This window comes from Bombina bombina, chromosome 2 (assembly GCF_027579735.1).
Source record: "Bombina bombina isolate aBomBom1 chromosome 2, aBomBom1.pri, whole genome shotgun sequence".
Classification (NCBI taxonomy): Eukaryota; Metazoa; Chordata; class Amphibia; order Anura; family Bombinatoridae; genus Bombina; species Bombina bombina.
Genome location: NC_069500.1, coordinates 420,963,718 through 421,035,806, shown reverse-complemented (window position 1 = coordinate 421,035,806; position 72,089 = coordinate 420,963,718). Strand labels below are relative to the sequence as shown.

General features: G+C 38.8%; 1 protein-coding gene across 1 annotated transcript; it reads right to left on the bottom strand.

Moving 5' to 3' along the window:
* Positions 1 to 20,558: 20,558 nt before the first annotated feature.
* ESS2 (ess-2 splicing factor homolog) lies at positions 20,559 to 58,900 on the bottom strand. The gene is made up of 10 exons (XM_053701963.1): positions 58,655 to 58,900; positions 45,750 to 45,915; positions 45,510 to 45,593; positions 45,175 to 45,347; positions 44,193 to 44,310; positions 43,140 to 43,273; positions 42,917 to 43,019; positions 42,562 to 42,671; positions 23,783 to 23,898; positions 20,559 to 22,611 (listed from the first exon to the last, which is right to left on the bottom strand). Exons 1-10 carry the CDS (start codon positions 58,805 to 58,807, stop codon positions 22,326 to 22,328), a joined length of 1,443 nt encoding a protein of 480 aa, XP_053557938.1. The 5' UTR covers positions 58,808 to 58,900; the 3' UTR covers positions 20,559 to 22,325.
* Positions 58,901 to 72,089: the final 13,189 nt, after the last annotated feature.

Here is a 72,089-nt window from a genome sequence, read left to right as displayed (position 1 = left end):
ATCTTGTAGGCCGGGTATGCAGTGCATAGACACTGATAACTTTTGTTAAAATAAAGGGAGAATAGCCTATAACACACCTCCTGACAGCTGAAATACTAATACCTTCAGAGAAAAGGGGCATAACATATATACATATAACTCACGCATAGTCCCTTCAATATGGCGCTGGACTCTAAATTGATCCTTCGGGAAGTTTCGGCCATGCTGGATTTTCACTACATTAAACTTTGCGCAATTATTGACGAAGAATATGTCTCCCTAAAGAGTGTATGTGCGAGTGCTAAAGGAGAGCCGCAAGTCTCACAGGAGCTGCATGCTGAATCTTCCCTGTATCGGCTCCATACACCTTCTGTATCTTTAACTAACATATGCTCACAATCTTTGAGACACGAGGACAGCTACCCAAACAGTGAACTAACCACTCGGAGCAAGCCGCCCGACGAACTGAGGAAGCAGTCGGTCAGCTTGGAGAGGAAAGCCGCACTACCACTTAGTGGGGCACTTAAGGGGGTGAATATTGCTAAAGACGCTGAGCTGCAGACATCACACCACAGTGCGATTAATAGCCTGGACCCACGGATCGTCCTGGTGACCACTATCACTACGGTACCTGTTTCCAGCGCTTGGGACCCGAGATCTACAGAGCGATCCCTGTATGGACAAGCCCCAGATACCAGTGGCACTGCATCGCCGCTGTTGGAAGTGGACACCCAGCCCCAACTGATCAAGCCGAGATGTGCAGCAGAGGGTGATGGGCTAAGTCGTAGCCTTGTCTTCTTAAATTTCCCAGGGGCAACAGATCTGCATGTGAGCAACAGACGGCCTGTCTCAGCGCTCATTCCTGACCTCAAAAACATAACAGCGGGCAGTGAGGGGCCTTCGACATCACTGTCAATGCATCAAAGCTTGTCGCCTGCCGGAGCGATAGGGACATTCTATCACCCACACCTTACTAAAGCAGGAGGACAAGGCAAATGTCGGGGGAACGCGGCAGCATTTTTCTCCTACCCTGGATACAGGTATTGGGACATAACACTCCTTAAGAGCGCCTCACGTTATGTGAGACAGGGCGTGGGCTAGGCCGATATGTCAATACCGAGAACGGCCGCAGTAAACAGAATTCCGTGCTATCTTCCACCTTACTTCTGCCGGCTTGGAACACGGAATTATATACAAATAAACTATTGTTCTGAGCCTAGCTGCTATAATTGGATCTGCTTAGGTCTCAGGCATAATCAAACGCTGCGAATCATTATTGTAAATAAATCACTCATTAGTTTGTTACTCTTTTTTTGTTAATGGTTTTTCTGCTGTACCACTAAAAAAGATACTTCCCCTCACTATGCCCACCAAGGTAGCTACGCTATAACTGTTTTACTAACAATGGGGGAGAAAGCTAACGATGAATATACTAGATTGGGTTATGTGAGTACAAATATTTCACTAAAGAGAGTTTCATGCTAATTGAGAGAATCTCTACCGAGTAATTACATGCCTGGACATACTAGTAGTCATGAAATAGTGCAATCTATGTTCCAAAATTTTCAGCATTATTGAATTGTTTAGGTATATCGGTATGTTGCACAGACCTGTAAACTATGTTAAGGCTTGACCCTTATTAGATCTGTATGCTTAGAAGTTAAGTGTTTTAGAGATATGGCCCCATTGCGCCACGGGCTGCTAAGCTGTTAGTCTCACTATTACATGTCCTCCACACAACTCAGACTCTCAGATTGCTAAATAGTCACTCCTTTATATACAGCCTAAATGCTTAGTTTGGTCTAGTATAATATATGGAGGTATAGTAGGTTTGCTATGTACACAGTGATCATAATGCTTTTTTTGATTGTTATTTATCTGCTTTACATAGCATATGTATCTGTATTATATTTCTATATCCCCTTTCAGTTATGACTGTTTTGAGTTGAAATTAAATTTTAAAAAGCTGAGGTTTGGCTGCTGAGACCCACAAGTGGTCTCTTAGATTAGACACCCCTATACTATTAATAATACTTACTGTTGGGGTCCAAAAGTGACCTCCCTGAGCCATTTGGAGGTGTACAGTACATAAGGCAGACCATATATACGGTACTATTTGCTCTTTGTTATTCCTGATAAGAATAGATTGTATATCACAATCATTTTACAAAATGTGCCCTGTATTTTATTGTTGCCTTTTTATGTGTTTATGTCAATCCTCAAATAAAAAATTAAATTTAAAAAAAAAAAAAAACTTTAATTGGAAAAAAGAACACAACTGGCTAACTAGTAACGTGGTTTCTCTGTATTCAAGTATTCCACAAGATATGGGCTTAAAAGCTGTCAAGTACTATCTTGATTTAAGTACAGTTTTTTTAGATGTATATAAAGAATTCCTCCAAACAGTAACATTTTTGTTGGAACATAATTATTTTCTGTTTGAAGGAGAATTCTTTCTGCAATGAAGAGGCAATTATATGCTAAACTTTTTATGGGATGGCTTGAGCATGAGCTCATCTATGCAGACAGTAACCCCTTCAAAAGGTCAATAAAGTTCCACAAAAGGTTTATTGATGACTTGATTTTTGTCTAGGAATCTGATTCGATTGAGGCTAGGAAATTTGAGGAATACCTGAACAATAATCATTTTGGGGTATCTTTTACCTCAGAATGGAATAAGATAAACGACCTTGATGTCATGTTGGTAGGTGATCAAGGCTCACATATTATACATACTTCGGTATATCGTAAACCAATCTCAGGGAACACATTATTGCATGCTGCTAGCGTGCATCCCAAACACATTTTCCAAGGTATTGCCAAGAGTCAGTTTATCAGGGCTAAGAGAATGATTTCTTGAGAGAAAGCAAATACATTACACTAAGGCTAACAGAAATGGTATACATAATGAATACAGTTAAGAAAGCATTTGATTACACACAAACACTACATAGAAAAGATTTGCTGTGTGGGAAAGCTAAGTAACAATTGGTAATATGGTTTCACAGAGTATGTTAAGGAGTAAACCCAATAAGAGTGCTTGGCTCAGTACCAATGGCACTTTACAAAATGTAGGTATGACTTCTAGGGACATACATACCAGAATAAGAAAGTATTTGGGGTATATTAAGTATAACAACCCCTGCTTAGCACTGGCAAGACACTTCTTAGAAATACACAACCAAAAAGTTGACAAATTTAAGTTGTCAGTAATTGAAAAGATACAGATGCCACGCAGAGGAGGCAATAAGATGAAAATCTTATCCAAGCAGGTGATGTATTGGATACTCACAATGGACACTCAGGTTCCCAGGGGATTCAACTCAGAATATGATATAATCAATTATTGTGCATTAAAAAGAAAATTTATGCTTACCTGATACATTTTTTTTTTTCTGGATATGGTGAGTCCACGGCTTCATCAATTACTGTTGGGAATATCACTCCTGGCCAGTAGGAGGAGGCAAAGAGCACCACAGTTAAACTGATAAGTATAACTTCCCTTCCCACAACCCCCAGTCATTCGACCGAAGGAAAATGGAGGAAAAAAAGAAGTAACACAAGGTGTATAGCTGCCTAAGGTTTAGTCAAAAACAACTGTCTTGATATAAAAGTGCGGGGCCGTGGACTCACCATATCCAGAAAGAAAGAAATTTATCAGGTAAGCATAAATTTTCTTTTCTTTCCTAAGATATGGTGAGTCCACGGCTTCATCAATTACTGTTGGGAACCAATACCCAAGCTAGAGGACACAGATGAATAGGGAGGGACAAGACAGGCAGGCCGAAACAGAAGGCACCAACGCTTGAATAACCTTACTCCCAAAAAAATCCTCAGCCAAAGCAAAAATATTAAATTTATAAAATTTGGGAAAAGTATGTAAAGAAGACCAAGTTGCAGCCTTGCAAATCTGTTCCACAGAAGCTTCATTTTTGAAAACCCAAGAAGAAGAGACAGCTTTAGAGTAATGAGGCATAACTCTCTCAGGAGACTGCAGCCTCGCAGTCTGAAAAGAAAACTAATTAAACGCCTCAACCAGAGAAAAATATTAAGCATGCACAACATCCAACACACGTTCCTCAAGAGATAAGAATGAGGACACAGAGAGGGAACAACAAATTCTGAAACAATATTTCCACTAAGGATAAATAACCGCCTTATACGAAATAAGATAAAGTGAATCACACTGCAAAACCGAGAGCACCTAAACTCTCCGAGCAGAAGATAGAACAAAGAAGAAAACTTTTAAGATAAATATTTAAAATCTGTGGAATGCTATGGCTCAAACTGAGCCTGCTACAAAACCTCGAAACAAGATTAAAGCTCCAAAAGGAGCAACAGACTAAAACACAGGCCTGATATTAACCAGGGTCTGACAAAAAGATTACACGTATGGCACATCCGCCAGACACTTGTGTAAAAAAGGGTAACGCAGAAGGGTAACGAGCAATGACTCGTAGAAGGAGAGCAAACTGAGGAACAGGAATGTCAGATTGAAATCCCAAGGAACCGCCAGGGTATTTAACAGAGCAGCCTGCTGATCTCTTGACCTTTAACATAACTTGGAAGCTTGGCGTACTGCCATCTCCAACTGTAGCACCCCCCATTTAAGGGTTAACCTGGAGAACACCTCTGGGAGAAGCTCCCACACCCGGGATGAAAAATCTGACTGCTCAGGAAGTCCGCTCCCGGGATTCACTCCTGAAATGTGAATATTGGATAAACAATGAATGTGAGTGTCTGCCCACCAAACAATCCACGCCAATCATGGCAAAGGAACTCCAAGTTCCTCCCAGGTGGTTAATGTAAACCACTGAGATTAAATTGTTCCACTAGAATCTGAAAAACCGGAGAAGACAACTGAAGCCAAGCCCTCAGAGCATTGTAGATTGTTCTCCACTCCAAGATGGTTATGGGCAAAGCAGACTCCTCCCAAGTCCCTATTCACCAACCCAACAGGCTAGCGACCGTGGTCACTATTACTCAGGAAGGTCTCTGAAAGCATGCGCCCCGAGACAGATGCTCCTGAGAAAACCAAATATTTTGGAAAATGTGGGCAATGATCTCGCTACCTCTCGCAAGCAAAGCGAGCGCTCTACCCCTAATTCCCCTCTCTGATCCACAGGGAAGAATCTCAATTCGACAGATCTAGATCTATCCTCCGAGACAGAACCACAAGATCCCCGGTCCAATATCTGAACATGCATAACAGCAGACTCTCAGATGGAATCGAGCAAAGGGATGATGTCCAATGAAGCAACCATCAGACCCATTACCTCCATACATTGAGTCACTGAAGCGTCAAACAGTAGAGTGCCAAAAGAGGCAAGAGGAAAGAATCCTCTATTTTCTGACCTCTGTCAAATATATTTTCAGAGATAGGGAAACTTCAGATTCACTTCCATCCGTGGAATTAAGAAAGACAACAAGATCTCTGTATGAGAGTTTGCTTGTTGAAAGGATGGAGCCTGAACCATTATGACGTCTAGGATCTCTGAGAGCCACCATGGCAAGACTAAAGGGAAGAGCCGCAAACAGAAAATGTTTGACAGAAAGGCAAACTCAGGAACCTTAAATTACACGTCCTCCAGGTCTATGGTCACTATGAACTGACCCTCCTAAATCAAAGGGAAGAATGGAACCACTGGTTTAAATTTGAAGAACAGTACCCGGATACAGCTTGCTGAGACACTCTAGGTCTACCATATGACGAAAAATTCCCTCTTTTTCGGGAACCACAAACAGGAATGATATAAAATCCTAGACCCTGTTCCCTTACAAACTGGAACTATCACTCACAGGGGAAAGAAGTCCAAAAAGCACTACAAAACTGCCTCACTGTTATCTGACCTGCAGATAAAATTGAGAGAAGGAACCTGCCTCAGGAAGGAAAGGAATGACTACTATGTAGTAACCTTGAGATATTATGTCCACAGCCTATCTGGGACATCTCAAATCCATGTTTGAAGACAAACAGAGATTCAACCCCCCCCCACTTGGATTGATCCCGCATTGGGGGCAAACTCCTTTATGTCTATTCATCTTGTCCTGTGGTAGAAAAGACCCTTCCCACCTGTATATCAGAACTATTCCTGTCAGATCAGGCCCAAACAAGGTTTTACCCTTGTACAGAAGCACCAGAAACTTGGACTCAGAGGAAAAATCCACTGTCCACAACGTCCTGTGGGCTAGCACAGCGAAGCCAGATATCTTTGTTCCCAGCTGAAAAACTTGTATGGAAGCATCAGGAATAAAAGAATTGGCTAGCTCAAGAGCCTCAATTCTGTACTGGATCTTTCCAAAGGAGTCTCTACCAAATTGGAATCAGTCAAAGCATCGCACCAATAAGATGCCGAACTTGACACAGTGGCAATACAAACTTCTATGTAATCCTCCAGATTAGTCCATTGATTCTGTCTAGGAATCGTAGTTTTCTTACCCAGAGTAGAAATGCCCTACTACTCTAGGCACCGTGCCATGATGTGTAATAGAGAAAGTGACAGTAAACATTTTAAAAACAGGAGGCGGAGAAAAAGGAATCCCTGACTTCTCCAATTCCTGTGAAAAATCTCCTAGCACGGTCTGGAACAGGAAAAACTTCCAAGAGGAATCCTAGTATTTATAAAGTTTACTAGATTCTCTAGGGTTGACAACGATATGATGCGTATCAGAGTCGTCCCAAGTAGCCAAAACCTCCTTTAACAATAAACAAAGGTGTTCAAGCTAAAATCTGAAGATTACTACTTCAGCATCAGATGAAGGCATTATACTGTCCGAATCTGAGATTTCACCCTTAGAGGTTACCGACATATCCTCCTTATCGGACTTATGAGGGAGGGCAACCTGTGTAGCAGTAGGCGGAACAGAAACCTTACTATCTGAACTCATATTTCCTCTAGCATTTTCCCTTTTAACATAGGAAAATCAGATAATGCCATAGAAACCATAAAAGATAACTGTACAGCAAAGTCCATATGCAAATATACTCCTCAAGTAGATTGAGAGGAACTGCAGGGCACTGCATGTGATGCCATTGAGGCTTGGAACGTTAGAGGAGAAAACTGTGGCATTGCCTAAACAGCATCATCCTGAGCCTGTTGGCTCAGTAATCAAGAACTTGCCCTTATCATTTAGAGTTCTATCTACGCATGTGGGATAAACTGGCAAGGGTGGAACTATGTGGTTAGCAAGACAAAGAGGACACCTGTCCATGGGAACAGTCTCTTGTTCCATGATGCAGGAACAAAAATAGCCACTCTTGGAAGTAAAAAAAAAAAAAAAAATTTGACAGTGACTGTCCCTTTAAGAGACCAGACGTCAAGCTGTGTCCCCCAAATGAGCGTTTTAGTCAGCAAAAGGACACTCTCTCTTAATTCTAAAAACTAAAAATCAAAACTAACAGCACCACTACACTTCAGCCATACGACTGAGGTGCCTAAATGCCCCTACAATCGCAAAAGGACGAATGCAGACTTTCCTGCCTTTTCTAAAAAGATACACGCAGACCGGTCTCATAGTTGTACTCCGAGAACAGAGCACTGCGATCACGTGATCGGTCTATGAAGCTGCGACTGGTAATGCTAACGCTCGCTTCAAACCGGAAAAGAAAGCAGAGAAGAGGAAGCCGCTTCCTGTACATAGAAAGCGCAGTGGCTAAATAATCGCAAGTTGCGATCTGACATGGGAATCCATGGTTGCTTCCCCTCAAACATATTGTGCCATAATAAAAATTCCTCTTCTTGTCTTGGTCATCACTATAATCCTCTATTTTTTGCATCAGTGTACTGGCCAACGAAATGGGGTTAACGCTTTCCTAACCATAAAGAAATTTAACCCCATGTCTCTAATCACATGTACCATAGTGCCTGCAACTGCCTAAATACGATCCAGAGCCCAGGATACTGGTCCCCAAAGTGATGCAACCTGTCGTGTCTAAGGGTTAACCCCTTCAGTGCCAGCCTCCTTGCATACCCCAGAAGACAAAAAGGCACTTACCTGCATCTCTAGCTGTCCGGCAGGAAGACAGTTCTCACGGTATGGAAGGATGCCACTCCTTACAGGGACCTGTGGAAAGAAGAAAGTGCAGAGTAAACCTACTCTGGCTTTCTATACCAGGGCAGCAACATGTTAGGAAAAGCCCACTTCTCAAGTTCCTAACTGCTTAAAAGCCACCACTGCCCTACTGAAGAGACTAACGTGGAGTACGGCTAGACCCAATCTTGAGAGGAAAGATCAGAGCAAACCTACTCAGGCTTTCAAAATAATAAAATCTTGATAGAAGAGAAAAAAAATCCAATGTACTTCAGACACCAAAACTTCACCTCCTTGCACCGAAGACAAAGAGAATGACTGGGGGTTGTGGGAAGGAAAGTTATACTCATCAGTTTAACTGTTGTGCTCTTTGCCTCCTCCTGCTGGCCAGGAGTGATATTCCCAACAGTAATTGATGAATCCGTGGACTCACCATACCTTAGGAAAGAAACAGTTGTTCTGTAAACAGTTTTATCAAACTCCATAAAGGTCTGGGTTGAATTCCTTGGGGACCTAACTTTCTGTGTTAAGATGGTGTAGCAATATAATATATAATTATACCTATACTTTGTATTGAGGCTTTAACTTATATCTAGCTATGCTCACACTTCTACACACTTCTGTCCAAACCTCTACAGACAGTAGATGGGTGTACCCGGGTCAGACGGTTTTCTGCTAATTCTGAGCTGATGGCACTGCTAGACATCTTCCGATTGCACAGAGGAGTAAACATGCTGCTGCACTGTTTCCTTGGCCAACTACTGCATCTACGATCCTCAACATTGCCCATTTCTTTGTGTAGAAGAGCTTGAACAGCACGTCTGCAAACCCCTATACCTTGAAATGTCTGCCTGGGAAAGACCTTGCTGATGCAGTATAACAACCTAGGGCCCGATTTATCACTGCCTGAATGGGGCCGTATACCCGTTTCCACAGGAGTTAACTCGTACGCCCTGTTCTCCTTAACTCATAAGCTTCCTCTGAGGCAGCGGAGATCAATCCGCCCGATCTCATACGATCGGGTTGATTGACACTCCCTGCTAGCTGCCGATTGGCCGCAAATCTGCAGGGCACGGCATTGCACAAGCAGTTCACCAGAACTGCTTGTGCAATAAATGCCGACAGCGTATGCTGTCTGAGTATATCGATGTCTGCCGGACATGATCGCTACAGAGGATCATGTCCGCTAGACACTTGATAAATCGGCCCCATAGTCTCTTGTTGCTGTGATCAGTCTTGCCATGGTGTATGACTTTTGACATTAAACGGTCTTCAGTAACCTCACCTTGTTAGTAGAATTTGTTGAAACATAGTTGTTTCAGTTAATGATGGTGTTTCAACCTACATATTAAATTGATGGTCATAAGCACCCGTTTGGTAAAATTGTTTAATCATGCACCTGACTGTATGCCTACAAAAGCCCTCACTTTGTGCAAGTGTACCTAGAAGAATTGATGTTGTTTTGAAGGCAAAGGGCAGTCGCATTACAACATATTTATTTGATTTAGATTTGTCTTCTGTTCACTTACTTTGCATTTTGTTAATTGATAAAAAAAAAAACTATTAACATTTCTATTTTTAAAAACATTTTTACTTTACAGCATTTTTTTTTTTACACCTGCCTAAAATTGTTGCACAGTAGTGCATGTTATTAAAAACAATTATCTTTGTCTCATCCATGGGGACCAGGTGGGATTTGTTGCTACTAGAGAAGCAAAAGATAACACCATACAAGGAATTCAATTAATTGAGTACGCATCAACACATCAAATCCCCCTAGTAATTCTGTAAACGGACACGGAGAAAGCTTTTGACTGTGTCTGTTGGCAATTCCTAAAAGGTAGTGTTACACAAGATGGTCCTAGGTGGGAGTTTATATCCAAGATCTTCGCCATGTACACTTCCCCAACCGCAAGGGTGTCAATGGTCTTCTCTATGCCCCTTTCCATATATCAAATGGAACCCGACAGGGCTGCCCGCTCTCACCACTTCTCTTTACTTGCGTTATAGAAAATCTAGCTTTAAGGGTTTGCAGTCATCCAGAAATTACTGGGATCAAGATAGCAGACTTGCATCACAAACTCTCACTATATACAGATGATATTCTCTTTTACCTGACCAAGCCATCAACTTCCATCCCCACCCTGTTACTATTACTTGAGGAATTTGGAAAGGTTTTTAATTTTCTTGTTAATAGCAACAAGTCTAAAATCCCGAACCTTAGCCTTTCCGAAACAGTTGAATCTCAGGTTAGGGCGCAGTGTCCCTTTAAATGGCAAGGCCGCACATTAAAATTTATGCATCTTCGTGGCTCTTACAACTGACAAAATATTATTATCCAATTACAAAACCCTCCAATCTAACATCATAGCAGACCTCTCCTCATGGAGAAGGAAGCTAATTTCTTGGCTGGAGAGGATCAATGCAATTAAAATGAACATTCTACCACAAATTCTCTAACTCCTGCAAACCCTCCCTATTATTATCACTGACACTTATATAGAATAATTACATTCCAAACTACTAGAATACATTTGGAATGGGAGATGTGCTAGAATCAACAAAAAAATGTGTCTGCAGATGGGACAAGCCAGTCTAGGAGTACCAGACTTACTGAAATATAGACAAGCGGTTAACCTTCAAAGAATCACCGACTGGTTTACCAATTACGATTAAAAAATTTGGGTAAACTTAGAACACAATATATCACATTACCCACATCTAGGTGTGCTATGCTGGACTCCCAAAGACAAAGAAACAATACTAGCAAACATTACCCAAATCATAAAATAAAGCTACTTAGTTTGGGATAAAATCCTATTGGCATTTCCTTATATTTCATCAAAAATATTCAACCAGGCTTGCAAGAACCCTTTATTATGTTTATGTCCCAGTAACAGATCACTAATGACATGCCACTTTGGGGATAAACATAATATACTAAATGAAAAGGATTTAGTAGAGAGGGGATTCCCCATTTCCCAAAACTGGCTAGTATACCGCCAATCTTATCCTATATAATAAAAGGCCAGGTATGTTTGTCAGATGCAGTAATGCGCAGTAGAGACTGCGTGAGAACGAACATACCTGGCCTTTAGGATCAACATCAGATCGGGAGTGGTCGACAAAGAGTGGGGAGAGGGGGGAGGAGAGAGCACGAGAGAGAGGGGGGAGAGAGAGAGCGAGGGGGGGAGAGAGCGCGCAAGAGATGGGGGGAGAGAGCGCGCAAGAGGGGGGGAGAGAGCAAAGGAGAGGGGGGGAGAGAGAGCAAAGGAGAGGGGGGAGAGAGAGCAAAGGAGAGGGGGGGGAGAGAGAAAAGGAAAGGGGGGGAGAGAGAGAGCAAAGGAAAGGGGGGGAGAGAGAGAGCAAAGGAAAGGGGGGGAGAGAGAGCAAAGGAAAGGGGGGGAGAGAGAGCAAAGGAAAGGGGGGGAGAGAGAGCAAAGGAGAGGGGGGGGAGAGAGAGCAAAGGAGAGGGGGGGAGAGAGAGCAAAGGAGAGGGGGGAGAGAGCAAAGGAGAGGGGGGAGAGAGAGCAAAGGAGAGGAGGGAGAGAGAGCAAAAGAGAGGGGAGGAGAGAGCAAAAGAGAGGGGAGGAGAGAGCAAAAGAGGGGGGAGGAGAGAGAGCAAAAGAGAGGGGAGGAGAGAGAGAGCAAAAGAGAGGGGGGAGAGAGAGCAAAAGAGAGGGGGGGAGAGAGAGAGAGCAAAAGAGAGGGGGGGAGAGAGAGCAAAAAAGAGGGGGGGGGAGAGAGAGAGCAAAAGAGAGGGGGGGGGGAGAGCAAAAGAGGGGGAGAGAGAGAGCAAAAGAGAGGGGAGAGAGAGAGCAAGAGAGGGGAGAGAGCAAAAGAAAGGGGGAGAGAGAGAGCAAGAGAGAGCACAAAAGAGAGGGGAGAGAGGGAGCACAAAAGAGAGGGGAGAGAGAGTGCAAAAGAGAGGGGGAAGAGAGAGAGCAAGGGGTGGGACCGCTGTACTACAAAAAACATAATTTATGTAAGAACTTACCTGATAAATTCATTTCTTTCATATTAACAAGAGTCCATGAGCTAGTGACGTATGGGATATACATTCCTACCAGGAGGGGCAAAGTTTCCCAAACCTTAAAATGCCTATAAATACACCCCTCACCACACCCACAAATCAGTTTAACGAATAGCCAAGAAGTGGGGTGATAAGAAAAAAAGTGCGAAGCATATAAAATAAGGAATTGGAATAATTGTGCTTTATACAAAAAAATCATAACCACCACAAAAAAAGGGTGGGCCTCATGGACTCTTGTTAATATGAAAGAAATGAATTTATCAGGTAAGTTCTTACATAAATTATGTTTTCTTTCATGTAATTAACAAGAGTCCATGAGCTAGTGACGTATGGGATAATGACTACCCAAGATGTGGATCTTTCCACACAAGAGTCACTAGAGAGGGAGGGATAAAATAAAGACAGCCAATTCCTGCTGAAAATAATCCACACCCAAAATAAAGTTTAACAAAAAACATAAGCAGAAGATTCAAACTGAAACCGCTGCCTGAAGAACTTTTCTACCAAAAACTGCTTCAGAAGAAGAAAATACATCAAAATGGTAGAATTTAGTAAAAGTATGCAAAGAGGACCAAGTTGCTGCTTTGCAAATCTGGTCAACCGAAGCTTCATTCCTAAACGCCCAGGAAGTAGAAACTGACCTAGTAGAATGAGCTGTAATTCTCTGAGGCGGAGTTTTACCCGACTCAACATAGGCAAGATGAATTAAAGATTTCAACCAAGATGCCAAAGAAATGGCAGAAGCTTTCTGGCCTTTCCTAGAACCGGAAAAGATAACAAATAGACTAGAAGTCTTACGGAAAGATTTCGTAGCTTCAACATAATATTTCAAAGCTCTAACAACATCCAAAGAATGCAATGATTTCTCCTTAGAATTCTTAGGATTAGGACATAATGAAGGAACCACAATTTCTCTACTAATGTTGTTGGAATTCACAACTTTAGGTAAAAATTCAAAAGAAGTTCGCAACACCGCCTTATCCTGATGAAAAATCAGAAAAGGAGACTCACACGAAAGAGCAGATAATTCAGAAACTCTTCTAGCAGAAGAGATGGCCAAAAGGAACAAAACTTTCCAAGAAAGTAATTTAATGTCCAATGAATGCATAGGTTCAAACGGAGGAGCTTGAAGAGCTCCCAGAACCAAATTCAAACTCCAAGGAGGAGAAATTGACTTAATGACAGGTTTTATACGAACCAAAGCTTGTACAAAACAATGAATATCAGGAAGAATAGCAATCTTTCTGTGAAAAAGAACAGAAAGAGCGGAGATTTGTCCTTTCAAAGAACTTGCGGACAAACCCTTATCTAAACCATCCTGAAGAAACTGTAAAATTCTCGGTATTCTAAAAGAATGCCAAGAAAAATGATGAGAAAGACACCAAGAAATATAAGTCTTCCAGACTCTATAATATATCTCTCGAGATACAGATTTACGAGCCTGTAACATAGTATTAATCACGGAGTCAGAGAAACCTCTATGACCAAGAATCAAGCGTTCAATCTCCATACCTTTAAATTTAAGGATTTCAGATCCGGATGGAAAAAAGGACCTTGTGACAGAAGGTCTGGTCTTAACGGAAGAGTCCATGGCTGGCAAGATGCCATCTGGACAAGATCCGCATACCAAAACCTGTGAGGCCATGCCGGAGCTATTAGCAGAACAAACGAGCATTCCCTCAGAATCTTGGAGATTACTCTTGGAAGAAGAACTAGAGGCGGAAAGATATAGGCAGGATGATACTTCCAAGGAAGTGATAATGCATCCACTGCCTCCGCCTGAGGATCCCGGGATCTGGACAGATACCTGGGAAGTTTCTTGTTTAGATGAGAGGCCATCAGATCTATCTCTGGGAGCCCCCACAATTGAACAATCTGAAGAAATACCTCTGGGTGAAGAGACCATTCGCCCGGATGCAACGTTTGGCGACTGAGATAATCCGCTTCCCAATTGTCTACACCTGGGATATGAACCGCAGAGATTAGACAGGAGCTGGATTCCGCCCAAACCAAAATTCGAGATACTTCTTTCATAGCCAGAGGACTGTGAGTCCCTCCTTGATGATTGATGTATGCCACAGTTGTGACATTGTCTGTCTGAAAACAAATGAACGATTCTCTCTTCAGAAGAGGCCAAAACTGAAGAGCTCTGAAAACTGCACGGAGTTCCAAGATATTGATCGGTAATCTCACCTCCTGAGATTCCCAAACTCCTTGTGCCGTCAGAGATCCCCACACAGCTCCCCAACCTGTGAGACTTGCATCTGTTGAAATTACAGTCCAGGTCGGAAGAACAAAAGAAGCCCCCTGAATTAAACGATGGTGATCTGTCCACCACGTTAGAGAGTGCCGAACAAACGGTTTTAAAGATATTAATTGATATATCTTCGTGTAATCCCTGCACCATTGGTTCAGCATACAGAGCTGAAGAGGTCGCATGTGAAAACGAGCAAAGGGGATCGCGTCCGATGCAGCAGTCATAAGACCTAGAATTTCCATGCATAAGGCTACCGAAGGGAATGATTGAGACTGAAGGTTTCGACAGGCTGTAATCAATTTTAGACGTCTCTTGTCTGTTAAAGACAAAGTCATGGACACTGAATCTATCTGGAAACCCAGAAAGGTTACCCTTGTTTGAGGAATCAAAGAACTTTTTGGTAAATTGATCCTCCAACCATGATCTTGAAGAAACAACACAAGTCGATTCGTATGAGACTCTGCTAAATGTAAAGACGGAGCAAGTACCAAGATATCGTCCAAATAAGGAAATACCACAATACCCTGTTCTCTGATTACAGACAGAAGGGCACCGAGAATCTTTGTGAAAATTCTTGGAGCTGTAGCAAGGCCAAACGGTAGAGCCACAAATTGGTAATGCTTGTCTAGAAAAGAGAATCTCAGGAACTGATAATGATCTGGATGAATCGGAATATGCAGATATGCATCCTGAAAATCTATTGTGGACATAAAATTCCCTTGCTGAACAAAAGGCAATATAGTCCTTACAGTTACCATTTTGAACGTTGGTATCCTTACATAACGATTCAATAATTTTAGATCCAGAACTGGTCTGAAGGAATTCTCCTTCTTTGGTACAATGAAGAGATTTGAATAAAACCCCATCCCCTGTTCCGGAACTGGAACTGGCATAATTACTCCAGCCAACTCTAGATCTGAAACACAATTCAGAAATGCTTGAGCTTTCACTGGATTTACTGGGACATGGGAAAGAAAAAATCTCTTTGCAGGAGGTCTCATCTTGAAACCAATTCTGTACCCTTCTGAAACAATGTTCTGAATCCAAAGATTGTGAACAGAATTGATCCAAATTTCTTTGAAAAAACGTAACCTGCCCCCTACCAGCTGAACTGGAATGAGGGCCGTACCTTCATGTGAACTTAGAAGCAGGCTTTGCCTTTCTAGCAGGCTTGGATTTATTCCAGACTGGAGATGGTTTCCAAACTGAAACTGCTCCTGAGGACGAAGGATCAGGCTTTTGTTCTTTGTTGAAACGAAAGGAACGAAAACGATTGTTAGCCCTGTTTTTACCTTTAGACTTTTTATCCTGTGGTAAAAAAGTTCCTTTCCCACCAGTAACAGTTGAAATAATAGAATCCAACTGAGAACCAAATAATTTGTTTCCCTGGAAAGAAATGGAAAGTAGAGTTGATTTAGAAGCCATATCAGCATTCCAAGTCTTAAGCCATAAAGCTCTTCTGGCTAAGATAGCCAGAGACATAAATCTAACATCAACTCTAATAATATCAAAAATGGCATCACAGATGAAATTATTAGCATGCTGGAGAAGAATAATAATATCATGAGAATCACGATTTGTTACTTGTTGCGCTAGAGTTTCCAACCAAAAAGTTGAAGCTGCAGCAACATCAGCCAATGATATAGCAGGTCTAAGAAGATTACCTGAACATAGATAAGCTTTTCTTAGAAAAGATTCAATTTTTCTATCTAAAGGATCCTTAAACGAGGGTACCATCTGACGTAGGAATGGTAGTACGTTTAGCAAGGGTAGAAATAGCCCCATCAACTTTAGGGATTTTGTCCCAAAATTCTAACCTGTCAGGCGGAACAGGATATAATTGCTTAAAACGTTTAGAAGGAGTAAATGAATTACCCAATTTATCCCATTCCTTAGCAATTACTGCAGAAATAGCATTAGGAACAGGAAAGACTTCTGGAATAACCGCAGGAGCTTTAAAAACCTTATCCAAACGTATAGAATTAGTATCAAGAGGACTAGAATCCTCTATTTCTAAAGCAATTAGTACTTCTTTAAGTAAAGAGCGAATAAATTCCATCTTAAATAAATATGAAGATTTATCAGCATCAATCTCTGAGACAGAATCCTCTGAACCAGAAGAGTCCAAAGAATCAGAATGATGGTGTTCATTTAAAAATTCATCTGTAGAGAGAGAAGATTTAAAAGACTTTTTACGTTTACTAGAAGGAGAAATAACAGACAAAGCCTTCTTTATGGATTCAGAAACAAAATCTCTTATGTTATCAGGAACATTCTGCACCTTAGATGTTGAGGGAACTGCAACAGGCAATGGTACATCACTAAAGGAAATATTATCTGCTTAACAAGTTTGTCATGACAATTATTACAAACAACAGCTGGAGGAATAGCTACCAAAAGTTTACAGCAGATACACTTAGCTTTGGTAGATCCAGCAGGCAGTGGTTTTCCTGTAGTATCTTCTGGCTCAGATGCAACGTGAGACATCTTGCAATATGTAAGAGAAAAAACAACATATAAAGCAAAATAGATCAAATTCCTTATAAGACAGTTTCAGGAATGGGAAAAAAATGCCAAACATCAAGCTTCTAGCAACCAGAAGCAAATGAAAAATGAGACTGAAATAATGTGGAGACAAAAGCGACGCCCATATTTTTTGGCGCCAAATAAGACGCCCACATTATTTGGCGCCTAAATGCTTTTGGCGCCAAAAATGACGCCACATCCGGAACGCCGACATTTTTGGCGCAAAATAACGTCAAAAATGACGCAACTTCCGGCGACACGTATGACGCCGGAAACGGAAAAGAATTTTTGCGCCAAAAAAGTCCGCGCCAAGAATGACGCAATAAAATGAAGCATTTTCAGCCCCCGCGAGCCTAACAGCCCACAGGGAAAAAAGTCAAATTTTTGAGGTAAGAAAAAATATGATAATTTAAAGCATAATCCCAAATATGAAACTGACTGTCTGGAAATAAGGAAAGTTGAACATTCTGAGTCAAGGCAAATAAATGTTTGAATACATATATTTAGAACTTTATAAATAAAGTGCCCAACCATAGCTTAGAGTGTCACAGAAAATAAGACTTACTTACCCCAGGACACTCATCTACATGTTTGTAGAAAGCCAAACCAGTACTGAAACGAGAATCAGTAGAGGAAATGGTAAATATAAGAGTATATCGTCGATCTGAAAAGGGAGGTAAGAGATGAATCTCTACGACCGATAACAGAGAACCTTATGAAATAGACCCCGTAGAAGGAGATCACTGCATTCAATAGGCAATACTCTCCTCACATCCCTCTGACATTCACTGCACGCTGAGAGGAAAACCGGGCTCCAACTTGCTGCGGAGCGCATATCAACGTAGAATCTAGCACAAACTTACTTCACCACCTCCCTTGGAGGCAAAGTTTGTAAAACTGATTTGTGGGTGTGGTGAGGGGTGTATTTATAGGCATTTTAAGGTTTGGGAAACTTTGCCCCTCCTGGTAGGAATGTATATCCCATACGTCACTAGCTCATGGACTCTTGTTAATTACATGAAAGAAAATGGCCCGTGTGCACGGGCTTTAGGACTAGTTCATATATAATGTCTCACCAACAAAAATGGAACATGATTAGAACACTTGCTCCTTTTGAGAGCATGTGCCGAAAATTGACACCACTATAACATGCCCTTTCCCTTACTCACTATTACAACAGGCCCACCCAGGTCATGTCCCATATTTTATAGATAGGTTGAGTTCAGAGTTAAATATAGACATTTCTTATATAGACTCATCGCTAATCTTTGATGCAGTTAAAAGATCCTCAGTCTCCAATAGTTTTATAGAATTAAACCTTAAAATTCTACAAAGGTGGTACATGACACCAGCTAGATGTAAAAAAATGTACAAGATCTCCAAAGAACAATGTTGGAGATGGAACGGACCCATAGGACACATGGCCCCAAATATCTTCAATATGGGCAGAAGTCTCAAATGAAGCGGGCAAACTGCTCGGATTCCACATCCCTCTAGACCCATGTTTATGTTTGTTAAACAAAGTAACAAAATACAACACAACAAAAATTATTCAATATAGTAACAGCGTGAAAATTCTTGCTGTATCACAATGGAAGGACATGTCTGCCCCCTCACTCACACAATGACTACAAGAATGTAATTACTTGATTAGGTTGGAAGAGTATAATTTTATGAAGTCTTAATGTACAGACATTTATATTCAGATTAAAGGCATTTGGGAAGATTATGTGGAGACAAAATTGAACTGAATTGAAATTTCTAGTTTTTTCCTTTGATGTCTGTATGTTTTTATGTAACATCTCGGTGATATGAAAATTGTATAAATAAATTGTAACTAAATGAGGAATGTCATCTTTATATGTTGTTGGCTGTATTCCTTTATATGGACTGTGTGAAGTCTTGAACTTTTCTGAACCAAGCAATAAGGACTTAAAGGGACACTGAACCCAAATTTTTTCTTTCGTGATTCAGATAGAGCATGCAATTTTAAACAACTTTCTAATTTACTCCTATTATCAATTTTACTTTGTTCTCTTGCTTTCTTTATTTGAAAAAGAAGGCATTTAAGCTATTGTTTTGGTTCAGAATCATGGAAAGCACTTGTTTCTTGGTAGGTGAATTTACCCACCAATCAGCAAGAACACAGTGTGTTCACCAAAAATGGGCCGGCATCTAAACTTACATTCTTGCATTTCAAATAAAAATACCAAGAGAATGAAAATAATTTAATAGGAGTAAATTAGAAAGTTGCTTAAAATTGCATGCTCTATCTGAATCACGATAGAAAAAAAAATAGGGTTCAGTGTACCTTTAAAAGAATACATACAGTTGTGCAAACAAAATTATGTCTTGAGGTTGTTTATTGTTTCACTTATTATTGAATATGTAACTAGGTACTTGAGTATGTTGAAAACTGATGTCTTATGTCTGAACCTGTTGTGTACATATCTCTAATAAAAAATAAAATAAAAGTGACTGAAAATGGTCATAAAAAAAAATTTAAATATATTTGTATTTTTATAAGAATTAATAAGGATTAGAAAAAAAAAAGTTTAAAAAAAAAAAGTTAAAAAAGAAAAGTTAAAAAAAAAAAAAAAAAAAAAAGTTAGTGGATGCTCACTTTATGGCAAAATGCTAAAACGAGATGATATATCAATTCATCTTTCTAGGATTTATTTAAGTTATAAGCTGCCAAAATCAATTCCTGCACCAACATTTTGTGTATGGACCACAAGTGATAATAAAAATTATTATGTTATGTTATTTACAGCTCATACATCAACTTTGTGCCCACTGCTATATTGTCCTATACATATCCACCAGTACTTAACATGAGAGTATGAGAAATACCAACATACACAACAAACAAACAAATGAACAGAAGATCAGCAGTAGTATGAGTACCCAGTATTTGTATTTTGTTATTCAGACTAACACACTTATTAGAACAAGCCAAAATTAAAGTGATCATTAAAATGTATCTAAAATTAATCTTAAAAACAGGGGCACTTTAATTCATTAAACTTTACAATGAAGCTTCTTTTTTAAATTACTTTTTTTTTATGGAAAACAGACCAGCGATCCTCCGCCCGCATCTCCTGCTGTAGTAAGCACAGCAATGACGAATCCGGCTTCCTCCAATCTATGGCTGCCCCCCCCTTTTGGCGTCCAGCTCGTGGGGCCACTCAACTATTGGAGGAAGCCGGATTCATCATCACTGTACTAACTACAGCAGGAGATGCAGGCGGAGGACCGCCGGTCTGTTTTCCATAAAGAAAGGTAAGTATTTTAAAAAAGAAGCTTCATTGTAAAGTATAATGAATGAAACTGCCCCTGCTTTTAAGATTAGTTTTAGATACCGGGCACTTATTCATTAAACTTTACAATAACTTTAAATAACATACAGTAGTTATCCTTTTGGGACAATCTAGGGAAAAAAAACATAACGTTCACCAATACAAAATAGATCTCTTGTCAAGATGATATACCTTTTTTTTTCTTTTTTTTTTTTTAGATCTAGGAAGATACAAAATAGCAAATGCCTCTGGATCACCATACAGCTGTTGATTCTACATGCACAGTAAAGGAACATAACTTTGAAAACTGAAAAGTGCAAAACAGTATGTTATGTCTGCATTAGAATATTCTTTTAGCAATGTTGACTTATTTTGCATAATTTTATGATGATAATTTTTTTTTACATTACAAAAACACTTCCTTGCGGGCACAAACATTCTGAGGTCTTTATTTAAAGGGACAGTAAAACAAAGCAATACATGTTATAATTCTGCACTATGAATAACTGTACCTGTGGAAAAAAAAAATTAAGATATATGCCCCCAACAGTTTACTTTTTTACCTATAACACCATCCTCTTCTGCGTTTTCTTTTCATAAATATAATGTCACAGGCTTGTTACAGTATGCCAGTTCAACTAAATGTAGCTTGTTCCTGCACTGAATAAAGCTGTTGGCTGCCTTACCCAGCAATGGTAATACATATAAGGTAAGTAAACTTTTGGGGACATAAATCATTAATTTCCTTTTATTCCACAGATACGTCTATTCTTATGGTACATAATTCTGCAAATAGAATTATGTAACATTTATTCCTAGGTTTAGAGATATGAAACACAATTTTGTTCTTTCCTTATTCGGATGGAACATGCAATTTTAAGCAACCTTCTAATTTACTCCTATTATCTAAATGAAGCAACCAATCAGCAAGCGCTACCCATGATGCGTACTGCTGAAACAAAAATAGGCCGGCTCCTAAGCTTACATTCCTGCCTTTTCAAATAAAGATAGAGAATTATGAAAAAAAAAGTGGGCTTTATATCCCTTTAAGCTTTGTAGCTTAACCATGAAATTCCACATAATACGAGCAAAAATGGTTTTTCAAGAGGTCAAGGCTTTTGAAAGTTACATACATACGTAAATAAATAAATACATTCTTGTGGATTGGTATACTCCTGACAAATTATATATATGCAAAATAGTGTAAAAGTTGAATAGGTAAAAAGAAATTAGAAAACCACATAGCAGCTGTTTCCAAATGGATTGGAATGTCCATAAATGAGTAATAATACTGAACAAAAATTATTGGTTCCATCTAAAGAATTATTTTTTTAAAATGTATTAACTGTGCTTTATTTTTAAATTGAGGTTCCTGTCCTGATAAAACCAATTTTCTCTGTGGTAGCCGTCCCTGTTAACTAGTGAGACATTGAAGGCCAGGACATAAATCATGCATATTTTGTTAGTTTCACTTTAAGGCTTTTACTGAACAATTTATAAATATTTGTTAACAAGCTTAACTGCTGTGGTTTCATATACATGAAGACGCTGAGCACCATGTTCCTGTAGCAATTTGCAAAACCCTAAAAAAGCCATGTTAGACCCTTCGTATAGCCTACAATGCATTTGAATACATCCTTTTGACATAGGCATATAGCAACATCCATATTTCTAATAATAAAAATAAATGAAACCTTACATTTTCAATCTGACTTTCACAGTATGTTTCTATCGATGTATTATTATACAGAGTTTTTTTTTTTTACCTAAAGCAAGAAATAATATAAAGAAGAAATGGTTTGATAAAAACAATATTTGCATATATTTAAAAGGATTGTATATTTTAAACTGTAAAACAAATACAGCTTAAGAAAAAGAATCATATGCAGTTATATTATCGGCAGGAAAAAAAAAAAACACCTTCTATAGATGCTCACCAATCATTCTGCAGGCATTTTTTTTTTAAACACATTCAATCAGCAGATAAAAAAAAAAATTGCTTCAAATATTTGTGAAATTGTCAGTGTTTTGAAAAAAGCCTATTTTTATGAGGCAATTCGTCTAAGAACCTGTAAAAGTGTCTCTGAATGCCAAGCGAATAGAACTGCAGCCATAAGCAAACAGGTTAGGTTCTCTTGAATCCTTTTGAAACATCTAACTCTTAAAATCCTGTGCAATTAAGTCTTGGACAAGCTGTTGTTCAGAAGAAGTCTGACGCCTTCCTCCGTTTAGGAAGGTGTAGCAGGTTGTCAGTAATGGACGTGGGATCTGGTGCTGCAGGGGTCTGAGATGAAGTCATTTGACCAGGCGTTACAGTAGGTGTTTGAAGGACACCTGCAGGAGTTTTATAGCCTGGGGTTCCATGATGTGCAGGTGATGGGGTGTAACTGGCTCTCAAAGCCTTATCAGTGTATTTACTTGAAGTCCTATTTACTAAACGTTGTAGAGCAGGAGACATAGATGGACTCAGTCCTTTGGGTGTCAGGCTGGAAGAGAAAATAAATCATATGGATATTGTATGTTATCATGCATTGCTTGCTTCACTACAGTGCTACAAAACAGAAGTGTTGGTTTACACGGGGTGGCAGATGGTCATGAGAGTAATCTGATGAGTAACAACTAAAAAAAAAAGCAAGATATATATTAGACTCATTTCATAGCCAAAATAAATTTGCTTGTGAAAATGTAAGACTTTCAATTTAAAGGGATATGAAACCCAACATTTTTCTTTCATGATTCAGTACAATTTTAAACAACTTTCCAATTTTCTTTTGTTATCAAATTTGTTTCATTTTCTTAACATCCTTTGTTGAAGGAGCAGCAATGCCCTACTGGGAGCTAGCTGAGCACATCAGGAGAGCCAACAACAAGAGGCAGTCACCAATCGACAGCTAGCTCCCAGTAATACATTGTTGCTCCTGAGCCTACCTAGGTATTCTTTTCAACAAAGGATACCAAGACAATGAAGCAAATTAGATAATAGAATTAAACTGGAATGTTGTTGCATGCTTTGTCTGAATAATGAAAGAAAACATTTGGGTTCCATGTCCCTTTATTACAGTCATGTAAAGTAATCAGCTCCTTTGCTTATAAAGCAGTGATTCTTACCTTTTTTATTTACTTGGCAAAGAAAATATATAATTTTCAAAGTAAAAGAACATAAAATTATATTTAGCACGCCCCTTTAACAGGTCAACAAATTAGAAGTAGCACCTAGAAATATGGTAGCATCAGAACTATATTTTTGGCAATACTTTATGGTGTATCATGAAAACCTTTACATAATTGAGTTTTACATTCTGCAGTGCCCGTACGCAGCTCAGTTGCTGTAAATATTTCAGCATCCACCAAATAGAATTTTTCAAGCTCTAGCTCATACTGGGGACATGGGCACCTTTGTCGAGAGTCACTGGTACAGTCAAGTTACATCAGATGGAACAGACAAGGAAACTGTTTATAACTGGATAATAATTTTAGCAATAAAAATGTGTGTTTAAAAGCAAATTGCTATTAAATTATTTAAAGTAAAAAGCTCTGTATTGAAAAAAAAAAGTTTAATATTTAAACAAAACCAAATGTTTCATTAACAAATACAATTCTCATTGGAGCTGGGTTGCCTATGTGTTAGAATCTATCATTTATATTCTCTTCACTCACTTGGCCAGGTTTTCCGTCACTTTCCTCAAGGCTTCCTGCTTATTTGCTCTGTTCTTGGCTGCTGCTTCATTTGCCATTTTCAAACCTAGACGCTCTCTGCGACCTGGCTCCAAAATCTATATTAAATGAACGTTAAAGAAATATACGTAAAAATACAAATAGCAAAACTGGTAAACAAATGAAATGACGATTGTCTTAAGTGTTTTCGATTACCAACTGTTTATTTGTTCCTTTGAAATGCAATCCACAAACAACCACTTGTACAACATCTTCATGTCAGTGTTTACTTATATACCTTACATGTGTGCGTGTGCAGAGAAGATTCTACTGCTCATTCGCTTGCATTGTCAACACATCTGTTTATTTTCATGCCCTCTCCAGCATAAATCTCACTACCGCCTGTTTTCCATCTTCCTTAACCCTTTAGTGACCACATCACTTTTTAATTTTCTTACTGTTTGGGACCAGGGCTATTTTTACATTTCTGCAGTGTTTGTGTTTAGCTTTAAAATGTCCTCTTACTCATTTACTGTACCCACACATACAGTATCTCACAAAAGTGAGTACACCCCTCACATTTTTGTAAATATTTTATTATATATTTTTATGTGATAACACTGAAGAAATTACACTTTTCTACAATGTAAAAGTAGTGAGTGTACAGCCTGTATAACAGTGTAAATTTGCTGCCCCCTCAAAATAACTCAACACACAACCATTAATATCTAAACCGTTGGCAACAAAAGTGAGTACACCCCTAAGTGGAAATGTCCAAATTGGGTCCAAAGTGTCAATATTTTGTGTGGCCACCATTATTTTCCAGCACTGCCTTAACCCTCTTGGGCATGGAGTTCACCAGAGCTTCACAGGTTGCCACTGGAGTCCTCTTCCACTCCTCCATGACAACATTACAGAAATGGTGGATGTTAGAGACCTTGCTATCACTCACCTTCCGTTTGAGGATGCCCCACAGATGCTCATTAGGGTTTAGGTCTGGAGGTATGCTTGGCCAGTCCATCACCTTTACCCTCAGCTTCTTTAGCAAGGCAGTGGTCGTCTTGGAGGTGTGTTTGGGGTCGTTATGGTGGAATACTGCCCTGCGGCCCAATTTTTCCAAGGGAGGGGATCATGCTCTGCTTCAGTATGCCACAGTACATGTTGGCATTCATGGTTACCTCAATGAACTGTAGCTCCCCAGTGCAGGCAGCACTCATGCAGGCCCAGACCATGACACTCCCACCACCATGCTCGACTGTAGGCAAGACACACTTGTTGTCTTTGTACTCCTCACCTGGTTTCCACCACACACGCTTGACACCATCTGAACCAAATAAGTTTATCTTGGTTTCATCAGACCACAGGACATGGTTTCAGTAATCCATGTCTTTAGTCTGCTTGTCTTCAGCAAACTGTTTGCAGGCTTTCTTGTGCATCATCTTTAGAAGAGGCTTCCTTCTGGGACGACAGCCATGCAGACCAATTTGATGCAGTATGCAGCGTATGGTCTGAGCACTGACAGGCTGACCCCCCCACCCCTTCAACCTCTGCTGCAATGCTGGCAGCGTTCATACGTCTATTTCCTAAAGACAACCTCTGGATATGATGCTGAGCATGTGCACTCAACTTCTTTGGTCGACCGTGGCAAGGCCTGTTCTGAATGGAACCTGTCCTGTGAAACCGCTGTATGGTCTTGCCCACCGTGCTGCAGCTCAGTTTCAGGGTCTTGGCAATTTTCTTATAGCCTAGGCCATCTTTATGTAGAGCAACAATTCTTTTTTTCAGATCCTCAGAGAGTTCTTTGCTATGAGGTGCCATGTTGAATTTCCAGTGACCAGTATGAGAGAATGTGAGAGCAATAACATCAAATTTAACACACCTGCTCCCCATTCACACCTGAGACCTTGTAACACTAATGAGTCACATGACACCGGGGAGGGAAAATGGCTAATTGGGCCCAATTTGGACATTTCCACTTAGGGGTGTACTCACTTTTGTTGCCAACGGTTTAGACATTAATGGCTGTGTGTTGAGTGATTTTGAGGGGACAGCAAATTTACACTTATACAGGCTGTACACTCAATACTTCACATTGTAGCAAAGTGCCATTTCTTCAGTGTTGTCACACGAAAAACAAAATTTATGCTTACCTGATAAATTCATTTCTCCTGTAGTGTGGTCAGTCCACGGGTCATCATTACTTCTGGGATATTATCTCCTCCCCTACAGGAAGTGCAAGAGGATTCACCCAGCAGAGCTGCTATATAGCTCCTCCCCTCTACGTCACCTCCAGTCATTCGACCAAAGGACCAACGAGAAAGGAGAAGCCCAAGGGTGTAGTGGTGACTGGAGTATAATCCAAAAAAATCTTTAGCCTGCCATAAAAAACAGGGCGGGCCGTGGACTGACCACACTACAGGAGAAATGAATTTATCAGGTAAGCATAAATTTTGTTTTCTCCTGTTAAGTGTGGTCAGTCCACGGGTCATCATTACTTCTGGGATACCAATACCAAAGCAAAAGTACACGGATGACGGGAGGGACAGGCAGGCTCTTTATACGGAGGGAACCACTGCCTGAAGAACCTTTCTCCCAAAAACAGCCTCCGAAGAAGCAAAAGTGTCAAATTTGTAAAATTTGGAAAAAGTATGAGGAGAAGACCAAGTTGCAGCCTTGCAAATCTGTTCAACAGAAGCCTCATTCTTAAAGGCCCAAGTGGAAGCCACAGCTCTAGTAGAATGAGCTGTAATTCTTTCAGGAGGCTGCTGTCCAGCAGTCTCATAGGCTAATCGTATTATGCTACGAAGCCAAAAAAAGAGAGAGAGGTAGCCGAAGCTTTTTGACCTCTCCTCTGACCAGAATAAACGATAAACAGGGAAGACGTTTGACGAAAATCCTTAGTTGCCTGTAGATAAAATTTCAGGGCACGGACTACATCTAGATTGTGTAGCAGACGTTCCTTCTTCGAGGAAGGATTAGGACACAAAGATGGAACAACGATCTCTTGATTGATATTCCTGTTAGTGACCACCTTAGGTAGGAACCCAGGTTTAGTACGCAGAACTACCTTGTCAGAATGAAAAATCAGATAAGGAGAATCACAATGTAAGGCAGATAACTCAGAGACTCTTCGAGCCGAGGAAATAGCCATTAAAAACAGAACTTTCCAAGATAACAACTTGATATCAATGGAATGAAGGGGTTCAGACGGAACACCCTGTAAAACATTAAGAACTAAGTTCAAACTCCATGGCGGAGAAACAGTTTTAAACACAGGCTTGATCCTAGCTAAAGCCTGACAAAAAGCTTGAACGTCCGGAACTTCTGACAGACGTTTGTGTAAAAGAATGGACAGAGCTGAAATCTGTCCCTTTAAAGAACTAGCGGATAACCCCTTTTCTAAACCTTCTTGTAGAAAAGACAATATCCTTGGAATCCTAACCTTACTCCATGAGTAACTCTTGGATTCGCACCAATATAAGTATTTACGCCATATTTTATGGTAAATCATTCTGGTAACAGGCTTCCTAGCCTGTATTAAGGTATCAATAACTGGCTCAGAAAACCCACGTTTTGATAAAATCAAGCGTTCAATTTCCAAGCAGTCAGCTTCAGAGAAGTTAGATTTTGATGTTTGAATGGACCCTGGATCAGAAGGTCCTGTTTCAGAGGTAGAGACCAAGGCGGACAGGATGACATGTCCACTAGATCTGCATACCAAGTCCTGCGTGGCCATGCAGGTGCTATTAGAATCACTGATGCTCTCTCCTGTTTGATTCTGGCAATCAATCGAGGAAGCATCAGGAAGGGTGGAAACACATAAGCCATCCCGAAGGTCCAAGGTGCTGTCAAAGCATCTATCAAAACCGCTCCCGGATCCCTGGATCTGGACCCGTAGCGAGGAAGCTTGGCGTTCTGACGAGACGCCATGAGATCTATCTCTGGTTTGCCCCAACGTCGAAGTATCTGGGCAAAGACCTCCGGATGAAGTTCCCACTCCCCCGGATGAAAAGTCTGACGACTTAAGAAATCCGCCTCCCAGTTCTCCACTCCCGGGATGTGGATTGCAGACAGGTGGCAAGAGTGAGACTCTGCCCAGCGAATTATCTTTGATACTTCCATCATTGCTAGGGAGCTTCTTGTCCCTCCCTGATGGTTGATGTAAGCTACAGTCGTGATGTTGTCCGACTGAAACCTGATGAACCCCCGAGTTGTTAACTGGGGCCAAGCCAGAAGGGCATTGAGAACTGCTCTCAATTCCAGAATGTTTATTGGAAGGAGACTCTCCTCCTGATTCCATAGTCCCTGAGCCTTCAGAGAATTCCAGACAGCGCCCCAACCTAGTAGGCTGGCGTCTGTTGTTACAATTGTCCAGTCCGGCCTGCTGAATGGCATCCCCCTGGACAGGTGTGGCCGATAAAGCCACCATAGAAGAGAATTTCTGGTCTCTTGATTCAGATTCAGAGTGGGGGACAAATTTGAGTAATCCCCATTCCACTGACTTAGCATGCACAATTGCAGCGGTCTGAGATGTAGGCGTGCAAAAGGTACTATGTCCATTGCCGCTACCATTAAGCCGATCACCTCCATGCATTGAGCTACTGACGGGTGTTGAATGGAATGAAGGACACGGCATGCATTTTGAAGCTTTGTTAACCTGTCTTCTGTCAGGTAAATCTTCATTTCTACAGAATCTATCAGAGTCCCCAAGAAGGGAACTCTTGTGAGTGGAAAGAGAGAACTCTTCTTTTCGTTCACCTTCCATCCATGCGACCTTAGAAATGCCAGTACTAACTCTGTATGAGACTTGGCAGTTTGAAAGCTTGAAGCTTGTATCAGAATGTCGTCTAGGTACGGAGCTACCGAAATTCCTCACGGTCTTAGTACCGCCAGAAGAGTACCCAGAACCTTTGTGAAGATTCTTGGAGCCGTAGCCAATCCGAATGGAAGAGCTACAAACTGGTAATGCCTGTCTAGAAAGGCAAACCTTAGATACCGGTAATGATTTCTGTGAATCGGTATGTGAAGGTAAGCATCCTTTAAATCCACTGTGGTCATGTACTGACCCTCTTGAATCATGGGCAAAATTGTTCGAATAGTTTCCATCTTGAACGATGGAACTCTTAGGAATTTGTTTAGGATCTTTAAATCTAAGATTGGCCTGAAAGTTCCCTCTTTTTTGGGAACTACAAACAGATTTGAGTAAAACCCTTGTCCTTGTTCCGACCGCGGAACTGGATGGATCACTCCCATTAATAAAAGATCTTGTACGCAGCGTAGGAACGCTTCTTTCTTTATTTGGTTTGTTGACAACCTTGACAGATGAAATCTCCCTCTTGGGGGAGAGGATTTGAAGTCCAGAAGGTATCCCTGAGATATGATCTCTAACGCCCAGGGATCCTGAACATCTCTTGCCCAAGCCTGGGCAAAGAGAGAAAGTCTGCCCCCTACTAGATCCGTTCCCGGATCGGGGGCCCTCGATTCATGCTGTCTTAGGGGCAGCAGCAGGTTTCCTGGCCTGCTTGCCCTTGTTCCAGGACTGGTTAGGTTTCCAGCCTTGTCTGTAGCGAGCAACAGCTCCTTCCTGTTTTGGTGCAGAGGAAGTTGATGCTGTTCCTGCTTTGAAATTACGAAAGGAACGAAAATTAGACTGTCTAGCCCTAGGTTTGGCTTTGTCCTGAGGCAGGGCATGGCCTTTACCTCCTGTAATGTCAGCGATAATCTCTTTCAACCCGGGCCCGAATAAGGTTTGCCCTTTGAAAGGTATATTAAGCAATTTAGATTTAGAAGTAACATCAGCTGACCAGGATTTTAGCCACAGTGCTCTGCGTGCCTGAATGGCAAATCCGGAATTCTTAGCCGTAAGTTTAGTTAAATGTACTACGGCATCTGAAATAAATGAGTTAGCTAACTTAAGGGCTTTAAGTTTGTGTGTAATCTCATCTAGTGTAGATGATTGAAGTGTCTCTTCCAGAGACTCAAACCAAAATGCTGCTGCAGCCGTGACAGGCGCAATACATGCAAGAGGTTGCAATATAAAACCTTGTTGAACAAACATTTTCTTAAGGTAACCCTCTAATTTTTTATCCATTGGATCTGAAAAAGCACAGCTATCCTCCACCGGGATAGTGGTACGCTTAGCTAAAGTAGAAACTGCTCCCTCCACCTTAGGGACCGTTTGCCATAAGTCCCGTGTGGTGGCGTCTATTGGAAACATTTTTCTAAATATCGGAGGAGGTGAGAACGGCACACCGGGCCTATCCCACTCCTTAGTAACAATTTCAGTAAGTCTCTTAGGTATAGGAAAAACATCAGTACTCGCCGGTACCGCAAAATATTTATCCAACCTACACATTTTCTCTGGTATTGCAACTGTGTTACAATCATTCAGAGCCGCTAACACCTCCCCTAGTAATACACGGAGGTTTTCCAGCTTAAATTTAAAATTTGAAATATCTGAATCCAGTCTGTTTGGATCAGAACCGTCATCCACAGAATGAAGTTCTCCGTCCTCATGTTCTGCCACCTGTGACGCAGTGTCTGACATGGCCCTAGTATTATCAGCGCACTCTGTTCTCACCCCAGAGTGATCACGCTTGCCTCTAAGTTCTGGTAATTTAGCCAAAACTTCAGTCATAACAGTAGCCATATCCTGTAATGTGATTTGAAATGGCCGCCCAGATGTACTCGGCGCTACAATATCACGCACCTCCCGAGCGGGAGATGCAGGTACTGACACGTGAGGCGAGTTAGTCGGCATAACTCTCCCCTCGTTGTTAGGTGAAATATGTTCAGTTTGTACAGATTGACTTTTATTTAAAGTAACATCAATACAATTAGTACATAAATTTCTATTGGGCTCCACTTTGGCATTAGCACATATAGCACATGTATCTTCCTCTGAATCAGACATGTTTAACACACTAGCAATAAACTAGCAACTTGGAAATGCTTTTCAAGTAATTTACAATAATATGAAAACGAACTGTGCCTATAAGAAGCACAGAAAAAATTATGACAGTTGAAAATAAATAAGTTATAGCATCAAATCTTTGTAAAAAATACACAATTTTAGCAAAGGATTGTTCCCATTAGCAAAGGATAACTAACCCTGACAGCAGAAAAAATACACAAATAAACGTTTTTTATCAGTCAACTACAATCTTCACAGCTCTGCTGTGAATAATTACCTCCCTCAAAACAAGCTTTGGAGATCCCTGAGTTCTGTAGAGATGAACCGGATCATGCAGGAAGAAAATGAACTTCTGACTGAGTTTTTTGATGCGTAGTAAAAGCGCCAAAAATGGCCCCTCCCCCTCACACATAACAGTGAGAGAGATCAGAAAACTGCTTTAATTTAAACAAAACTATTGCCAAGTGGAAAAAATAGTGCCCAAAACATTTTTTCACCCAGTACCTCAGAGAAATAAACGATTTTACATGCCAGCAAAAAAACGTTTAACCTCAATAAATGAATTGTTATTTAAAACCTATTGCAAGTCCCTGCAAATTAGGTTAAGTCTATGCATACAGTATAAATCCAGTGAAGTACCATTCCCCAGAATACTGAAGTGTGAAATATACATACATGACAGCCTGATACCAGCTACATCTACTGCATTTAAGGCTGAGTTTACATTATAACGGTATGGCAGGATTTTCTCATCAATTCCATGTCAGAAAATAATAAACTGCTACATACCTCTTTGCAGATTAATCTGCCCGCTGTCCCCTGATCTGAAGTTTACCTCTCCTCAGATGGCCGAGAAACAGCAATATGATCTTAACTACTCCGGCTAAAATCATAGAAAAACTCAGGTAGATTCTTCTTCAAATTCTACCAGAGAATAAATAACACACTCCGGTGCTATAATAAAATAACAAACTTTTGATTGAAGGTAATAACTAATTAAAATCACCACAGTCCTCTCACACATCCTATCTATTCGTTGGGTGCAAGAGAATGACTGGGGGTGACGTAGAGGGGAGGAGCTATATAGCAGCTCTGCTGGGTGAATCCTCTTGCACTTCCTGTAGGGGAGGAGATAATATCCCAGAAGTAATGATGACCCGTGGACTGACCACACTTAACAGGAGAAAGATATACTAAAATATTTACAAAAATGTGAGGGGTGTACTCACTTTTGTGAGATACTGTATTATATACCGTTTTTCTCGCTATTAAATGGAATTTCTAAAGATAGAATTATTTTCATCATATCTTATAAATTTACTATTAAAAAAAAAAAAAAAAGGGGACAGGGCAGAGCCAACTACAGAGGCAGACGGACGTGTTTTCATGGAGCTCTGGGCCCTTGGGTATAATTATAAACTTTAAGTTGTACATAGAGGGTCTGAGCCTTTATTATAGTGCACTAGATTACCAACTTATTCCATTATTCTCCTAAAAGTAAGAGACAAGTCATCCTGAGAATACATTATTAGGAATTTTTATTTGCTTTCTAAGCTAAGCCACGTGGAGCCATCAGAGAATACCCACACTCAAATCGCACTTCTACCATGGAAGCCTTAGACTTGTGGGATCATCGCACCCAACAGTCCCTAGAGAGGCACTATAAAAGCCTGAAAGGGGACCTCATATCTCTATTATTGGCCTTCATACCACGGTTGGAATGTTCAGCCGCATGCATGGATCCCATACCACGGGACAGGGCCTACGCTACAATTCCAATCCGAGATTCCAGATAATGTGGTGACTCCCCCTGGCAACCTAACAGTGAACATGAGGTGCAGTAGCTTGAGATGCACTCCAGACCCCTGCATTAATTTGACTGAATCGGCGGAGCCATAAACAGAGGTGATTCTCCTTTCTTACAAGCAGCGCATCCAAGCTGAGAAATCTACAGCTGCAGTAACTCCCCGTACCACCACAGCTCGGCTCCTAGAGAGCGTTCTAGCTTTTGGGTCTGCTTCAGGGGGGGTGGCACAATCTATCCCTTCCTTTGGAGACACGACCTGCGTTATGAGTGCTGACAGCCTTGGAGCAGGAACGCTAACACATCCAAGTACAATGCAGGTCTTCTCTAAGGGCGGATCATCTGGGGGACTGCAGCATGCTCCTCTTGATATTCCAACAAGGTTCATAGGTAATATCAGACCGGGATCTGAACTGGGCTGGGAGAGAGGGTCCTCTGTTAATCTGCCAGCGGTAACTACATTACATGGGAGACATGATAGGCAGGTAACCCCTAATCTCATGCCCGCAAAAAAGTCTGGACATTGCTAATCCTGAGAGCCCCAACCGTTGTTCCCCTCAAGCAGTTGGAATCGGATAAAGCAGCAGAGAACTCTGCAGTTAGTAGGAGATAAAACCTCAACGTATTTGAGATTTCCCCCCACTAAAAACGTACAACTTACTGTATGCCCCTAATGTATGCTCCTAATGTTAAGACGGTTTAAATATGTTTGCGACTGATTCATTTATATGTTGACTGTTTTCCCTTGTTCTGTTTCTGATTGCTCACCGCACCAAGAACTAATTTTACTCTGTATTAGGTATCCCTTCACTTCTACATTTGTGCATGCTAACATATTTCAGGTAGCAATTCAATCTTTTGAAGAAGACTTGTTAATTTAACAGAGAGATTATGTGGTACGGATAGTGAGTATGTATTTACATTATTTTTTGTATACCAACCTGGACTATCTACTAGTACAATAGGTTCAAAACATGGGCAACTATTTTTATTTTAAGTAGATTGCTTGGTCATATCCTGTTGGTGTTCTCCTTTCGTCTAATTTGTCTTATAACTCTGTTTGTGAACAACTATATTATTGAAGGCCTTCCATATCGCTATCTTAGACACATTACCTATATATATTTAAGTCTATTTGTTAATATATATATATGCACATCCTGGCTGATAACGTGTTGGCAGCCTTATTGAAATACATTCGCTCATTCATATTTTGTTAGCTAGTTATCGCCTCATACTGCACCCACTATTGTCTTGTTTATTGTCTTATATCAATATTTTTAGACAAGCAGTATACTATAGTCGTAGCTTTGGTTGCCAAGCACTTTCTAAGGTAGATGTCCATGTTTTTCTACAGAGATTTTATCTCCTCCAACAATAATTATTAGCTGTTATGATAACCCCAAAGGAGTTTAGTTAAAATGGTAATAACACTGTTCATTTCAGTTATGTCTATGTTTTACATTCACGCTAATTCATGTATACCTCCACAAATGATAGTCCCTGGAGATTGTTACCTATACGCTAGCTGGGTATACCTACAATATTTACACTATGCCTTTTAATAAAGGGGCCTCACAACTTGATGATTTACTCAAGCCTACAGGTATATGTGGTAATACTGAGTGAGATTATATGTTTGTTATCTGCAGATACCCACAAGGGGCATAGACCTTTCATTACAATAGCCTTCAGGTAATATCTTCAGACTAATTTAATACTTCATAGGCTATTATACTTATAAATTGATATGATAACATCCAGATATTTACAATCTTTAACTGAGGCTGATCTATACTATTTTCAGCATCCTATGTTGTGCTATTATAATATGATTGCATTAGCATCTTATAAGATCCCTATATCTTTAGCTACTAAATGTTACATGGAGTAAAAGGTCCAAGTACTGTACGGTCCATAGCACATGTATCCTTTAATTATTGTGATTCTACGGTCATGGATGGTGTATATCATGTTGACTAGTCAATTTCATGTTGTCTTGAGGCTTAACGGGAGCAGTTTGTAACACTTTCCATTTATTATGTTATTCTCATTTATGACTCCCTTCTTTAATACACTGATATCCTTCAAAGACATAGGAGTGTAACATAGCACCCCCCACCACCTAGGAGGTACTGTTGTGAGTCATAATCTCCAGTCCTTAATGAAATCTCCTCAGCCACGTATCTGTACCTCATGGATCTCTGTCTTGTCGGCATCAGTTATCAGAGCTGCCCATAGGGAATACATTCCAAGCCGTATTATATTTATATTTTTAGAAAATTGTTCTCTCTATGGGGTAGATATTATTAGGACCAGTTGCCTGTTCCCGTTGGGACCCCTCTCCTCCCTTTCCCGCCGGTATTTGTTGCCTGGGGGTCATACTCCTACTCCTTTTACCCACATCGCCTATAGCTGGTATATCCCCAGGAGAGGGGCTCATTCCACATATGTCCTCGTCTTTTTACTTATAACATAGCCTCATAAGAACTGCCATCTTATAATATTATTATATACAAAATTTTTATGGCCCTTGAGTATTTACTTATATTATATTTTCGCTGGCTCCGCCCTCCCCCTATTATCAAACCCAGACCTAGGCCTGGGTTCTTACTGTTGCATTTATATTTTCTTGTTAATGCCCTCCCCCCCATATAGGTTATTACGCATGTGAAACATTGTTACATTAGAACCTTGACACTTCTTTTTGACTACTGCTAAGCGGTGTTTACCCGCTGATGTTGGTCAAACTGAGATATCCTATCATATCACTCTCCTCTTCGAGGGGTACTCAAATGTTTGAGATGAAGATGTCAAGAATTTATGGTTTGTATTGTTTATTAGGACAATGTTCACTCTAAAATATGTTACTGTAAATGTATAATTTCTGTGGTTATCATTCTAAGTACCTTATCGTTTCCTATATCAGTTGGTTCATGAGTAGTCATCGAATTAACCACTGTCAAATGCTATTCAATATGTTATAAAACGAGATTCTCAACTTATTGATAACTAAGTATTAGTTATTTGCTGTTATAAAGGATTTACCGGTTAATTATATATCCACTGCGTGGTAACAGCCTTCCTTGTTCATGTATAGTACTTGTTAAGTTATTTTGCTTTATGTTATGTCTCAAGAATCTCAATAAAAATTTTTAAAAAAAAATAAAATAAAAAAATAAAAAAAGAGAAAAAAATTGAAAAAACCAACAAAAAAAAAAAAACACACACACACACTTTTTCTAACTTTGACCCCCAAAATCTGTTACACATCTACAACCACCCAAAAATACCCATGCTAAATAGTTTCTAAATTTTGTCCTGATTTTTGGTATATTTCATGCCACCATTTCACCGCCAAATGCGATCAAATAAAAAAAATTGTTCACTTTTTTTACTAACTTTTTTCACAAACTTTAGGTTTCTCACTGAAATTATTTACAAACAGCTTGTGCAATTATGGCACAAATGGTTGTAAATGCTTCTCTGGGATCCCCTTTATTCAGAAAAAGCAGACATATATGGCTTTGGCATTGCTTTTTGGTAATTAGAAGGCCGCTACATACCACACTTCTATTATGCCTAGCAGTGACGGGGTTAATTAGGTAGCTTGTAAGGAGCTTGAAGGGTTAATTTTAGCTTTACTGTAGAGATCAGCCACCTGACACATCCCACCCCTTGATCCCTCCCTGACCATCTTTAGTACTGGCGGAAAGTCTGCCAGTAAAAAATAAATAAAAAAAATTTTTGTTTTTGTTTTTTTTAAAAAAAAAAAAAAAAAAAAAACATTTTAACTATATAAATTTTCTGCAGTGTAGGATCCCCCTTACCACCCAACCTGCTTGAGCCCCCCCAAACAGCTCCCTAACCCTCCTCCCTCTAACTATTTGCCACCCTTTTGGGTACTGGCAGCTGTCTGCCAGTACCCACTTTGCAATAAAATTTGTCATTTTTGTTTATAAATTACACTTTTTCTGTAGTGTAGCTGCCCCCCCAATACCCTCCCCCCTCCCCAACATTATTCCCCCCTCCCTCTCCCACCACATCTTGGTTAGTGATCGCACGTGCACACACAACCCGCGCAAATCATTTCTCACTACTGGCCGGAAGTTCTCCAGCGATGGGCCACACACCCGCCTCCCTGCAATGGCTCCCACCCACCAACGATCTGCACCATGGCGCTCTCTGCATCGGTGGGTAAAAAAAGGTTTTGCAGTGATGCCTCAATATCGAGACATCACTGCAATACATTGAAAGCGGCTGGAAGCAATCACGATCACTTCAACCGCTTGAAACCCCTGAGGACGTACAGGGTACATCCTTGGTCGTTAAGTGAGTTTTTGTAGGACGTACCCTGTACGTCCTTGGTCCTTAAGGGGTTAAACCATTTCCTCTTATCCCTCTGCCCATTTTCAGCCTCACCTCTAATCTACCTTCTGCCACCCCCACCTCTACCCACCTTCTGTTTTGTTTATTCTTCATCTTCCCCACATTATTTCACTTCTCTCCCCCACTCACTGTACAATATCCTGCTGCTTGTCACTACTACTTCAGCTCTCACTATACCAATATAATTTACACCCTCTGCTCATTCACACTCTTTATTCTCTTTCCTACCTACATTTTTTTTCTTTTTTCAATAGTTCTGCTTATTCTCTCCTTCCCATGTTCATTTGCACACCCTCTTTACATTTCTCACTACCTGTGTATGTCTGAGAGTGCCTCAGTGTCAGAAAGTTCATCAGCAAGTAAGCGTATTTCAGTCAGGATGACAAAGTGTATACAGAAAGGGAAGCGCTCTACCAGGAATGAACAACCACTCAGTAGCTTGTTCTATAGCGAGTTACCACCTGGGAGCAGCCTCTTTTAGCAAAATTGTGCTTTTCACAAAAGAGAACTGTCCTGAAGTATATCAGTCTGATCCCACCTAGTAAGGTCAGTCCAGCCCCGAAATACCAGGCAATCTTCCTCTGAAGAAGGAACTTGGCAACCCCAGCTGATCGTTTATGACTTCTGTGGGCCTCGTCAGTGAGGTTTCCCCCATCACCCTTAGGGAGACTTACCCAGGGTCACAATAAAAATGCATACAGAAAGAGAAGTGCTCTACGGGGAACAAACTGTTCAGTGGCTTGTTTTATAGAGAGAGTTACCACCTAGGAGCAACCTCTTTTAGCCCAATTGGTCGTTTTATAGAAGATTTGTATGACAGATAAAGTGTGTCATATGTCTAATTTGTCCTCTTTATGTGAGATACTTTATGTTCTAGGGATTTCTGTATTTTCCGATTGCAGGATTGCTACAAGACAGTGTCAAGGTATATGCAAGGATAATATATATATATTTTAATCATATATTTTAAGGTTAATAAATATATATATTTATTCAGATCTGACTGGTCAGTAGAAAATGATTAATTTCTGTCAGACAAACTGACTTCAATCATGTGTAATTCTCCCCCCACTGAACAAGTAAAATTATTCAAAAGGCAACATTTGCTCTTAATTGGAAGTGCAAACTCATTGCTCAGCTCTTCCCCAATTTAATATGCAAAATTATTCTGAAACACCCCAGTGAGGGAAATAAACATTTGGCTTGTTAAACTTTGACAACCATCTTTGACAACCATCTCATGATACCATTTGTCTTTCAAACTGGAAAGGTGTGATAGGATTTCCAAGGTGACATGTTTTGTGGGAATTTCAGCATTACTCTCAGGTGCAAAAAGACCCCATGTGGTGAGTAAAAGATAAAGAGTCTGGGAACTGATTTAGAAGAAAAAGCAGTGGGGGTTTTAAATAAAAAAAATGGCTTTTAACAAAATATTATATATATATATATATATATATATATATATATATATATATATGTGTGTGTATGTGTGTATTGTATATATACATGCATATTTTGAAAGCATGAATATCTTAGCATCTGTGTTTTAAGAATCTTTGTGGACCTAAAAAGAAATGATTAATGACACTTATTATTTTATTTCAGGTGGACCATGGGCAAAATTCCTGCATGCAAGAATTGTGCGAGACATAGAGCATAATATATTATGTGAAAACATATTAGATATAGAAATGCCAGGATACTGATAAAATTGTAATACATTTTAAGCTAATAATTCGCAGTATTAAATTGCCTTAATATAATACAATGTTAATAATATAACATATTTGGTATCAGAATAATCAGAAAAAATGATCTAATACTACCCATCTATAATTGGGGTTATATGATTAATGCAGAGAGTGTGATCTGATTAAATAACCATTTTATGAGAATAATTAGCTTGTTAAAAATGCTTAGAAATGTTAAAGGTGAATTTGTTTTGTCTGTATGTCTGCTGCCACCTAAGGGCCAATACCGGTAGGACAGTTAAGGTAATTTAACTGTTCAAAAGATGCGTTGCCATGGTAAACATGCTCAACTCCGTTAAGGGCCAATCCAATCAGGTATTACAAATACCCAATCAAAAGAGACAAGGAGGGCCACCCATAATTTACCCATGATGGAAAACTGATATAAAGTGAATGCAGGATAGAGAAAAGGGAGATTTCTGCTAAGCTAAACTTGTAACTGGTTTGTTGGGCGCGAGATAATACTTTACTCAAGCAAAGATAATCTACCTTTCTCATTGATTGCGATATACACTTATTGGTGATCTGAGGTAAAATAATTCCTATTAAGGAATATTGGATATTGATTGCTCTTTACCCTGGTAACATATTCAAGGTTATTGGTAAGACTATTAGTTAAATTATAAGTCACTGCAGTTTAAAGTACAGTTGAAAGATTTAAAGAAGCAGTTTGTATTTCAAGTTAATATTTCATAAGCCTTGGTATTGTTTAAATTTGTATCTGGTAGGCTAAGTAATTAATCTGTGAAAGTTCTGATGTTTTAAATCAATTTTGTATTAGGATAAATTGCAGTTAAATAGCATAATATATATATTATCCTATTGTTTATAAGCACTGTTAGGATTGTATTGCTTGGATGTTAAAAGTTAAAGATTTTAGTCCCATTGTGTTAACTGAATGAAAGGCTATTTGTAAATAAGGCTGATTTTTAAAGGTAAAATTTTCTGGGCTTTGTAAGAAGGATAGCATATCTTAATAGTTGGTTTTAACGTATATAATATTGTGTCATATTCTGGTATTGCAAATATATTTCAAAATGTTCATGGATATTAACTAAATAAAATAATTCAGGTATTTATATTAATTGTATGGTTTCTAGTAGATGCATGTTGGTTAAGGGTTTCTATTTTTAAGGATAATTATTATTTGTATTGTGTTATAACCCTGCCATAAGCCGATATATTATTTGGAGAGCACTACTTAGATTCTTATCATAAATACTGACAACAGTATACATGTTTTCTATATATAAAACATTACTTTCTATATATGTATCACCAGCTTGACTGACACATTTTTTTTTATCAGCCTGAAAACTACAGGCCATATATTGTCAATGTACGTAGGATAACTACTTTTATAGATATCCACTATACCATCTGTCTGAAAAATGTCAGGTATAGAAACAGTAATCCAGGATACAATATCCCTGAAGGTTGGGTTAATATTATACCTTTCAAATATATGTTGGATTTCTGCCTATATAACGATACACAATTTATTGTATGGCTCATACTGTTACTTTCTATGTGTGAAGTTACTTCTGCAGATTGTTGTCCAATGAGTAAGTGAAGAGTACGGCAAAGCTTTGAGCCAAAAACTGGAGCTCATAAGAGGGTCCATAGTTATGATATGGGCTCAGGTTGCAATTTTTCTTTTAAAGGACCAGTAAAAACAGTAGATTTGCATAATCAACAAATGCATGATAACAGGATAATGCAATAGCACTGAACTTCAAATGAGTAGTAGATTTTTTTTCTGACAAATTTCAAAGTTGTGCATATTTCCACTCTCCCTGTATCACATGACAGCCATCAGCAAATCACAAATGCATATACATATATTATTTGAATTCTTACACACATTCTCAGTAGGAGCTGGTGACACAAAGTGTAAATATAAAAAGACTGTGCACATTTTGTTAAAGGAAGTAAATTGGTTGTTTAAAATTGCGTGCTCTACCTGAATCATGAAATTTACATTTTCACTTGAGTGTCCCTTTAAAGGGACACTGAACCCAAAATTTTTCTTTCGTGATTCAGATAGAGCATGCAATTTTAAGCAATTTTCTAATTTACTCCTATTATCACATTTTCTTCGTTCTTTTGCTATCTTTATTTGAAAAAGAAGACATCTAAGCTTTTTTGGTTCAGCCTCTGGACAGCACTTTTTATTGGTGGATTAATTTATCCACTAATCAGCAAGGACAACCCAGGTTGTTCACCAAAAATGGGCCGGCATCTAAACTTAAATTCTTGCATTTCAAATAAAGATACCAACAGAATGAAGAAAATTTGATAATAGGAGTAAATTAGAAAGTTCCTTAAAATTTCATGCTCTATCTGAATCACGAAAGAAAACATTTGGGTTCAGTGTCCCTTTAAGCCTAACAGCACAGATGACAAAACCTAACCTCCTAGTCAGATTTTATATCTATGATGAACATTTGGTTTTACTTTGAAGCACTTAAAATGTACAAACCTTACATACAACAGATGTGGTAACTCTAGAAGGAGGTTTAAAATTCACAAATCAGTGTTAAAGATTAAAACAGGTATATAGGTAAATGTGAATTACAAGAAAACCTAGTTGATGTGTATGGCTACCATAAAGCTGGCAACATATTAAAGGGGAAGAAAGGTCAACATTCAAATATGCACAAGTGCATTTAAATTTTAAATAGAAGAATTTTCCCAATATACTTCCAGAAGCAAAAATGTTTCAAGTAATAGTTATTACTGCTTTTCAGTGACATACTCACATATGCTGAGAGGGCCTGTGCACTAGTATTCAAACACCACGCCTGCTCAGAGAGTCAGCAGTAGCTTGTTTGACACAAATTAAAGGGATATGAAACCCACATTTTTTTAAAGGACCAGTCAACACATTAGATTTGCATAATCAACAAATGCAAGATAACAAGACAATGCAATAGCACTTAGTCTGAACTTGAAATAAGTAGTAGATTTTTTTATAACAAAGTTATTTATATTTCCACTCCCCTTGTACCATGTGATAGCAATCAGCCAATCACAAATACATATATGTATAGTCTGTGAATTCTTGCACATGCTCAGTAGGATCTAGTGACTCAAAAAATGTAAATATAAAAGACTGTGCACATTTTTTTTAATGGAAGTAAATGTGAAAGTTGTTTAAAATTACATGCTGTATCTGAATCATGAAAATTTAATTTAACCTGAGTGTCTCTTTAATGATTCAGATAGAACAAGCGAATTTGAAACTACTTTCTCATTTACTTATACTATCAATCTTTCTTCGTTCTCTTGTCATCTTTTGTTCAGAAGCAGAGACGTATGCTTAGGTGCCTGTCCATTTATGGAGCACTATATGGCAGCACTTTTTGCAAGAGCACTAGATGGCAGCACTATTTCCTGCCATGTAGTGCTCCAGATGCCTAACTAGGTATCTCTTCAACAAAGATCATGGGAACGAAGCAAATTTGATAATAGAAGTAAACGTAAACCTTATGCTTTGTCTGAATCACAAAATATTTTTTTGGTTTCATATCGGAGCATGAATAATGGTGCACTCACAGCATACGTGCCTGTGCTGCCGAAAAACAGTAATTACCGTCACTAGAAGCATTTTTGCTAGTGGAAGTATAGTTAAAAAACGCCTCTATTTGTAATTTAAATTTACCCAGTTTTGATCTTTCTAGCCCTTTAAATACTATTTTGTGAACCGGTAACACCAATTTACATTGTTTCAGAATGTGACGTTCGTTTTATGTGCGTAATCTATTTTTTGGGGTTTTTAAACAACATTTTTAGTGTTTGCAATTAGGTATTATCCACTAGGCCAGATATTTGTTCAGTCAGTGATGGTATCTATAATCATCTGTACACCTATATAAGTAATGTGCAGTTTATTACACCACAAATAGAAACCTATGTTTGGTACCTTAAAAGATGGTCCCGGTGCCTTTTCCAAATAAGGGGTTTCTGATCCATCCAGTCGGAAAGGGGTGCTTTCAACTTCACCCCATGTCATTAGCGGAGATTCATCAACTCCTATAAGATAATCAAATACATTTTTAGCTTCTGAGTTTGTAACGCTTGCTTCTACATAACTTCTGATGTGTTAAGGTAGGCTTTGAGAACAAATTGTTAAAAGACACTGAAATAGTTACACACTATACTATACTATATGTAGTAAACAAAGAGACTTAAATGACGACTTTTGTTGTTACCAGATAGTATAAAAGTTGCTTATTTTTACTATCTAGCCCATTGTAATTCTTTAAAGGATATTTTACCTGGTGCAGGAGATGGTGTGGCAACAAATCCAAAGCCATTGACCTTGGGAGACTCCTGTGGGATCAGCTCCTTCCCATCTGGCCCAACCTTTCCTTGTTTATACTGTGAGAATACAGTGAAAGTGTGTTAAACTGTTTGTTTTCCAGTATATAGACTAAACCTCTTAATCAAACTTTACCAACAAGACTGCTAGAACAATAGCAGGGAAATGTGTCTGGATACCTGCGCATTTAGCGCTGCTGCCTGCTGTAGCTGAGTCTTACTTAGCGCCTGGCTGAATGGATCTTTCTGAAATCGAGTATTTTTATGAATAACTTCCCTAGGCTTTTTGAAGATGGTATCATTATCAGGGACACCTGGAAAAGAGGGGCTACAGTAAGAATTCATGAAATATTAATATAAATCAATCATAAAAAAAAGCTACTTCACATTTACACATTCCCTTAAAGGACCACTAAACACAGTAAAATAGCATAATTAATAAATGCATAATAAAAAGACAATGTAAAAGCAATTTCAAATTAGTAGTAGATTTTTTTACATTTTCTATCCTAATGCATCACTTGACAGTCATCAGCCCATCACGAAGTACATATACGTATATCCTGTGAATCTTTCACATGTTCAGTAGTAGCTGGTGCCTCAAAGTATACATATAAAAAGATTGTGCACATTTACATAATGGAAGTGAATTGGAAGGTTGTTTAAAATTCTGTGCTCTATCTTAATCGTGAAAGTTTAATTTTGACTCTACTGTCCATTTAAGTATGTAGTAACTGATCTCAACTGACAAGTATAAAGAAGTTCTAGTCGCACAGATATGTTTAGAAATGAAAGACGTTCCAATGAATTCCTTATTAGCGCATGTAATTTTTGCATTATTAACCTTGCAAGGGGTTGAACACCTTGGATAAGGACCACTTGGGAGCAGTAAACTGTGCAGGTTGTCTGCTACATGCAACTATTATCTGATCATCTCTCTGGTTGTGTTCTGCTAGTGAGCTGACTCATAGTGGGAGTATACCGGGGCTGTACAGGGGTAAAGAAATAGCACTATAGTTTACTATACAGAGGAGAAAAGCTACTAGTCCAGAGGGAAAAGTTGCTACTCCACTCAATGTTAGATAGAAAAACTAAAAGGTATTTTTTTTAATCACCCACTGCAATTTCTTAGTTATCTGGGTACTAGTGGATGTAGCTTTCTAACAAGTAATTTTTAAAACATTTGTACACCGATACAGATAGCTAAACTATTGAATACCGGAGAGAACATACCTGCAGGATAATACATTAGGGAATTGTGTGTCTTGTACTCCCAAGTATCCAGTCCTGCCTTTACGCACTCTATCGCTTGCTGTTCAACAGAAGGAAGAGCCAAGTTCTCTTGCTGTCGCTGAGGAACAAAAGCAGATTTACCACCACATGGCACATACAGTGGAGACACAAAATGGCATACACGTCGTGTCCGATGCACAATACAAGGTATTAATGAAACACGGATAGCTTTTACAAGATATATGCTTGCTAGTACAAGTATATTAAACACAAAATTAAAGATAACTAGGATAACCTATCCGGGTATCTTTTTCTGTGCTAATTTTGAGATGTGACTTTAAATTATTGTAGGAAATAGTATGGAAATTGGAATTTTCGTATATTCCTTCATTATTTATTTTGCCTGTTTTTCATGTAATTTTGCTATGAAAATTAAGGATTGTGCTCACACCCGAGAAGTTACCTAGGAGTCAGCACTGACTGGCTAAAATGCAAAACTGTCAAAAGAACTGAAATAATGGGGCAGTCTGCAGAGGCTTAGATACAAGCTATCACAGAGGTAAAAAGTATATTAATATAACTGAGTTGGTTATGCAAAACTGGGGAATGGGTAATAAAGGGATTATCTATCTTTTTTAACAAAAAGCTAAACATGTATTTAAAATTTCCCTTTCCAGTGTAACAGTAGTCAGCAACTCAGCACTGATAAGGCTCTATCACATATACAGATCATTAAAGGGACACAAAACCCTACATTTAGCCACCAACGAGCAGGCGCTACCCAGGTTCTGAACCAAAAATGGGCCGGCTGCTATGCTTAAATTCCTGCTTTTTCAAATAAAGATAGCAAGAGAACGAAGAAGAAAAAACATAATAGGAGTAAATTAGAAAGTTGCTTAAAATTTCATGCTCTATCTGAATCATGAAAGAAAAAAAAAAATTTTTTTGCGCCTTTAAAGTAAAGCTCACTGGAGTACGGTACCTGTTTGTATTCCTCCTCTGCTTCATAAAGCCACGAGAGCCTACTCCTTTCTTTCTCCTTTGCCACCTCCATAATCTGCTCAAATGAAGCATTGTCCTCACTTGTGTTTTTCGCCAAAAAACTATCCAGCCCAGGTAGGTCATTTGCTTCATTCTCTGGGTTTTCTCCAGGCCCTGCAGAAATAATTCTAGATAGGGTTTCTTATATAAAGAATATGTAACTGTAAAACTAAGTTGGATGATCTGTGGTCAGAGTAGCATAAATAGGTCATATATTTAATATAATGGCTATGACCCATCACCAGTGTCATGTTGACAAGAGTAAATATTACCTACCATCATCTCCCACTCTGCGCTTACTCATCAGCAAGGGTGTGCCAGGAATTCCAACAGGTGTTTCAAATGTAGCCGGTGTGACATCTTCATCAAAATAAAATAAAAAGTTAAACAATATATTGAAAATAATTATTCTATAGTTATATAAATATAGTCTGAATATCATAAAAATCCATATATCGTGGCAACACATAAGGATCTATAATTATTTTTTATTTTTAATGGATTATGGGTCCTTACACGGCAGTGGTGTTTCCTGAGAACCTTTCCCAGAAGAGTCAAATTTGATAGCTATCTGCCTCATCTTATCTAGGTCTCCACTCTCTTCTGCTTCCAGATATTCCTTCTGAGCTCTCAGCTTCTCCACGTCTGGGAAGAAATCACGCTGGATAATTTTCTGCAGGTTCTGTGGTGGCCAAAATAAATAAAAACAATGTAGCCACTAAATTGACATTTTAAAAAAGTTGCTGTAAAAATATATTTAAAAAGTACATACATAAAAGCATTACAGAAAAAAAAAAAAAAAATGTTCAAAAACAAGGCCGTTAATTTTATTCTACTGTTTTTGCGCCATCAGTTTCAAAATCATTGTCATCAACATCTGGAAGTCATTGCACCCATGTGTTAAGCAGCAAAAGTGTCTTTTAAAGAAACAGTAATCAACTTTTTTCTGTCAACCATGTGAAAGAACAGCAGTTAAATATGATAAAATTAGCGCTGCGGAATCTGTTGACCTCTACAAATAACCGATAATAATAATAAAATATTCATTGGATGAAAGAAAAAAAGAAAAACGTTTACATTTTAAAAGGGAAACTATCAGGAAATGCATGTTTGTGTACAACTTATACCTAGGTAAATGTTGTTTACTGGCTGATAGAAGAAGATTTATTTAAAAAAAAACACCAATTCCCTTTTCAGATAGAACATAGAAAATTGTTAAAAGGGACATAATACTCATATGCTAAATCACTTGAAACTGATGCAGTATAACTGTAAAAAGCTAACAGGAAAATATCACCTGAGCATATCTATGTAAAAAAGGAATATATTTTACCTTACAATTTCCTTAGCGCACCAGAGTAAGTGCTGTGTAAAAAGTTATACTTCAGCTGCTGTCCAGCTGCAGGTAAAAAAATAAAATGAACTGCAGCCAATCAGCATCAACAGTGCTGAGGTCATGAACTCTTTTCCGTGATCTCATGAGATTTCACAGTAACCTCCCTTAAACTGAATAGGGAAATAACGTGTGCATGAGGCTCACTCCCTTGCCTGTCCCGGGACAGACATACTGATTTGCTGCTTAAAGTCCTTTACAATGGGGTGTGAATACTTAACACATTTTTAGGTAAAATATCTTTCTTTTTTACATAGAACACAAACAAGCAGTGTACAGCTCCACGGTAAATGAAGATGCAAGTGGCTAGAGGGACTGTCCAAACCTCTTAACTTATATGAAAATAGAAAAATCCACAGCATCTTCAACGAATTTTCAACAATTTTATTGAGACTTCTTTCTCCCTTGCAGGTACAAACAGGTTAGCAGCGACATTTCGGGAAGTTATCCCTTAATCATGCTAATGGGCCTCATCTGATGAACTATATTTATTGCCTACCTATTAACCCTTTGTATATTGTCACAAAGCGAATTATATCACTCAATACTACCACCTGGTGGTTACACATATTATTGCAATTAAACACATATAAAGTTAAAAACAATATACCATTTACCTATACACCTTTTGATAATAAAATATTCAAAGACCAATACTTGTTGTTATTTCTCAAATTATTTACATAACAGAGATACTACTTTTTGTATTTTTGTTAATTTAATATACATTATAGAAATTATAGAAATACTTAAACCCTTTCAGTGCTAATGACGGCTCTGAGCCGTCACAGAGTTTCTCACTCTGGTGCTAATGACGGCTCAGAGCCGTCATGAGCACTCTCCCACCTTGAGGGAGATCTGGGGGCTCCTTGCTGCTCCTACCCCGGCGATCATGCCTGTAGAGTGACAGGCATCGCCGGGGCTTCACGTGATGCGCGGTGACGTCACGCGCAATTACGTGATGACGTCACCGTGCAACGTTATTTATACTTAACAATGTTAAGTATAGGAGGAGGGGGCATGCTGCTTAGAAGCCTGTATCTCAGTCATCTAAGCAGCTACAGACCCCCAAGACCCATTGTTGGAAAGGTAATCACCTAACCTTTCCAACAGCATAAGTCTTGGGGGTCTGTAAAAAAAAAATAAAAAAAGTTTTCAAAAATTGCAAAAATAATAATAATAAAAAAAAAATATTAGCACCCAGGTGGGAAATGGCTTAGCAGCCAAAGGGTTAAGGTCCAGTTCTCTATTTATACCTTGGGATTAAAGCATCCCATTTATAAATCCAATAAGATTCTTTTTGTTTTAATATGGTTTCCCTATTGCCACCTCTTCTTAACTTATCCACTCCATCAATTATTTGCCACCGTAATTGGCTTATGTTATGACCTGCACTAAGAAAGTGGCATGATACAGGGGCTTCCTGGTCCCCACATCTAATATTGGATCTGTGTCGACTCATCCTATCCCGTACCTTTCTGGTAGTCTCTCCAACATATATTTTGGAACATGGGCATTTAATTAGGTATACGACATAGGATGAGTCACACGTGTAATAATTGTTGATGCCAAATGTTTTCCCTGTTTGAGGATGTTGAAATTCTGTCCCTTTAATGACTGCACTGCAGCTCGCACAACCTAAACATGGAAAAGTTCCATAGCTTTTTTTAGTAATATATTTTTGTTTCTTATTAGAGCCCAAATCATTCCTGACTAACATATCTCCTAAATTTTGTACTCTTCGATATGCCATCATAGGTGTTTTTTTTTTAAAGGATTCAATGTCTGAATTACAATTTTTTATGATGTGCCAGTGTTTAGATATAATATTACTAATTTCTTTACTTATAGGGTTAAACTGTGTAACACATACTACACTTTCTTCATTATCTTTCTTAATTCTAGCAATATTACTTCTGGACCATGTGCCCTTGTAATTTCACTCTCAATCAATTTTAATGGGTATCCCCTTTGTATGAACTTATCCCCCATTTCTTGTAACCTACAATTGATCAAAGAATTCTCATTTACAATCCTCTTTACTCTTTTGAACTGACTGCGTGGTAAAGAATTTTTTTAAGGGCTCGTTATGAAAACTTTCATACCTTAAAGTATTTCTATCAGTTTCCTTTCTATGAAGGTCAATTTTAAAACTACAAGTTTCTTTATTTAAATGTATTATTGTGTCCAGGAATACCACTTTTTCCTCACTGAAGGTTAATGTGAATTTCAAATTATTGACTGCTTGATTTAATTGCTCAAGAAATGCCAATAGGGTACCAACGTCGCCCCACCACATGCCAAATATGTCATCTATGAAGCGCCATCATGACGCTTCATATTGCAGGAACAATTTGTTCTCATATACAAACTTTTCTTCAACACTATTCATGAACATATTGGCGATTGATGGGGCAACGTTGGACCCCATGGCCGTACCTCTTATCTGCAAAAACCAATCATCTTGGAATAGGAAATAATTGTTGTATAGCACTATTCTCAATAAATTTTCAAAGAACAGTATTTGACTCTCACTATACAATGCAGAATACCTAAGTGCCAAAATACATGCCACTATGCCACTCTCATGATTAATCACAGTATAAAGGCTACTTACATCGAGTGTATATAGAATACATTTTGCATTAGCCAACGGTAAACCCTTTAATTTATCAATAAAGTCACTAGTATCTTTAATATAAGATGTTATTTTATGTACCTCTGGCTGCAGAATTCTATCCAAATATGTGGCTATATTGGTAAAGACTGTATCTATTCCTGCCACAATTGTCCGCCCAGGTGGTTCAGCTAGATTTTTATGTACCTTTGGTACTGTGTAAAAGATAGGCGTTTTAGGCCATTCTACATATAAATATTCAAATAGTTTTTTGTCAATAATACCAATCTTAAATACCCAATTTAACACTCTTTATTTCAGCCTGGATTACTTTGTAGTTGTTTATAGGTGTTATCTCCTAGTTGCTGTTTAATCTCTGTGACATAATAATCAGTGTCTAAAACTATGGTAGCTCCCCCCCTTGTCAGCTCTCCTTATCAATATATCCTTTTCTCTTAGGGAGTCTATAGCTTTTTTTCTGAAGCAATATTAGATTAGGTTTATACTCTTTATGTTTTTTAAAAATTTTATTGTAATGGTTTGTTCTTAAAAATTCATCACATCATATTTAACCAAATCAATGTAACTTTAAACACTATTATTGCCTTGAGTTGGTATATAGGTGCTTTTTTTTTTTTTTTTTTTTTTTTTTTTTATAAAGACCAGTAGATTTTTTTACGTTAACATATCATTTTTAGGGCTAATAGTGCTGCTAATCAACCGTGGGCTCTCATTAAATAGACATTTTAACTTTAATGTCCGAAAAAACTTGTATAAATCTTTCTCTAACTCAAAAAAGTTAATGTCTTTAACCAGACAAAATGACAATCCTTTTTCAAGTATCTCGTACTCACTCTTTTGCAAGACCTTGCTCGAGATATTAATTACTGTGGATTCTTCTTTTTCGCCTTGTTGACTTTCCTCCTCGGTGGATAACGGCGGTCTTTTTCCATGCCGCTTGTGTTTGCGGCCACCTCGGTAGCACTTCCTGATGACGCCGGCGAATCGTCGCTCGACAATAAAAAAACCTTGTCCATCTGATGACTCAGTGCTGCTGACGCGGTTTCCTCCATCTTTAAATTTCTCCTTAACTTGGTTCCAATTGCACCTCTGTGATTTACCGGGTCCTCTTCTCCTCCAATGAGACGGCTCACATCGCCATCTGTATACATGCCCCTGAAGGTAATCCATTTCATCACGCTGAAATTTGAACCTTTTCTGCTCTTGCAGCTCTTTCTTCAAGGTATTGATTTTATCATCTACCTCCTTTATTTTTTTCTCAAATTCATCGGATACCAGCATTTGTAGTAAATCCTCTTTCTTCTTCTCAACGTCAATCTGTTGCTTATCGATCTCTTGTTGCAGGGAATCTACAGTCAGCACCATTAGGTCATAGGAACACTTATTTAGTATTGCTTCAAATTTTTCACAGTATTCAGGATTGTCCTTAAGTAGAGTAGGTTGTGTAGACATGCGCAATCCTCTTGGGATCCTTTTAACCCTAAAATATTCAGCTAAGGTTATTGCATGTAATTCCCATATCATGTTTTTTCTCTTTAACCTCTCATATTCTTGCCCGCTTTTTTCTTTAGGAGCTTCTTTAAGAAAATCCCTTGACCCACGGATGAATGTGGTAATCCTGGCTGCATCAATATCAGAATAGGTAAAAGTTTTTGTACCATCCACTTTGTATTGTATTGTATTGAATATTTTATTATCAAAAGGTTTATAGATAAATGGTATATTGTTTTTAACTTTATATATGTGTTTAATTGCAATAATATGTGTAACCACCAGGTGGTAGTATTGAGTGATATAATTTGCTTTGTGACAATATACAAAGGGTTAATAGGTAGGCCTATAAATGTAGTTCATCAGATGAGGCCCATTAGCATGATTAAGGGATAACTTCCCGAAACGTTGCTGCTAACCTGTTTGTACCTGCAAGGGAGAAAGAAGTCTCAATAAAATTGTTGAAAATTCGTTGAAGGTGCAGTGGATTTTTCTATTTTCTTTTTTACATAGAGATGTTCAGGTGATATTTTCTAGTCAGCTTTTTACAGCTATGTTGCATCACTCAAGTGTTTTAACATTTGGGTATCTTGGCCCTTTAAGTATAATGTTGCTTAGAAATCAACAGGTAAGCAAATTATACAAACCTTTTGTGGCGTTGGAACAGGAAATAATTAGACTTAAAGAGACATGAAACTCATAACAATACGTTCATGATTCAGATACAGCATGTCATTTTAAGCGACTTCAATTTACTTTTTATTATCTTTGTATCATTTGTTAAACAACCACAATGCACTCCCGAGATCTAACTAGTAATTGGTGGTAACGCACATTTGCCTCTTGCTTTTGACTCACCAAATGTCTACAGCTAGGTCCCAGCTGTACACTGTTGGTCTAAAGTTAATTTTACCTATGTATTTAATTCCTTAACAGATGTTAAACACATAGTTATATACAAAACGGGCAATAATAAAAATCAGAGCATTTTCTTTTGCACTTTTATGTCCCTTTAAAGAACTAGCACTTCTAAAGGCAAAGGAAAAAGCAGATAGATTTGATCAATAGGAATGGTTTCAGTGAATGGACACAGAGTGGTCCAAAAATGTAGTAAAAGTAAACACTCTGGGCTACATTTATCAAGGGCTAGGAGATTTCTCTTTTGTATTCTCCGAGTTCTCTGCAGCTCGCTCTTGGAGGGCACACTGGTGCGCACAAATTTATAAAAAAAAAAAAAAAAAGGATAGACCACATATTCATAGACCAGAGCAGCTTACCCCTAATGAAACACACGGAAATCTTACCGACCCCATGGTCTGACCATTCGATGGTAACGCTATCTTTAGCCCTACCAGACAAACCCCTCACTGACCCACACTGGCGACTAGATGAGACACTGCTATTGCAACCACTAATTAAAGATAAAATTATACGTTCACTTAAAGACTACTTCCTGCATAATGCAACCCCAGATACATCCCCTGCCATGGTATGGGAAGCTCACAAAGCAGTAATTAGAGGAGAATTTCTGAAACAGAAATCTATAATGAAGAAAAATTATAACAAACAATACAACATGCTGATTCATCAACTCCGAGATATAGAGAGGTTACATATGCAAACCCCTACTAATGAACGATACATAACTCAACTAGCGAAGACTAGACGCGAATTAAATGAACTACTCAACAGAGAAGCGCAAAGAAAGGCAATATATCTAAACAAACTATATTTCATAGAAGGCAATAAGGCAGGTCCACTATTGGCTAGAACCCTTAAAACCCGCACAAACACTCAATTTATTCACAAATTATCACAGCCAGCCACACCAGGAGAATACACACATGACAGTAAAGCAATTGCAGAGGTCTTTAGAAATTACTACAAAAACCTTTACAATATCCCTGCGACCCCATACTCCTCAGACTATGGAGCAATAGATTCTTACATACAGAAAGCCAACATTCCAACTCTACCCGAGCACATTTCGAAACAAATGGAGGACCCCATATCCCTCCAAGAGGTCATTACAGCCATACAGAATACACCACTACGTAAAAGCCCCGGCCCAGACGGCCTATCGGCCTCATACTATAAACAGTTCCAATCCATTTTGGCCCCTCACCTTACTAATCTTTTCAACTCTCTTGATGTAGATGGACTGCTCTCCCCTAACCTCCTGGAAGCCCATATATCTGTTATACCCAAACCAGGTAAACCTCCCACAGAACCAAGTAACTATCGCCCGATATCCCTATTATATGGGGATATAAAAATATATGCCAAGATACTGGCAAACCGGATCAGCAAAATACTTCCAACTTTAGTGCATGTAGACCAGGCCGGCTTCGTGCCACTCAGGGAGGCCAGAGACAATACGATTCGGGTTCTCCATTTAATGGAATACGTTAAAACAAAACAGATCCCTGCAGTCCTGGCCTCCACTGATGCAGAGAAGGCCTTTGATAGGCTGAATTGGCCTTTTCTGCATAGTACACTAAGACACTTTGGGTTTGGGGAACTAATGATTAAACGAATTTTCCATCTATATAACGGCCCCTCTGCAAAGGTCCGCGCAAATGGAGTCCTATCACACAGTTTTAACATAAATAACGGGACTAGGCAGGGTTGTCCACTATCACCCATTCTCTTTGTCCTTACAATGGAGATTTTAGCTTGTCATATCAGGAAAAACCCAGAAATTCACGGCATCCCAATCGGTCCAGACTCCCACAAGTTAGCTATGTTTGCAGATGACGTGTTGATCACACTGACTCTTCCCGACATCTCACTACCCAACCTGACCCTGGAATTTGATAATTTCAGTATATTCTCGCATTTCCATATCAACTATTCAAAATCTGAACTCCTAAATATCTCAATGACCGCCAGTACCTTCGCAGCTTTCACGCCATCTTGTCCGTTTAAAATCCAATACTCACATCTAAAATACTTAGGCATAATGCTATCCTCTAATTCCTCGAAATGGTTTGCCCTAAACTACCGACCCCTCCTACACTCTATACAACACTCCCTATCCTCCTGGAAGGAAAAGCCCTTGTCGTGGTGGGGCAGAATACAATCAATCAAAATGACAATCCTCCCCAAAATCTTATATATATTACAAGCGATGCCAATTACACTCCCTAAGACATTCATACAACAACTTCAAAAAGCCATACATACTTTTGTGTGGGGGAGGTCATGCCCAAGGATAGCTCGAGGAACAATGTATAGATCCCTCCAAAATGGGGGACTGGGCCTACCAGAATTAAACCTATATTATCACGCATCAGTACTGCAGAGAATCTTGGATTGGCACTGTAGGAGAGATTCCAAAGCATGGGTTGCGATTGACTCCCAACTACTTAAATCCCCCAACCCAGGCCCCCTATGCTGGCTCCCTAAAGCCAGGCGCACCCCTGCTTGCCAATCATCCGCACTTTACCGACACGTATTTAACACATGGGATCACTTAATTAAAACTACACCGGCCCTGTCCACACTTGTATCCCCGCTTACCCCAATTTTTCCCAACATAGAACTAATGGGGGGATACGAGAACAGGAGAAAAGACACACCAATTACTGAACTATTAAACTCTGTCCCCATGGCACTCATGCTTACACAAGGCAAACTAAAACCCAGAGAGGAACTTTCACCAATTTTATTTGGCTCCTTTGCCTCATGGCTAAAATATGCACAGTTACGACACTTTCTACAGACCACTCCCAATAAAGAAGACCTTATTAGATTACCGACACTTTTTGAGCAAACATGCCTTAGGGGGAGCACTACCAGAGGTACATTATCACTAGCCAAGGGCATGCTTCAGAACGCACAATCCCCTCCACTCCCTCCATATACAGCTAAATGGCATAAAGAATTAGACATAGACATGGATACTGAACAGTGGCTACAAATCTATAGAAACACACGTACCTCCTCCACCTCACCTAAAGTAATCGAACTCAATTACAAAGTGCTTATGCGCTGGTACTTGACACCAGTTAGGCTAAATAACATTTACCCTAACTCCTCACCCTCGTGCTGGAGAGGTTGCACCGAGCGAGGCACCACATTACATATGTGGTGGTCATGCCCCAAAATACACTCATTTTGGAAGGGAATAGAATCCACATTGGGGAAATTGGCAGAGGCAGACTTCCTTTTAAACCCAAAATTGATCCTCCTAAACGAGACCCCTCCACTCCGCTGTAAAATTAGAAAGACATTGATACGAATAGGACTCAATAGCGCCAAAACACTGATCGCCCTACACTGGAAGTCCTCGTTAATACCCTCACAAGATAGCTGGATACAAAATACTGACAAGATGCTTTCAGGTGAAGAATATGGATACTTTAAAAGAGGTAAATCTGCATTCTATGCAGATGTTCGTTTCTACTGGGATTCTATCACCATCACACAACCACATAGGATCCCACATATGACAAATACACCACTAGAATAGGGAAGCTATGAACATATTACTGAATATATTTTGCCTCATACACTGTCGATTGCGAGTGCCCCACTACCTCATCGCAAGCTACAATTCAGGGATGTCTCTGTCGGATACCATCCTTTTTCCTTCCCCCCCCCCCCTCTCCCCCTTTATTTTCTTTTCTTTTTATACTTTCTTTTGGTTCAATCTAGAAATGATTGTAGGTTCAGAGCAATGTAATTACAACCTTTTATAATAGCTCCACTTTAACTGATATACCTGGGCGAGGAGAAGACCAACACTTACAGAGAGCGAATATGGACAATAAAGAACTCTATAAAGGTCTATAATTGCCAGGCAGCTCAAAGTCCAGATGCCCACACTACAGACATTAGATGCCTAGAGTTTATGGTTAATGTTATGGTTACGGTTGTGGACAATAGATCAAACAGTGTGAACCTTTTGATTTTGTGTGCGCAGATCGCACTTTTGTGACTTCTTTACTTTTGTTAAACTGGTTATTTGTTGACAAAATCAATAAAAAAATTAATTTAAAAAAAAAAAAAAAAAAAAAAAACTTTTTATTTTAGTACTGGAAGACTTTCTGCCAGTACTTAATATGGTGTGGACAATTGTGGGGTTGGGGAGGGAAGAGAGCTGTTTGGGAGGGATCAGGGGGGAGGTTGATCTCTACACTAAAGCTAAAATTAACCCTATAAGCTACCTAATTAACCCCTTCACTGCTGGCAATAATACAAGTGTGGTACGCAGCTGCATTTAGCGGCCTTCTAATTACCAAAAAGAAACGGCAAAGCCATATGTCTGCTATTTCTGAATAAAGGGGATCCCAGAGAAGTATTTACAACCATTTGTGTCATGAATGCACTAACTGTTTGTAAATAATTTCAGTGAGAAACCTAAAATTGTGAAAAAGTGAACGATTTTTTTAATTTGATCGCATTTGGCGATGAAATGTTGGCATGACATATACCAAAAGGGGTCTAGATCAATACTTTGGGTTGTATATACATATATACACACATACATACACACACGTGAAGGGTTATTCAGGGAATCCTGACAGATATCAGTGTTCCAATGTAACTATAGCTAATTTAGAAAAAAAAATGGTTTGGAAATAGCAAAGTGCTACTTGTATTTATTGCCCTATAATTTGCAAAAAAAAGCTAAGAACATGTAAACATTGGGTATTTCTAAACTCAGGACAAAATTTAGAAACTATTTAGCATGGGTGCTTTTGGTGGTTGTAGATGTGTAACAGATTTTGGGGGTCATAGTTAGAAAAAGTGTGTTTTTTTCATCATACTTTATAATTTTTGTTATAGTAAATTATAAGATATGATGAAAATAATGGTATCTTTAGAAAGTCCATTTAATGGCAAGAAAAATGGAATATAATATGTGTGGGTACAGTAAATGAGTAAGAGGAAAATTACAGCTAAATACAAACACCGCAGAAATGTAAGAATAGCCTTGGTCCCAAACGGTCAACAAATCGAAAAGTGGTCTGGTCACTAAGGGGTTAAAGGGACATAAAACAGTGAACTAAAATAAGTTTCTAAATATATAATGCAGCTAAAGCTCACCTGCAAAACTGTTTCTGTTTTAACCCCAATTAACCCCTTTAATTCAGGCATAGTTTTGTTTGCAGCAAGCTCCCCCGCTGTGCATTTGCATATATGGAAGGTGCTATCCAGGCCACAGCTACTGCAGAATGCACCCATGCATGGTAGGAGGCAGAGTAACAAAGTACCTGACTAAAGCAGTGCACAGTATAATGCTAAAGCTTTCACAAAGCATGTCACATTATCCCCAGGGAAACGAGCAAGCCTCTTGGCAACAAACAATAGCAGTACCTGCAGTCCCTCCTCAACCCACCCTTACTTGCATAAGTAATTATCCTCACATGCACACTTTTATTTATGATAGCACAAGGTTTGGAGTAGGACACTAATAAGGGGTTGGAGCAGGCTACACTAAAGTGTAAGTAATTTTATTAAAATACTTAATAGCTGGGGGTGGGGGGGTCCCACACAGTTTTACCTCAGTTGACCCTATTATAATATGCACATAACTAAAAATGTTTTACTGCACTTAAATTGTTATAATAATGACCCCATATCACCGTAACACATTTACATTGTTAATACAATTTTCGTTCTTTGTGGGGCAATTTTGCATTCTATATTTGGCATAGGTATTTAGCCAACTATAGACTTGCTAGAATCAGAAAGTACTACATCAGAAATACAGTATATGTGAACATGATATGAGCTCAAAGACATAATGCTTTTTAATGCTGGTCTCCACAGTACCTATGGAGAACTATAATATGCATATTTGTAAAAGTTTGTGTTCTCCAAAGGTGCAAAAAAAAGTATAAATTGGTAACTGGATGTAATGCTAAGGCAACTCTTACATTTGCTAATTTTAGTCACCCTTATTAAGCGCACCGGTGCGCCTTGGTGAACATGAACGAATTGAGAGGAATGTATAGTCGGACTTGCCCAATTATAGGCACACTTTTCTTTCATAAATCAGGGGATTCAGTCTTATGCAGATTTATAGGCACAATTTTAGAAGAATTGCTTTGATAAATCCTGCTCTCTGCTGGTACTAATTGTGCTTCAAAGGAGGTGAATTCTAACTGTAACCACATAATGATAAATTAAATGTTATTTTTTCAGTGACAAAAGGGCAAAACAATCACTTCATATTTATATCAATAATAAAGCATTCTGTTTTAAAGCAAATTGTTGTTGACAAGTGGGCAAATTCTGGTGTTGACAAGTGGGGAAAAATGTCTTTCCTTCTATTAACACTGAGTGGGTTAGACTTAGTAACCTTTCTCCCCTGACTTGTAAACTTATATTATGACATGTTTTCTCCGGCTGTCTCTCTTCATTCTCCCACTTATATATACACACATCTACAGAAACTATAATCCATATTGTCCTCTATGTTACTGTAATGCCCGGTGAGGATAATAACAGTGTGGATAAAAACACATAACCTACATGCGTACTGGTGCACTAACGCAATACAGGTGATCTAAGTGATCAATCTCACTCTCATCATTACACTTCCTCCTTTCATGCGACTCTCTCTTCATCCTACAACTTATACAAACATCTACAATTTATACAAACATCTACAACTTATACAAACATCTCTAGAGACTTGGATCCATATTCTCCTCTCTAGTGACTGGTGTGGAATCTGTGGATAGTCATACCACAGCCTACATGTTACTGGTATGCTAGTGCGATACTGGCCTCCCAAGTGGCTGCTCCCACTTCTATCAGTGTGTTATGTCACTTGCACATTTTTTATTTATTTTTACAGTTCGGTTGTTACTAACCCTGCATACCTTTTCACTTGTAATATTCCTTAGGACTAACCTTTTTAATAAAAATCGCTGCTTCTCTCACCTGAATATATGTTTCCTCGCACAGCACTTGTCTCTTCGGCCTGATGTTTACAGTGTTTCCCTGGGTCTCTCGCCCCACGGCTAAAGCGGCTGATCCTGGCTTTTGGGTTACCAGTACCCCGGAGACGGAGCCCTCGACTCCGGGGTTAGCCATTCTTATTTCTGTATACACTCAGATTTCTGTCTAATAGATCATCAACAACAACCCAAGCAACAGAAATGATCCTCCTAGAACACCGTACTTCAGGAAAAAGCATGCTGGGATACTGGTGTTCTGTCGAGAATCGACGGCTGGGAGGTGTAGTTTGTATATGTCATGCATGATGGGTAATGTAGTTTAATCTCAAAGAAATATGGTAACTTTATTTAGATCGCTGTAATTAACCTTTGCCTAGACAGTGCTAAATATTTTTATCTTAAAGGGACATGAAACCCAATTTTTTTCTTTTGTGATTTAAAAAGAGTATGCCATTTTAAACAACTTTCTAATTTACTTCTATTATCTCATTTGCTTAATTTTCTTGACTTACTTTGCTGAAAAGCATATCTAGATAGGCCCAGTAGCTACTGATTGGTTGCTGCACATAGATGCCTTGTGTGATTGGCTCCCCCGTGTGCATTGCCATTTCTTCAATAAAGGATATATAAATAGGCTTACCATAATTTTTAGAGGTGAAACTGGGACCACCTGTTGCGGTGCCAGTGGGGGTGTGGTCAGGAGCGTGGTCAAGGGGGCGTGGCAATTACCGGTCCTTTTAAAGTAGTAGCTTTTATGTGTGTAATGTTTTGTGGATACTCTACCCTTCCTCAGTCAAACAAGTGAATCACACAGTTTAAATAGACCATAACACCCGCCCCCCCCTCCCCTAGTTAAAAAGGCACCATTACGTTGTCATGGCAAATAAATCATTAATCTAAATCTCAAATTCTAAATAATGCCAAACATCAAGCATAATTATCACTTTCATAATTATCAATTTCACAATTTAATATCTGCAGTGTAATATGTGTTTTATGTGTCTAAGGAACAGAGCCAAATACTGATAAGGCATAAATACAACATTGAATGAAAGTAAAAAAGAAACACGTACCTGCTAAAGCTGTTTAAGAGGCTACTCTATACCATAATGCAGGAAGATTATAGCCAAAATGCTATCCTGCATGAAGTAAAGCAAGATCCAGGCCAAAAATCCTTCCTGTCTGTACTTCCTAGTCATACCCACATGATTCCCCTAAAAGTGTATTACCGGTGAAGTCACCAGGGGTCGGGGGGGTGTTAAATTCTTAGAAAAATAAACCAAGTAGTACTACAAAATTAAAAAACCCTATGCTGCTCACTCAGCCTGTATTACTAAATGTAAACTTTGATGGACACGAACATTAAGCTAAGCAGGGCTGTATGTAACAAAGTACCAGCATCCAACTATGCTGGAGAGCCACAGTCCAGTCATTTTGAATAATGTGTCTGGGTTTCAGGTGGTCTGAAACCCGGACACATGATTTGAAGCCTGGAGGTGGCAACCCTACTGGGACAGAATGAACAACTGGGTGGGACACTGGGACAGCGCCTCCAAACCGGGACAATCCCAGTAAAAGTGGGACTTCTGGTAAGCCTATATATAAAGAATGAAGCAAATTAGATAATAGAAGTAAATTGGAATGTTGTTTAAAATTGTATTCTCTACTTGAATCATGTAAGAAAATATTTGGGTTTAGTGTCCCTTTAATTGGACATTTAATAATAGATTCTTTAAAACTGCTCTCTGCTTTCCTCATTAATATTCTAGAATCTGGCCTTTAAAGTTAGCAAAAATGCACAGTAACACACTAAATAGCATGCAGATATGCACACACTACATAGCATACACTTACACATGCAGATACATACACACTACATTGCATACACTTACACATGCAGACACACACTACATATCATACACTTATACAGGCAGATACACACACACTACATAACATACACTTATACATACAGATACACACACACACTACATAGCATACACTTATACATGCAGATACATACACACTACATTGCATACACTTACACATGCAGACACACACTACATATCATACACTTATACAGGCAGATACACACACTACATAACATACACTTATACATACAGATACACACACTACATTGCATACACTTACACATGCAGACACACACTGCATATCATACACTTATACAGGCAGATACACACACTACATAGCTTACACTTATACATACAGATACACACACTACATAGCATACACTTATACATGCAGATACGCACGCACAACCACACTATATAGCATACACTTATACACATACAGATACACACACGCTATATAGCTTACACTTATACATGCAATTGCAGATACACACTTATACATACAGATGCACACACACTACATAGCATACACTTATACATGCAGATACATACACACTACATTGCATACACTTACACATGCAGACACACACTGCATATCATACACTTATACAGGCAGATACACACACTACATAGCTTACACTTATACATACAGATACACACACTACATAGCATACACTTATACATGCAGGTACGCACGCACACACACACTACATAGCATACACTTACATATACAGATACACACACACACACACTTAATAGCATACACTTATACATGCAGATACACACTACACAGCATACACTTATACATGCAGATACACACACATACACACTTATAGATACAGATAGACACACACTACATCATATGGGTATCTGTAATTCATTGTATGGGGTCCTGAGGTTGGCAAGCACATTAGTTGGCAGTCTGAGGCTGCCACTGTTCGTTACCCTGGTGTTAGCACTGCTCATCGTATACAACTGAAGGCATGCTAGTATAATCACCAGGGGTAGACGTCATCACTACCAGGGGTTAGAGGTCATCATTATCTAAGGTCGGAGGGTATACGGCCTTCCTACTCCTGCTTAACCCACACACCATTACTTTACCAGAAGGAATCTAACAGGTATCTAACCCTGAGAGAGAAAAGCCAGCTGTTTCTGAGTATGTGCCCAATAGAATTATTTTTTTTTAATGCATGGGGCAATGCGGGACAGATGGCTAGCAACCCGGACAGCAGGACAGACCCCTAAAATCGGGACTGTCCTTCAAAAATCGGGACAGTTGGGGGGGTATGCTATTATCAATTTGTCTTTGTTCTCTTGGTATCTTTATTTGAAAAAACAGGAATATAAGCTTAGGAGCCGACCAATTTTTGGTTTAGCACCTGGGTAGCGCTTGCTGATTGGTGGCTACATTTACCCACTAATCAGCAAACACTACCTAAGTGCTGAACCAAAAATGAGCCGGTTCCTAAGCTTATATTCCTGCTTTTATTTAGCCACCAATCAGCAAATTGTTTAAAATTGCACGCTCTATCTGAATCATGAAATAAGAAAATTTGGGTTTCATACCCCAGACCAGACCATTTTTCAATTTTCTTACTGTTAAGGACCAGGGCTGTTTTTACATTTCTGGGGTGTTTGTGTTTAGCTGTAATTTTCCAGTTACTCATTTACTGTACAAATAGTCACAGCGGAAAAACGGAGCACAGGATAAAAGTTTTTTTCAAAGCATTTTTTTTTTGAAAAGCAGCACTATAAGGATAAAATAAATTATACTTGCAAGTACAGACTGTCTGGTATGACGCGTTTCGGCCTAAGCCGTCATCAGATACTCATTTACTGTACCCACATATATTATATACCGTTTTTATCGCCATTAAATGGAATTTCTAAAGATACCATTATTTTAATCATATCATATAATTTACTATAAAAAAAATTTAAAATATGATGAAAAAACGCTTTTTTTCAAACTTTGACCACCAAAAAACACCCATGCTAAATAGTTTCTAAATTTTGTCCTGAGTTTAGAAATACCCATGTTTACATGTTCTTTGCTTTTTTTGCAAGTTATAGGGCAATAAGTACAAGTAGCACTTTGCTTTTTCCAAACGATTTTTTTTCCAAAATTAGCAATAGTTACAGTGAAACACTGATATCTGTCAGGAATCCCTGAATAACCCTTCACATGTGTGTGTATATATATATATATATATATATATATATATATATATATATATATATATTAGTAGACAACCCAAAGTATTGAGATCTAGGCTCATTTTGGTATATTTCATGCCACCATTTCACCGCCAAATGCAATCAAATAAAAAAAATTGTTAACTTTTTTGCAAACTTTAGGTTTCTCACTGAAATTATTTACAAACAGCTTGTGTAAATACTTCTCTGGGATCCCCTTTGTTCAGAAATAGCAGACATATATGGCTTTGGCATTGCTTTTTGGTAATTAGAAAGCCGCTAAATGCCGCTGCGCACCACACTTGTATTATGCTCAGCAGTGAAGGGGTTAATAAGGTAGCTTGTAGAGTTAATTTTAGCTTTAGTGTAGAGATCAGTCTCCCACCTGACACATCTCACCCCCTGATCCTTCCCTGACCCCTCTCAAACAGCTCTCTTCCCTCCCCCACCCCCCAAAGGTCACCCCATCTTAAAGGGACACTAAACCCAATTTTTTTTTCTTTCATGATTCAGATAGAGCAGCAATTTTAAGCAACTTTCTAATTTACTTCTATTATCAATTTTTCTTCGTTCTCTTGCTATCTTTATTTGAAAAAGCAGGCCCATTTTTGGTTCAGCACATTGGGTAGTGCTTGCTGATTGGTGGCTAAATGTAGCAAACCAATCAGCAAGCTCTACGCAGGTGCTGAACCAAACATTGGCCGGCTCCTTACCTTACTTTCCTGCTTTTTCAAATAAAGATAGCAAGAGAATGAAGAAAAATGGATAATAGGAGTAAATTAGAAAGTTGCTTAAAATTGCATGATCTATCTGAAACATTAAAGAAAAAAAATTGGGTTTAGTATCCTTTTAAGTACTGGCAGAAAGTCTGCTAGTATAAAAATAAAAGGGTTTTTTTAATTATTTTTTTTATATATTTTCTGCAGTGTAGGATCCTCCCTTTCCACCCAACATCCTTGTTCCCCCAAACAGCTCTTTAACCCTCCACCTCTACCTATTAGCTGCCATGTTAGGTAGCTGTCTGCCAGTTAGGGTTGCCACCTTTTGCCCAGAAGATTCCTGGACACTTTTTAAATGGGGGGGGGGAGAGGGGGTGTCTCAGGGTGTGGCTTGGGGGCATGGCTTCTCGCGGCCTCAAATTCAATATGAAATCATTTTTTTATATATATATAATATATATATATATATATATTTGTTTTCTATGGCTCCTGTTGCAGAACACCCCCATTTCTCTTTTCGTTTTCCTATCCTTTTTTGTTCCTATCGTCCCTTTCTTGCTGTCACTTTTTCACCTTAATCTTTCTTCTTGTGTCATCTGTTTTTATTCACTAAACTGACTTCCCATCCATTTCCCCTGATTCCGTATCCTCTCTTTGTCTTTCTGACTTTCTTTACAACACTCTCTCACCAAAACGGTTAACCCCAACAGAAAGTGGTAACTGGACAGAGGATGCCCCAGAGAAGGCTACACTAAAGGTACGGTTAGACAGATAGGAAGAAAAACACGAGACAGCTGTGTCGCAAATGCCGAAGCATTGGAGGGTTTGGAGCAAAAGAGGGTGGTGGACAGTATCAAAGACTGCAGGCAGATCAAGGAGGATAAGCAGAGAGAAGTGGCCTTTGGATTTTGCTGTAAGTAGGTCGTTGGTAACCTTAACAATTGCTGTCTCGGTAGAGTAGTGGGGGGGTGAAATCCAGATTGCAGTGGGTCAAGGAGGGAGTTTAGTGTAAGTAAATGGGATAGACATACATATAGTGAAAGAACAATGGATGGCTACTGAGCAACAGTAAAAATGTTAGTTTATTCCAATAAAAAATGAAAGACACAGCAAAACAATGGAGGGGATCAGCAATCTAGATTAGATTGCTGATCCCCTCCATTGTTTTGCTGTGTCTTTCATTTTTTATTGGAATAAATTAACATTTTTACTGTTGCTCAGTAGCCATCCGTTGTTCTTTCACTTTGGTATTGCGGTAGTCCTCCGCTTTTTGGTTGGCTCCACACACCCCTACTATCCGGAGTTGGTCTGTTCCACCCTTCTTCCTCTGCCTGGCAGAAGTTTTCAGTAGCAGCACACTTCCTTTCTGCATAGACATACATATACTAGCTTTTTGAGAAGCTTTGAGGCAAGAGGGAGTAGGGAAATAGGGCAGTAGTTGGATGAGGAGGTTGGGTCAAGAGAAGGATTTTTGAAGATAGGTGTGACCAGTGCATGAGAGATGAGGGAAATATACCAGTGCTGAGGGAGAGGTTGAATATTTGTGGGAGTATAGGGGTAAGCGTAGAAGAAAAGGCGGGGAGTAGCTGTGAGGGGATGAGGTCAAGGGGACAGGTAGTTAGGTGAGATGATAGTATAAGGGCTGAAACTTCATCCTCTGTAACAGGGGCAAAAGCGATACATTTATGGCTATGTGGGTTTTGGATAATAGTGAGGTTTGAGGGGGTTTGAGTCTGGTAGCATGTTGAGAGCTGATTTCATTTCCGATGGAATCTATTTTGTTATTGAAGTAGCTGGCACAATCTTGAGCTGAGAGAGAAGTTGTAGTAGGAGGTGGGGTGAGCGGAGAAGAGTATTGAACGTGGAGAACAGATAATTGGAACACTCATTTTGCTGTCTAATATTTCATATTACAGTATAATAGTAATATTCATTCTGATTTTGGTTTTACATATGATTCTCATGCTAAGTAACTGTGCTAGTTTATTACTGTGGTTTGTTATGTTCTTGATTCCTAACAAGACTAATCAAGTGTCATAAAAGACTTGAAGGGAGGGAAATGTGTTGAAGAGTAAATGTACTGACTTATGAAATACTAATATTGTACAGTGTAAGTTGGGACAAGTTCTTGAAATCAAAAACAACAACTTTTCACACCCCAGATCACATATTTATTTTGCTTCTTATTTTACATTGATGTGTTTCAAAGTATCCTGAAGACTGACCTCTAGAGTTTTTTCATGCACAAGCGTATCGGATTTCTAATGTAAAACTATATCAGCAAAGGATGTCATAATATATGAAGACACTGTACAACAAGTTAAAAATATAATAGATAATAGTCTGAAAAACCTGAGGTTTCAGGATTCTGCCCAATGTATTACAGTGAATTCAATAATGTTATGTTACTTATTACATTTACAATTGATTATCATAAGTCTAACTCCCGGATGCCAGCCGGTCGCTGCCACGGGAGTGCTTTCTTTTTATTTCTGTTTTTGTTTTTTCTTTACCATTCGCTTTTTTTTTTTCTTTTTCTCACAACCCAGTGTTTCACTGTTGTATAGATGTTTGCTGATAATTGTATGAACCTGATCCTCAATAAAAAAAAAAAACATATTTATAATAGGCATTTCTATTCCCACCAGCACTAGTTCTATAGGGATTTTTGTTGTTTCATCTGTCATTGGCGATGGCTTCCCATTTATTCCTAACTTGACTCTGCTGGGGACTTTGTTCCATGGAGAATGATGACAGATGCTGTGACCCTCTTCTGCCTCCTCCACTTGGCTCTGCGATTCTTAAACCAGACCTGAGAAAGCATTCTGTTACTTCATGCAAAGAGGGACAAAATAAACCATCATAATTGGATAATACAAACTCTTCTCTTTTCTACAGCTGCATCTCACTCAGTTCCTCTATACCAGGTATGTCCAACATTATTATGTGAGAGGCAACATTCAGAATATTTAAGAAATGCCACTTGATCATACAACATACATTTATATGAACAAGCTTTTTTTTTTATACAAACCAATATAATTCTGAAAATAAAATATTGGGGGAAGGAGTATCCCAGTAATCTCTTTTGAGTAAAATAGGGCTTTTGCATTTTACCGACTCAAAAAAAAAAAAAAAGCTGGTCTTTAAATTTTCCAGGGCTGCTTTTTTTCTTAGTCCGGCCCTGCAAATGGAGGTGCAATCAGGCTCAAGGAAAACACAGATCTGTACCAGAACATATTTAACCATTGAAGGGGAATAATTATATTAAAATGTAAAATTACAGAAAAAATCCACTTAGGTTCAATGACAGGAAGTTATAGATTTTACTGTGCACAAAGTATAGATACAAAGGGGCCTATTTACTATGGTGCAAGCGGACATGATCCGATATAGCGGATCATGTCCGCTGCACATCGATAAATGCCGACAGCGTATTTATCATTGCACCAGCAGTTCTTGTGAACTGCTGGTGCAATGCCGCCCCCTGCAGATTCGCAGCCAATCGGCCGCAGGGGGTGTCAATCAACCAGATCATATTCAATCGGGTTGATTTCTGTCCCCTGCCTCAGAGCAGGCGGACAAGAGATGGAGGCGGAGCAGCAGTCTTTAGACAAGGGGCCAAAGAGATGGGGTGTGTTAGGAGGGCCCTATTGGTGGGCCGAAACGCGTTGGCATATATGGTGAGTTTTATTCCTATAATTGCAAGCATATTTTAAACATTACTACTCTATGTTGTATTTTTTTCTTTTTTCACAGGGATTGGATTTTCTATATTTTTTCACAGGATTTGTTTTTTGGTCTTTTTGTTTCTCATATATTTTTATGAAGCTTATTTTTTATGAAGTTTGTTTACATATTTTTATCAACCAGTGATCACTGTTTTTGACTTTCTGATAACGACATTTTTGCTTTGTTTTTATCGGATTTTTTACTGTTGGAACACTTTTTATTATTATCACAATATTGGATTTACATACGTGCTTTTGGATTGACATTTGGATCACAAGGATATTCTAATCTACTCATATAGATTGTTTCTACTGTTTTTTGGATTTTTGACACATATATATTTTTCATTTCTTATATTTTTTATTGACATTTCCACATATACTTTTTTCACCGGATTCACTTTTCACAGGACTTTCAATCTATTGTATTTTTTCTATATGTTTTTATACATGTTTGATACATAATTTCCACTGTATATCTCATTGATTTTTACTAGACATCGCACACAGTCACTTATTGTATTTTATTGTATTTCATTTATATTACTTTACTGTTTTTACTTTTCTATTTGTCTTTGCATCAATATTAATGCCATTTTTGGATTATTTTTATTGCAATTGTTTTTATTGCAATCATTTTTATTAAGTATCATTGTCCTTGCATCAATATTAATGCCATTGTTGGATTATTTTTATTGTTATTGTTTTTATTAAGTATCATGGATCCATATACTTTTATGCTTTTTTAACCTGTGATTTTCTGCTGTTATTGTATGTGATATTAAACCTGTTAAATTGTATTATTTAAAGATCCCATTATTATACCATTGTAGGATCCTTATAGTGTACAAACTGACACTTTTAGTCTATACCCTATATTTAGACCTAGCCTTTTATTAGGCGCTCCTAACACACCCCATCTCTTTGTTCTTTTTTTGGGTATCTAGAGACCCAATTGTTATAGGAGCCTTGGTCTTGATAGTTAGCGCCGTCGGACAGATTACACTTTTGCATTTAGACAAGGGGCCTCAAGCTCTATACGGAGCTTGATAAATATGCCCCAAAGGCTTGTGCATGTGCATTGAAACACTCAGAGCACATTTATTACATCATTGATGATGATTTACTTTGCATCATTGCTAACAAATAAATGTCACCTCCAGCGTTGTGAGCAGGTGCCATGTTTCATTGAGGTATATGTACATTTAATCCATGCACAGTCGAATCTATAATTGAGACAGAGTATTTTTGCTAATGCATGTCCAAAGGAAAAATCATTTTTTTCAACATTTAATGCATTTTAATTTTGAGTCATATGTTCCTTTAAGAATTTGTAATTTTTGTTAGGGACAGATGACAATTAACTCAGTCATTTAAAATAGGAGAATATATATTTTTATTAATGATTCATTTTGCCCCTCTAAGGTAGAGAAAGGTAACCGATATCACAAATAATACAAAGGGTCTCAGAGTACTTATATCCCTTATATTGGTTCCACAAAAACAGTGCATACTTTCTGTTTGTATAAGGATGAGCGTGGATTATGGGGGATGTTAATAGGTAGTGCGGTTCTTTTGTGAGAGTATGAAAGTTACCTAGAAGACAGCTTAGAGACATTAGTGGAAGCTTTACTGTATAGAACCACTGTTACAGGTCAAAAGTTTAAATTTCTCACACTCCTACTCTGTACAATAGTTTTACTCTGGTCTGACCAGCTATTTCTCACACTACTCATATGCACAGCTATAAGTCACACTACTCATATGCACAACTATAAGTCACACTACTCATATGCACAGCTATATGTCACACTACTCATATGCACAGCTATAAGTCACACTACTCATATGCACAGCTATATGTCACACTACTCATATGCACAGCTATAAGTCACACTACTCATATGCACAGCTATATGTCACACTACTCATATGCACAGCTATATGTCACACTACTCATATGCACAGTTATAAGTCACACTACTCATATGCACAGTTATAAGTCACACAACTCATATGCACAACTATAAGTCACACTACTCATATGCACAGCTATATGTCACACTACTCATATGCACAGCTATATGTCACACTACTCATATGCACAACTATAAGTCACACTACTCATATGCACAGCTATATGTCACACTACTCATATGCACAGCTATATGTCACACTACTCATATGCACAGTTATAAGTCACACTACTCATATGCACAGTTATAAGTCACACAACTCATATGCACAACTATAAGTCACACTACTCATATGCACAGCTATATGTCACACTACTCATATGCACAGCTATAAGTCACACTACTCATATGCACAACTATAAGTCACACTACTCATATGCACAGCTATATGATTGTCACACTCAAAAGTTTAAATTTCTCACACTCCTACTCTGTACAATAGTTTTACTCTGGTCTGACCAGCTATTTCTCACACTACTCATATGCACAGCTATAAGTCACACTACTCATATGCACAGCTATAAGTCACACTAATTATATGCACAGCTATATGCCACACTACTCATATGCACAACTATAAGTCACACTACTCATATGCACAGCTATATGTCACACTACTCATATGCACAACTAAAAGTCACACTACTCAAATGCACAGCTATAAGTCACACTAATTATATGCACAGCTATATGTCACACTACTCATATTCACAGCTATAAGTCACACTACTCAGATGCACAGCTATATGTCACACTACTCATATGCACAGCTATAAGTCACACTATTCATATGCACAGCTATAAGTCACACTAATTATAAGCACAGCTATATGTCACACTACTCATATGCACAGCTACATGTCATGCTACTCATATGCACAGCTACATGTCACACTACTCATATGCACAGCTATATGTCACACTACTCAGATGCACAGCTACATGTTACACTACTCAGATGCACAGCTACATGTCACACTACTCATATGCACAGCTATATGTCACACTACTCATATGCACAACTATATGTCACACTACTCAGATGCACAGCTACATGTCACACTACTCATATGCACAGCTATATGTCACACTACTCATATGCACAACTATATGTCACACTACTTATATGCACAGCTATATGTCACACTACTCATATGCACAACTATACGTCACCCTACTCATATGCACAGCTATATGTCACACTACTCATATGCACAGCTATAAGTCACGCTACTCAAATGCAAAGCTACATGTCACACTACTCATATGCACAGCTATATGTCACACTACTCATATGCACAGCTATATGTCACACTACTCATATGCACAGCTATATGTCACACTACTCATATGCACAGCTATATGTCACACTACTCATATGCACAGCTAGATGTCACACTACTCATATGCACAGCTATATGTCACACTACTCATATGCACAGCTATAAGCCACACTACTCATGCACAGCTATAAGTCACACTACTCAAATGCACACCTATAAGTCACACTACTCATATGCACAGCTATGAGTCACACTACTCATATGCACAGCTATAAGTCACACTACTCATATGCACAGTTATATGTCACACTACTCATATGCACAGTTATATGTCACACTACTCACATGCTCAGCTATATGTCGCACTACTCATATGCACAGCTATAAGTCACACTACTCATATGCACAGCTATAAGTCACACTACTCATATGCATAGCTATAAGTCCCCCTACTCATATGCACAGCTATATGTCACACTACTCATATGCACAGCTATACATCACCCTACTCATATGCACAGCTATATGTCACACTACGCAAATGCACAGCTATATGTCACACTACTCATATGCACAGTTATATGTCACACTACGCATATGCACATCTATATGTCTCACTACTCACATGCATAGCTATAAGTCCCCCTACTCATATGCACAGCTATATGTCACACTACTCATATGCACAGCTATACGTCACCCTACTCATATGCACAGCTATAAGTCACACTACTCATATGCATAGCTATAAGTCCCCCTACTCATATGCACAGCTATAAGTCACACTACTCATATGCACAGCTATATGTCACACTACTCATATGCATAGCTATAAGTCCCCCTACTCATATGCACAGCTATAAGTCACACTACTCATATGCACAGCTATATGTCACACTACTCATATGCACAGCTATATGTCGCACTACTCATATGCACAGCTATAAGTCGCACTACTCATATGCACAGCTATATGTCGCACTACTCATATGCACAGCTATATGTCGCACTACTCATATGCACAGCTATATGTTGCACTACTCATATGCACAGCTATAAGTCGCACTACTCATATGCACAGCTATAAGTCACACTACTCATATGCCTAGCTATAAGTCCCCCTACTCATATGCACAGCTATATGTCACACTACTCATATGCACAGCTATATGTCACACTACGCATATGCACAGCTATATGTCACACTACTCATATGCACAGTTATATGTCACACTACGCATATGCACAGTACATTCTCCCATCTCTTACCTCCACTCTCTCTTCTCTAAGTTGAATCTTTCCTGCCAGCTGTTCTCTGGCAATCACATCAGGATACTGGTTATGGTGGAAAGTCTCTTCCAGTGCTTGCAGCTGCTCCTCTGTGAAGATGGTTCTGTGTCTCCGTGTCCGTCTCTGTGAGTGGGGCAAAGCTGAGAATGTTGTAGACCCACCGGGACCATCTCCAAAGCTGGAATGGAACACATTAAGGGGCCAATGCAACTGGGAAACTGAGAAAAGTAAAAGAATAGAAAAAGTGTGTGAGATGATAGAGTGTAAGATAGACCATAAAATAATAAAAGCAAGATGAGATCCTCAGTGGACAGCAATAGCAACAATATAACAAGAGTGTGATAAAAAACAA

Excerpts from the sequence above, each read along its gene's own strand:
- ESS2 (XM_053701963.1), bottom strand. The coding sequence starts at position 58,807 with ATGGCTAACCCCGGAGTCGAGGGCTCCGTCTCCGGGGTACTGGTAACC. Across the intron at positions 45,594-45,749 it reads TCAGGAAACACCACTGCCGT|ATGTCACACCGGCTACATTT; the intron begins GTAAGGACCCAT and ends ATTTTGATGAAG. Across the intron at positions 43,274-44,192 it reads CCTAATGTATTATCCTGCAG|GTGTCCCTGATAATGATACC; the intron begins GTATGTTCTCTC and ends CCTCTTTTCCAG.